This window comes from Manihot esculenta, chromosome 1 (genome assembly GCF_001659605.2).
Source record: "Manihot esculenta cultivar AM560-2 chromosome 1, M.esculenta_v8, whole genome shotgun sequence".
Lineage (NCBI taxonomy): Eukaryota > Viridiplantae > Streptophyta > Magnoliopsida > Malpighiales > Euphorbiaceae > Manihot > Manihot esculenta.
Window position 1 is genome coordinate 10,454,371 of NC_035161.2, and position 72,089 is coordinate 10,526,459.

Here is a 72,089-nt window from a genome sequence, read left to right on the forward strand (position 1 = left end):
TGTGTGGGGTTTAGGCTGCTGAACCTGCTCCCGAAAGTCATTGACTTTCGGATCTGTGTGGAGTTTAGGTCGCAGAACCTGCCCCTAAAAGTTGTTGACTTTCAGATCTGTGAGGGACCTTCGGCCGCCGAACCTACCGCCGAAAGTCCCCTGCCCAGCCTTCTTCTGCTTGTTTTGTATGCATGTTTTGGTATATTTTAGGAGGTTTTTTGGGAGTTGTTTAGAGTCCTGTAAAGGTTATGTTTGGTCCCTCATTTGAGTCCATCTATGTAGGATCAGACCTGGGAGACCGTAGAGGCCTGCAGTGAAATAACTACATTAGTGTTAGGCGAGCATCGGCCAAAGGTGAGTAGAACTGAACTGATCTATTATTTTAAAAGAAATCAAACTATTTAAGCATGCTTATGCATCACGAATGCCATGTTTATGTATTAGGTTATTTGCATTAGAATTCACGAATATGATGCATTGCATAATCTACTGTGGTTTTGGGTGGATGTTGGATGACCCACTAGCCCTCGAGTATGATATGCTATGACAGAGATGGAAAGACCAGGGCTGCCCATTCTACGCCCCTAGCACTATGTAAGGGAAAGACTAGGGTTGCCCATTCAACGCCCCTGGCATTATGGATATGTTATGTTATGTGAAGAGGAAGTCCTAAGGAGCTCCCATCGAGGGCCGGGCACTATTGAAATTTGTAGAGAGTTACTGGTGACAAATCCATCTTGATGTGAATTGTTTGTGTTGTGACGCATTTCATTCGATCATATATTTATTCAACTGTTTTTATGTTCTGCTCACTAGACTTTTGTAGCTTATCCCTTTCCCCTAACCCCAGGTTTGCAGGATCAGAGTTTGCTCGGGGAAGTCAGCTGAGTTTCTGGTATAGTCCTTGTAATAGCATAGATGTGGACATGTATTATTTGTTATGGTTTTAGAATTTTGCTTTGCCCTAGTGGTTGTCTTGTAATCCCTGTTTTCATGATCTTTATGTAAAAGTTTTATTTATGAGTTATGTTCGAACTAAACTTGAGGCATGTGATGTTTACCATACTGGAACTTTTAAGGAGGGCTCTAGTATGGGTTTATGTTTTCAGTTTGATACATGCACAGGTCAAGATTTTGTTCATGAAATGTTTAAGTTTTCGTTATATCGTGTGATCATGTATGGGATTTTATCAGGTACATAAGATGTATAGTAGGCTTGCTATGGACTCCGGCGACCTTAAGTCGATCTGAATCCTAGCGCCGATAGTAGTCTAATTTTCAGGTCGTTACATCAAGGGCTTTCATGCAATCAGACTTGATAATGAGTTTGTGTGAATGCCTTCATAGATGGCCCACAACTTAGTCGTAAGTGAAGTAGCTCTTCCAAAGGATGCTTGAAAGCCCTTCATCCATCTGCCGTTAACGTCACGTATAACTCCTGCACCAAAAGCCATCTATTCATTTTCCTCTAAGAGCCATCAACATTCATTTTGAGGGCTCCATAGTCTGATGGTCTCCAATTGAATTCAATAATATCCATGTTGCTTATATTAATAGAACCGAATACTGCAGCGTAAACCAGTTGAAACTTTTTTGCCTTGCTGATTGCTAGATATTGTAAAGCATCTAGATTCCTTGGTTTGCTGTTAAAAACTGCTTCATTTCGAGAGGTCCAAATCAGCAATAGAGAGTGCCAAAGATCGTTGGCCAACTCAGCCCATTATCCAAAGCGCTACTGCTCTTCAGGACCAAGTATTGATCTGCATGTATCTGAAGAAGGAAGTGCGACTTGCATTCAACGGTAAAAGATTATTCCATATATTACATATACTATCGCAGTCATGAAGAATATGAAGATGGATTCAACTTCCCTCTCACAGAAGTAACATTTGCTTTCCATACTAAGGTGCCTACATGCTCTTTCTGAATTCGTCATAAGCCTGCCATGGGATGCTAGCCAGAGAAAAGTTCTAATTTGTTGGGAACCATTCCATCTCCAAATGATTTTCCATGCACTATCCTTGATTTGGTCCTCCAGATTTACAAGCGGAGAATATACTGATTTAAGGGTAAAGTTACTTGAGCTGGATAACCTCCAGCTAAAACTATCCTTTGAAAGAGCATAGCTAACCAACGTGTTATTAGATAAGAAGAATAAAACAGATGTTGGCAAATAAAGATTAAGATAATCCTAGCACCAATCCCATATCTCATCACTGAACTCCATAACCTTGCCATTAATTAGAGACTTTGGAACGTGTCTCACAACCATTTCTGCTAATCAACCGCCATCTGGAAGCCAAACATTTATCGAGAAATTAATACTCCTGCCATCTACTAAGACACCAAGATAAGTCTTCCCTGAGAGCTTGCCAAGCCTTATGGATTGATTCTGTGCCAAAGATTAGAGCATTGTTTATTCGTGACTTTTGTAGGAATGTACTCGCACAGAAATTTATACTTAGCTATTAGAAATTTAGCCCATATTGACTTTTCAAAGCAAAAAAATCTTAGTTGCAGCGTATTAAAATCAATTTTCATTCCCAAAAGCTTTATAGTAATCGATCTATTCCCAGTCTTGGAAAGTTTTTGTTCCAGATCATCAGAGAAACGAATAATAGGAAAAGGACCAATTTTGATTACCTCAATTTCAGATTCATCAAAATCCATGACCTCAGCTTCTAAATTGGCAGATCCCATGTCAACATCCACTGAAATCAGCTTATCCCAAAATGAACAACCTTCCTGCACTAGATTGGAATTATGATCTTTGTATTTACATTTTTAGTAGCTCTATCTTCATCGGAAGGGCTTACCGGTGGATTACTATCTTGATTAGGCGAAAGCATCGAGAGCTTTCAAGAAAAAATTTCTTGGAGAACGAAATAGAAATAGAAGTCTTTGATCGATCAAGAAAGAGAGCGTAGGTTCATTCAGTTGGTCTTCTAGTTTTGGAGAAGCCGAGAGAAGAATTTTATTAGAGACTCGAAGCTATACCAGCAACAAAGGAAATGTGTGATCATGGCGTCATCTTGGTGGGCCTATTGGGGAAAGCGAATAGACAATCGCAGAAAACAGAGGATAAAATTAGTTATCTAAATTTGGATGATACTGAAATTAGATAATATACTAGATAGCTAAAAAATATAGCTAGTTGAAACTAACGAATTGGATTTGAGAACTGACGACTTTATTCAGAGATTGTAATATATCTTATAGTCTAATATGCTTTACACTTCAGTACATTGCAATAATGCCTCAGTGCCTTTTAAATAGGCATTACAAAGAAGCTAATAAAACAGAAATGAGAAAATACAAAAAGTATAGTAAATGTGATTTGACTCAATAACAAACAAGGAAATGAAACTTAAAAAATCTAAACAGAAAACAACTAATAAAGACTAAATCAAACTAATGTTAATCATGTGCAAATTTTAAATCAATCTCCAACACACCACCTAATTCAAAATTGCACACTCTAAGTTTATTTTTGAAATAGATATGCTTATTTTGAGAAAGTGACTTTGTGAGAATATCTATCACTTGATCATTTGTACTACAATATTGTAATAAAATCACCCTATGTGCTACAAGATCACGAATAAAGTAAACTCGAATGTTTATATGCTTTGCTCTTCCATGAAAAGCTAGATTTTTAGATATTACAATTGTTGCTTTATTGTCATAATAAATCTCAGTTGCTCCATCTTGTTCTTACCATAAATCTGCAAGAAAATATAAGTTGCTCCATCTTGTTCTTGCCATAAATCTGCAAGAATTCTTCTTATCCAAATTTCTTGACATGCTGATACAGTTACAGCTACATATTATGCTTTTGATGAAGACAAGACTATTGTACTTTATTTTTTTAGAACTCTAGCAATAGCTGTTGACCCAATCTTAAACATATAATCTGAGATACTTTTTCTGTCCTCCAAACATCCAGCCCAATCACTGTTATTGAAACTAGACCATCTAAAATCTGCAATTGTATATCATAACCCAAAATCAACAATACCAGCTACATAATACATGACTCTCTTTGCATCTCCAAGATGATGCTTTGAAGGATAATGCATGAACCTGGAAATTACCCCAACTGAAAAGGAAATATCAGGTCTTGTATGCGTCAAGTAAATTAGGCCACCAACCATACTTGTAAAATAGCTTGCATTAGCTAGTTCAGTTCCATCATCAACCTGCAACTTCTCATTTAAATTCATGGGGGTAGTTATAGTCTTACAATTCAGCAAATTAAATCTCTTAAGCAAATTAATTGCATATTTCTTTTGAGAAATAAAGATTCCATCTTCAACTTGCTTAACTTCTAATCTAAGAAAATAATACAACCCCAAATCTGAAATTTTAAACTTTTTCTCCATGCACAGCTTGAACTCATTAATTAGAGAAGAAGAAGAACTCATATATTTGATATCATCAACATAAAGCCAAACAATAAGATCATTTGTACCTTGCCTCTTTAAGTAAAGAGTAGGTTCATTCTTACTTCATTTAAAACCATTATGCAGAAAATAACTATCTATATTACTTACCATGTCCGGGGTGCTTACTTAAGCCCATACAATACCTTTCTTAGCTTGTACGCTTGCTCTTCTTTCTTACAAATAATAAAATTTTCACTTTGAGACACGTATACTCCCTCTTCCAGCTCTCTATTTAGAAATGCAGATTTAATATCAAATTGGTAAATTGGCCAATTTAATTGAGCAGGTAAGGCTAAAAGAGTTCTCACCATTTTAAACTGTGCAATGGGACAGGTGTCATAGTAATCCACACTTTGTTGCTGTGAATAACCTTTTACTACCCGTCGTGCTTTTCATTTTTAAATGCTACTATCTGCTTGAAACTTTATTCTAAAGACCCATTTGATACCAATGGCTTTCTTGTCTTTAGGAAGATCCACCAATTTCCAATTCCTTTGAATCGTTGCAATTTCATCATCTTTCATAGCATTGCAACACTCTTCTTTCTCCGCTACTACTTCTTCAAAAGTTGTTGGATTAGTTACAAACAATACTTGTAAAGTCTCATAAATTACAGCCAATGATCTAAATCTCCTTGGAGGAGTTTCATCTTCAGATGAAGATGACTTGCTGAAATTGGAGAAGTAGCTTGTTCTATCTGAACAGATGGAGAATTAGCTTGTTGTATTTCAATTGAACTTTCAATCTGTATGCTGTCTGGATTTTCTTGTCAAGGCCAACTTGCCTCTTCATCAAAGACAACATTCATACTCATAATTACTTTGTCACTAATAGGATTATACAGCCTGTATGCTTTAGATTGAATACAATAATCAACAAAAATACATTTTGTTGATTTATCATCAAGTTTGCTACGATTATGAGCATCAATCAAAGCATAGGCAATATAATAAAAAATTTTCAAATGGCTCACCGAGGGTCTTCTACCACTCAAAGTTTCAAGTGATATTTTGTTCAAAATAGTCTTTATTAGTGATAAATTCAGCAAGTAAACAGTAGTTGCAACACTTTCTGTCCAAAAATTATCTGGTAATCCTTTGGCCTTTAACAAACTTCTTACCATTTTCACCACCGTGCGACTCTTTCGCTCAGCCACTCCATTTTACTCTAGTGTGTATATGGAGCTGTTAATTCTCTATGAATGCCTTCATCTTCACAAAATTGATTAAATTTATGGGACACGAACTCTCCTCCTCTATCGGTTCGAAGTGTTTTTACACTTTACGTATTTTCCTTCTCAACAAATGTCTTGAATTTCTTAAAAACGATAAAATTTTTTTACTTTGGTTGCAAAAAATACACCCAGCCTATCCGGCTGAAATTATCTGTGAACAATAAAAAATATCTGCTCCTACCAAAAGACTGCGTTTTTATGGGACCACACAAGTCAGTTTGCATAAACTCAAGACATTCAGTTGTTCTTCTAGACTTTTCCATAGGAAATGATTTTTTACACTGTTTTCCATAAATACACCATTCACACAAATCTAGACACTCTATTTTAGGTAATCCAAAAATCATCTTTTTTTACTCAACAACTAGAGACTCTTTACATACAAATTTCCATACCATAAATGCCACAACATGGATTCACTACTCTCTTTGACAATAAGAGCATGATTCTCAACACTAGAGACTTTAAGAGGAAAAAACTTATTTTTAGACATGGAAACAATGACTATAATCTGATATGATTTTTTTATCTCTAATTTCACATGACTCATCATGGAATAAAATAGAATATCCACAACCCATGAGTTGCCCAACACTCAATAAATTTTGTGTTAAACTTGGAATGAAATAGACATTATACAGGAACTTTGTATTATTGTTGCTATTTTTAATTGCTAAGGTGCCTTTGCCTTCAACTTGCATTTGCTTATCATCACCAAGCCTTACTGTCAACTTGTATGACTCATCAAGCTCCTTGAACAATGACTTTATATTGGTCATGTGATTAGAGCATCCACTGTCTAAAAACCAAATATCACTTGAAGTTATTCTGCTGTCTTTATAAGCCATGAACAACTTGGTCTCCTCTTTCTCTTTTGCTTAATGAGCTTGCTGATTTCGTTTCCAGCAATATGCTTTTACATGCCTATATTTTTTGCAATAATAGCATTGAATACTTCTGCTAGTTGCAATAATAGCATTGAATACTTCTGCTAGTTCCTTGATTCTCTATTCTTTATTCATGCTGCTCATTTCTTTGCTCATTGCCTCTACCAAAATCGTTTCTACCATGACCTTCTCTGCCTCTGTATCCTCCTTTTCCACGTCCTTTGCCAGCTACTTCACCTTTTACATGAAAGGCTTTCTCTTTATTCTTTTCATCTGATCTGCATAATCTCGCTTCATGAGATTGTAAGGATCCCATCAATTCATCAAATGAGTATGTGGTTAAGTCTTTTGACTCTTCAATGGCTGCCATAACATAATCAAACTTTGGGGTTAAACTTCTTAACACCTTTACAACAATAGTTTGATATGAGATTTCTTCTCTATAAGACCTCATTTGATTAACAATTACAGTTACTCTTGAGAAAAAATCTTGCACCGTCTCTCCACTCTTCATTTGCAAGATTTAAAAATTACAACGAAAGAATTGAAGTTTAATCGTGATTACCTTAGAAGTTTCTTGGTATGCCATCTACAAGGTCGCCCAAGCATTTTTAGCAGTAGTTGCTGCTGCAATTTTTGAAAAAATCGACTCGTGCATAGCTTGCTGAATGAAGAATAATTCGTTGGAATCCTTCTTCTTATTTTCCTTCAACCTAGTCTCTTCATCTTGGTCAGCATACCCTTTCTGTAATACCCGGCTAGACTCCGGTATCGGAATTTCTACCGTCCGGTGGAATCTCGGATGTCGAAAACCTCTAGAAGGGTAAAATCATGTTTTTATAAAATGTTTTGAATGTATTTTATGATTTTAAACAAGAAAGAAATTGAGTTTTTAATGAAAAAGACTATGGAGGCATTTCCAGGTTCGGCCGCCGAACATTGGATAGTTTAGGGGGGCAAGTTAGGCTTCCGAAAGTGGCAAAGGTTCGGCCACCGAAGGTCATGTTCGGCCGCCGAACTTGCATGAGTTTTGGAGACCTTTAAGCTGCCGAAAGGTGGTTTGGCAGCCCCTATATAAGGGCTCCATGGCCGAAACGGGCGAGTTTTCTCCCCATTTTCGGCCACGGTGAGTCCCTGCTCTCCCATGGTTCGTTTTTTATGTTTTTCCTCCGATCTTTAGAGTTTTAACAAGTTTTATCTTGATTTGAAGATATTTGAGCAAAAGAGCAAGTTTTGGAGCTTGGAGACCAAAGAGTTGAGATCTCCCCCATCTCCAAGTTAGGATTGTTTCTCCTCTAGATCTTCAAGAGGTAAGCTTTGATCCTGCCATTCTAGTATGTTTTAAACAAGTTTTATGAGTTTTGTGGGGTAGAAAATGCATGTTTAGGTTATTGTTGGTTTTATGGGTTTATGTTGAGCTTTTGAGCAATGTGTGTATATTTGTATGTTTGATGTGTTGTAGTTGGGATTTAAGATAGTTTGAAGCCCCTAGGAGCTTATGTATGAATGTATGTATGTTGTGGAAGTGTTTATGCATGTTTTGTTTGAGTTGTGAAGTTTGGGAGGCATTTGTGCATGTTGGAGGCTGACTTTCTGCCCTTTAGGAAGAACTCAGGTTCGGCAGCCGAAGGGACTTTCGGCCGCCGAACCTGCCTGTGGAGGCCAACTTTTGGCTGCCGAATCCTGCCCTCGAAAGTGGACTTTCGGCTCTGGAAGGGAGTTTCGGCCGCCGAAGGTGCCGCCGAACATGCATGAGTTTCGTCTCTAGAGGGAACCTTCGGCCGCCGAAAGTGCCGCTGAAGGTGCATGACTTTCGGCTCTGGAGGGACTTTCGGCCGCCGAACCTGCCGCCGAAAGTGCCCTGTTCAGCCTTCCTTTGCATGATTTATGTGATTGTTTTAAGGTGTTTTAGGGGGTTTTTGGGGAGTATTTTAGAGTCATGTTCATGGATGTTTGGTCCCTCATTTGAGTCCACCTGTGTAGGTTCGGACCCGAGGAACCGAAGACCCCAGCAGTGAGACAACTGCTTCAGTGTTTTGTCAGAGCTAACCGAGTTGAGTAGAATAAACACTTATGTTTTAAAGCAAATAAATATAGATTTGAGCATGTTCATGCATCACGAATGCCATGTGATATTCTAGGTTGTTTGCATTAGAATTCACGAATATGTTGCATTGCATAATTTGATGATGATGTGGATGGATGTTGGATGATCCTTAGTCCTCAATATGATACGATGTAATATGATACGATATGGTATGGTATGGAAGTCCGGTTGACCCATTCTACGTCCCGACACTATGTAAGAGAAAGACCGGTTGACCCATTCTACGTCCCAGCACGTTGGAATGTTATGATATGTTATATTTAAAAGAAAGTCCGATTGACCCATTCTACGTCCCGGCACCTTGGAATGTAGAGGACTATTGGTGACAATACCATCCTTGATGTGATTGGTTTGTGATGTGTTGCATTTCATGAAAGCATAAAATTTAAAATGAATGTTTATTTATTCTGCTCACTGGGCTTTATAGCTCACCCCTCTCCCTTAACCCCCAGATTTGCAGGTACAGGGTAGACTAGGAGGTCAGCAGGAGTAGAGTCATGTTTTATGTAATAGCTAGATGTGGACATGAATATGATGTAATGTAAAAGTATAGTATAGAAATGTAATGTATTGATGCTTATAGAAGTTTAGAGTTGTGCTTGACCATAATAATATGTTAATCCCTTTCTAGTACATGATCTCAAATGTTTAATGATGATTATTGTAAACCAAGCTTAATGTATGTTATGTTACCCCATTGGAGTATTTGATGAGGACTCCAGTGCGAGGTTTTATGTTATGGTTTGTGCATGCACAGGTTAAGCTTAAAGAATAAATGAAAGGATGAATGAAAGAATGAATGAATGAATGAATGAATGAATGAATGAATGAATGAATGAATGAATGAATGAATGATTAAATGAGAAAGTTTTAAATTTTTATGTAATTGTTGATCATGTATGGGATTAAATAGGTATACAGGATAAATGTTTAGTTTGCTACGGGTCCCCGCGGCCTTAAGCCGATCTGGATCCTAGCGCCGGTAGCGGTCCGATTTCCGGGTCGTTACACTTTCTCAACCAAATCCCACAAATCTTGAGACTTAAACAAAGTTATCATCTTGATACTCTAGAATTCAAAGGTGAAAGAAATTGCTGATTGAGAAATAGTCACAACGTTGCCGTTTGATGCCATGAGTTAACGCCCAATGTTCTGGACGAACGAAACTCTGATACCACTTTTGTTGAGGAAATGAGATAGATGATAACAGAAAGTAAATGATAAAATTAATTATCTAAATTTGCGCGATATTAAAATTAGATAACATATCAGATAACTAAAAAATATAGTTAACTAAAACTAGCAAATTGAATTTGAGAACTGACGACTTTATTTAGAAATTGCAATATATCTGATAGTCTAATCTATTTTATACTTCAGTATTCTGCAATAATATCTCAATGTCTTTTAAATAGACATGATAAAGAAACTAATAAAATATAAATAAGAAAATACTAACACTACAATAAACAATAAACGTTACTTAACTTAATAATAGATAAGAAAATAAAATCTAAAAAATCTGAAAAAAATAACTAATAAAAATTAAATCAAACTAATGTTAAAATCATATGCTAATTTTAAATGAATTTTCAAAGGGTCAGCGTGTAATGCAGAGAGGGGAGGCGAGAGTATCGAGAGCTTTTAAAAAAAGGATTTCTTTGTTTCCCTATGTACATCCCCATATGTTTGTTTTTTAGTTATTACAATCTAACAATTTAATATTTAGTAAGTATATTAATTTTAATATATTTGATTAAAAATTAAGTTATCATCCGCATTAAAAATATCATAACAATTATTTCAATAATCCTTTTTCATAATTATTTAATATTAATTTGGAGGTATTAATTTAGTGATTTTTAATTATAATCCTTTTAATATTTAGTAATATTTATAAAAATAGTATAATATTTTAATACTATCCATAATTAAAGTTAAATTTAAAATTTATCATTTTAGTTAATAGTAGATATTAATATTTAATCATTTCTATTGAGATGCCTAATATTTTAGTATAATCACTAATTAAATTTACAGTTTATTAGTTGATATATGTTATTTTAATAATTTTTTTAAAATTAGATAATAGTTGAATGTGTTATTTTAAAATGTGAGATAAAATATTATACATTAATTATTAAAGTAAATTTAAACTAAGTTAATAATTAATAAAGGCAATATTTTAATATATATTTTATTTTAACTTTAATAAATAACGAAAAATTGTAAATCTTAATATATTAAATAGTTTAAATTTTTATTAGAATTATAAATTTCATATTTTTTAATCAAATCAATCGAAAGAAAAATGATTTTTTATTTATATTTTTATTTTTTAAAAATTTAAATTTTTATAAAATTTTGAAATAATTTTAAATTTTAATTAGAATAGAAAACTTCTCCAAAAAGTATTTAAGTATAATAAAAATTAATAATTTTTAAATATATATAGACTCTATCATTATCATTATATCTTATTAATGAAGAAATAAAAGTTTTATATCTTTAATACATGTTTTATTTTATTTTTTTTTTGGATGGAAAAGAAAAAATTAAATTTTGAAGTAAAATGCAATACATGGCTTATATTTATATAAATAAATTATTAAAAAATGATAAAATATTGTCTAAAATTAATATGCAAAAGTCTACATGCCTTACCTATAGATAAAAAATTACATTTTTAATTATTTTTTATGACAATTGATGAATACAAATTTTTTTTCAAAAATTTATGCATTTTAACAATTTTATTCAAATATTTTAATTTTAATAATTTAATGTAAAATTAAAAAATTTTGCATAAATTTAATTCATATTTAAAATAAGATTTAAAGGAGTGTGTTTTTAATGATGTAATACTATATAGCTTTTTTTATTATTAGATGTGAGTTCCATTTAACACATAAATAAAGGATAATTTAAATTAAAAAAATCAAACATTTACATATTTTCATAATTTTATCCAAACCATTTAATTTTGACAATTTAATCTAAAATTAAAAGTTTTCACAAAATAAATTTAAAATAATAATTAAGGTGAGTGTTAATAATGTGACAGTATCTCTGAATTTTTTGTTATTACATGTGAGATCCATTTGATAATTATATAAATCTTACAATACAAATGCAGAAATTCAGTTTAGTGTTCAATTTAAATAAATATCTATTGTTTTATTATTTTTTATCAATTTTTTTATTATTATTCTAAAATTATTATTCACTTTCTTTCATTATAGTAATATATAATTCATTAATTTTATGTTATTTTCAAATCAATCTATCATTAATTATTATTTTTTCAAATAAGTATTCAAAATATATTTTAATACTTTTAATATAATATAATTAAAAAATTAATAAAATAAATTGTCTTTTTAAATATGTATGAAAAATTTATATTCAGAAAATAAATTTTTATAAAAATGAATAAACTATTAAAATTAAATTATAGTCATTCTCATCTATTTTTCATTTATTAAAATATATTTTTAACCGTATTTGTAAATATATCTTTTCAATATAAGTTATCGGGCAATTATTTATGGTTCATAGGATCGACTTTTAATAATATTTACCGTAGAAAACTTTTTTTATACTATTGTTATAATATGCAAATCTATTAAAAAAATTTACTAAAATAATATAATATTTTAATACCGAATAAAAAAATATTCTAACTCATTAAAAATGATTTTCGTATAATTTTAATCGTATAAATAGATTAGTAACTAAGTGAAATAAATAAAAAAAACTATAACTTAATAATAAAAATGGTATTATAAAAATAAATCAAATAACGAGTGATTAACCTAAGAAAAAATTGAAGTGGAGACTTTGAATTTGAAATCTTGAAAATGAGAAGCAAAATTTTTGGATTGAAAAATAATATAGAAGATGAGAGATTAAATAGTAAAAATTTCTTTGATAAATGGATTAAAAATTTTGAAATTATAAAATATAATGATGATTTAATTAAATAATTTTGAAATAAGGATGAGTTGGTAAGTTTTTTAAACATGTAGGGATCTAATGATAATCTTTCATATTTTAAGAAAAATCACCTATATACCCTTGAAAATTTTCAAAAATTTCAAGAGGGCATAGTGTTACGAGCCCGCATTTTGACACTTATTTGGGACCGTGCGGCACTTGACTTGAACACCTTCAAGTCAAGTAAGTCTTAAGAATCACCTGATTTCCTGTGAACACGAATACCTTGATTAGTCAAGGTTATATTCACGAACAACGAAGCCAATAGACAACATTCAATCAGAAGCCTTACAGTAGGCACAAAAAATAAGAACTGAATATGAGAATTTATGTACAAGCTACTTATTTTATTCATACCATCGTTACAATACTTCTCACCTCCCTTGTGAACACGAATACCTTGATTAGTCAAGGTTATATTCACGAACAACGAAGCCAATAGACAACATTCAATCAGAAGCCTTACAGTAGGCACAAAAAATAAGAACTGAATATGAGAATTTATGTACAAGCTACTTATTTTATTCATACCATCGTTACAATACTTCTCACCTCCCTTGTAGACAGGGGGATGGTCTACAAGGAGTGAAGACACAGCTCAGGATCTCCGTAGGCCTACGATAGCCAACTAGGCCCAGCCCCTGCTGGTGGCCAACTAATCACTCCCCCTAAAGAGTCTTATGAACAACTTGACTTATGGTAGGAGGAGACATCAATATGTCTCAAATGACACACCCCTAAATAAATAATCTAAAGGGAATTACAGAAATCCGACACGACCCTTAGCTTACTTCTATTTTATACTAATTTATCTCAATATTATTTTTCAAAAACTCTACTGTTGAAAAATTACAGTTTTGGTCCCTAGAATTCTAGGACCCTAACACATAGTGTCACGGTTTCATATTTTAGCACTTGCCTGGCACCGTGCGATACTTGGTTTGAACACATTCAAGCCAAGTCAGTCTTCAGGATCACTCGATATTTTGTGAATATGAACACCCTGATTAGTCAAGGTTATATAAGCGAACAACAAAGCCAATGGGCAACATTCAATCACAAGCCTCACAATAGGCACAAGAGAAAAGAACTGAACATTAGAATTCATGAACAGACTACTTATTTTATTCCAAAGGCAAAATAGTAATTATACATTATCGTCGATACCATCGTTACAATAATTCTCACCTCCTTTGTAGACAGGTGGGACAATCTACAAGGAGTGAAGGCACAGCTTAGGATCTCCATAGGCCTACGATAGCCAACTGAGCCTGTAACGACCCGGAAGTCCGACCCGTTACCGGCGCTAGGATCCAGATCGGCTTAAGGCCGCCGGGACCCATAGCAAGCCTACATACCTCCTGTAAACCTGTGGAATCCCATACATAACAACATATACATGATCTGTAAAAATTTTCTTTTCTCTTATCCAAGCAAAACCTGTGCATGCACAAAATCATACATAAACCCCACACTGGAGTCCTCATCAAATACTCCAATGGGGTATCATCATCATACATATCAGCTTGGATAATCATGGTCATTAACATCATTACTCATTAAACACTCTGTACATAATGGGGATTCACACACCTCTAGGTCAAGCACTACTATAATCCTCAATACATCATCAAATCATTCATTACATTACATGGTCATAAGTACTCATTACATCATGTTCATGTCCACTACTATCTATTACAACATACATGACTTAACTTCACTCTAGCCGACTTCCCGATCTATCCTGTACCTGCAACTCTGGGGATAAAGGGAGTGGGGTGAGCTACTAGAGCCCAGTGAGCAGAATAATAAAACGTCAATTTAAATCATGCTTTCATGTATGCGCCATAACACAAACATTTCACAACAAGGATGAACTTGTCACCATTTAGCCCCTATCTTTCTTACTTATACATGCCGGGGGCGTAGAGCCGTAGCAGGCACACCCGGACTTCCATAATCAGTCATAGTGCCAGGGGCGTAGAGCCGTAGCAGGCACACCTGGACTCACATAGGCTATCATGACATACAAGGGCTAATGGATCATTCAACATTCATCCACATCAACAACAAGGTATGCAATGCAACATATTCGTGAATTCTAATGCAAACAACCTAATATATCTCATGGCATTCATGATGCGTGAATCATGCTAAAACATTTCATTAATTTGCTTTAAAACTTAAAGTTTATTCCACTCACCTCTGGCTAGCTCTGAAGAGACTCTGAAGCAGCTGGCTCACTGCTGGGGGTCTCGGTTCCTCGGGTCCGAACCTACACAGGTGGACTCAAATGAGGGACCAAACATACATAAATATGACTCTAAAATACTCCCCAAAAACCCCCTAAAACATCCTGAAAACATCACATGAAAACATGTAAGAAATGGCTGAACAGGGCACTTTCGGCGGCAGGTTCGGCGGCCGAAAGTCCCTCTGCAGCCGAAAGTCATGCAGGTTCGGCGGCACTTTCAGCGGCCGAACCTCCCAGACAGAGACGAAACTTGAGTTTCGGGGGCAGGCTTCGGCAGCCGAAACTGCCTCCACAAGGGGGTTCGGCGGCCGAAAGTCACTTCGGCGGCCGAACCTGAGTTTCTGCCGAAGGGCAGAAACTTGGCTCCCTTGTGTCCACAGCCTCCAAAACGCCTCAAAACATGCATAAACTTGTTTCTACACATGCATACACATCATACATCACACCTAGGGGTCTCAAACTATAATATACCCCAACTACAACACTTCAAACAACACATTTCCAACATACATTGTTCAAAACACAACATAAACCCATAAACCTAACAACAAGCCTAAACATGCATTCTACCCCATCAACTTGCATAAAACTTTCATAAAACATAAAAGAAGCATAGATCGAAGCTTACCTCTTGAAGATCGAGAGGAAGAACGACCCTAGCTCGGAAAATGGAGGGTTTTAGCTCCAAGACTTCCAAGCTCCAAACTTGCTTAAAAACACTCAAAAACTTTTGTGGAACCTTAAAACTCAAAGAAAATGGTGGGGATTGAAGGAAAAACACAAGATTTGGGAGAGGGAGGTCGGAAGCTCGCTGAGGTCGAAAATGGGAGAAAACTCTCCCATTTCGGCTAAGTGCCCCTTTTATAGGTGGCTGGCCAGGCCACGTTCGGGGGCCGAAGGTGCCTCCGCATGCATGCAAGGTTCGGCGGCCGAACTTAGAGTTCGGCGGCCGAACCTGCATTTCCCTCACTCAAAATTTTCGGGCACCTAAAGTCCCTCCGAAAGCATGCACGTTCGGCGGCCGAACCTCAAAGTTCGGCGGCCGAACCTGGGTTTTCCTCCAAAGATTTTTCATGCAAAAACTCATTTAATTCTTACTTAAAAACATGAAATACATTAAAACATTTCATAAAATCATAGTTTTACCCTTCTAGAGGTTTCCGACAACCGAGATTCCACCGGACGGTAGGAATCCCGATACCGGAGTCTAGCCGGGTATTACATTCTCCCCCCCTTAAGAACATTCGTCCCCGAATGTTCCTCAACTAACACATGAAACATGGCATCAACATGGCATAAACATAACATACCGCATAGCATACATACAGACACTCAAAACAACTAACACTCACCTCAAAACAGATGGGGGTATTGCTGGAGCATAGACTCCCGGGTCTCCCAGGTGCATTCCTCTAAGTTGTGGTGGTTCCAAAGGACCTTCACCATCGGGATTTCCTTGTTCCTCAGCTTTCTGATCTGAGTGTCTAGGATCTGCACTGGTTGTTCTACATAGGTGAGATCCTCATGGATCTCCATATCAGGCTCACTAAGAACCTTTCCAGGATCCGACACGTACTTCCGTAACAGAGAAACATGAAAAACTGGATGGATTCTCTCCATCGAAGCAGGCAAGTCTAGCTTGTACGACACATTACCGACCCTCTGAAGCACCTCGAAAGGACCGATGTACCGTGGAGCTAACTTACCCTTCTTCCCGAACCGAACCACTCCTTTCATAGGAGACACCTTGAGCAAAACCAAATCCCCCTCCTGAAACTCTAGCTGTCTTCTGCGGATATCTGCATAACTCTTCTGCCGACTAGCAGCAGTCTTGATCCTCTCTCTGATTATGGGTACCACCCTGCTGGTAAGCTCTACTAACTCCGGACCCGCAAGAGTCCTCTCTCCTACTTCCTCCCAGCAGATAGGTGATCTGCACTTCCTCCCATACAAAGCTTCATATGGAGCCATCCCTATGCTAGCATGATAGCTGTTATTGTAGGCAAACTCCACCAAAGGTAGATGCTGCCTCCAAGAACCGCCAAAATCTAGCACACACATTCTGAGCATATCCTCTATTGTCTGGATGGTCCTCTCTGACTGTCCGTCTGTCTGTGGGTGGAAGGCAGTACTGAAGTCTAATCTGGTACCCATAGCGTTCTGCAGACTCCGCCAAAACCTGGAGGTGAACTGGGGCCCTCTATCTGACACTATAGATACCGGGACCCCATGCAGTCTGACAATCTCATCTACGTACACCTGCGCCAACTTGTCCACAGAGTAACCACTCCTGACAAGGATGAAGTGAGCAGATTTGGTGAGTCTGTCCACAATCACCCATATGGAGTCCAATCTGTTGGACGTCGCCGGTAACCCCACTACGAAGTCCATAGCTATATTCTCCCATTTCCACTCTGGAATCGGTAGTGGATTCAACATTCCAGCCGGCTTCTGATGCTCTAGTTTCACCCTCTGACACACATCGCAGGCTGACACGAACAGTGCCACGTCCTTCTTCATAGCTGGCCACCAATACACTCTCTTCGGATCCTGATACATCTTGGTGGCTCCAGGGTGAACACTATACCAGGTATTATGGGCTTCCCCCATAATATCTCCCTTCAGACCAATGTCATCTGGCACACATAATCTGTTCCCGTAGCGGAGGATCCCCTTATCATCAAACTTGAACTCATTATTCTGGCCTGACTGAACCGCTCTGGCTATCCTGACCAACTCTGGGTCCTCATGCTGTTTCTGAGCTACCTGCTCCAGAAACACGGGTGTCACTCTCATCTGAGCCACTAAGGCACCTGTGCCAGACAACTCCAACTGTAATCCCTCACTCATAAGTCTGTGGAACTCCTTCACCACCGGCCTCCTCTCTGCTGAAATGTGGGATAGACTGCCGAGTGATTTCCGGCTTAGGGCGTCTGCCACAACATTCGCCTTACCCGGATGGTACTGAATCTTGTAATCATAGTCACTCAACAGCTCTACCCATCTCCTCTGCCTCATGTTCAGTTCTCTCTGACTCAGGATGTATTGCAGGCTCTTATGATCTGTGAAGATCTCACACTTTACCCCATAAAGGTAATGCCTCCACATCTTGAGTGCAAAGATCACTGCTGCCATCTCTAGGTCATGTGTGGGGTAATTCAGCTCATGCTTCTTCAGCTGCCTAGAAGCATAAGCGATCACCCTCTCATTCTGCATTAGCACACAACCCAGTCCCACACGGGACGCATCACAATATACTGAGAAGTCATCATCACTTCTTGGCAGAGCTAACACCGGTGCTGAAGTCAACCTCCTCTTAAGCTCCTCAAAGCTTTCCTCACACTGATCGGTCCATATGAACTTCTGATTCTTCTTTGTCAATTTGGTCATAGGAGCAGCAATCTTTGAGAAGTCCTGAACGAACCTCCTGTAGTAACCTGCTAAACCCAGAAAACTCTTGATCTCGGTCACTGTGGTGGGTCTAGGCCAGTTAGCTACAGCCTCTACCTTCTTGGGGTCTACTTCAATACCCTGTTCTGACACAATGTGCCCCAAGAATGAAATGCTCCTAAGCCAAAACTCACACTTGGAGAACTTGGCATACAAGCCATGCTCTCTCAAGGTCTGCAAAACTGTCCTCAGGTGATGGGCATGCTCCTCTGCATTTCTGGAGTACACTAAGATATCATCTATGAAGACAATAACGAAGTGATCCAGATACTGACTGAATACTCTGTTCATGAGGTCCATGAATGCTGCAGGGGCGTTGGTCAACCCAAACGGCATCACAAGGAACTCATAGTGCCCATACCTGGTCCTGAAAGCTGTCTTCGGTACATCTTCATTCCTTATTCTCAACTGATGGTACCCTGATCTCAGATCTATTTTGGAGAAACAACCTGCTCCTGCTAGCTGGTCGAATAGATCGTCGATCCTCGGCAAAGGGTACTTGTTCTTGGTAGTGACCTTGTTCAACTGTCTGTAGTCGATACAAAGTCTGAGGGATCCATCCTTCTTCCTCACAAACAAAACCGGAGCACCCCAAGGTGAAGTACTCGGTCGGATGAAACCCTTATCTACCAGCTCTTGCAACTGTTCCTTCAGTTCTTTCAATTCAGCTGGTGCCATCTTGTAGGGAGGGATAGAGATCGGTCTGGTACCAGGCATTAACTCAATCTCGAACTCTATCTCCCTAGCAGGTGGTAACCCTGGCAGCTCGTCTGGGAAAACATCTAAGAACTCACTCACCACAGGCACTGAGGCGGGCTCTCTGACATGACTATCTAACTCCCTCACATGAGCTAGAAACCCCTGACATCCCCTCCTAAGCAACCTACGAGCCTGAAGAGCTGAGATCAGACCTCTAGGTGTACCCCTCTTGTCTCCTCTGAAGACGACCTCTGACCCATCCTGATCTCTGAATCTGACTACCTTGTCTCTACAGTCCAAGGTAGCACCATGGGTCGATAACCAATCCATCCCTAGAATGACGTCAAAATCTGTCAAATCTAGAACCACAAGGTCGGCGGAAAGGCATCTTCCCTCTATGAAAACTGGACTACATTGGCAGACTGCCTCTGCCACTGACGGGTCACACTTGGGTCCACTGACCCATAGGGGACACTCTAACCCAGAGACCATCAATCCTACCCTCTCCACGACTCTCGGAGCAATAAAAGAATGAGATGCACCCGGGTCCATTAAGGCATACACATCAGAACAACCAATGATGAGATTACCTGCCACCACGGTGTTGGATGTGTTGGCCTCCTGCTGAGTCATAGTGAAGATCCGTGCCGGAGCTGATGGACCTTCACCTCTGTATCCTGCTGATGAAGAGGCTGACCCTCTCCCTCTGCCTCTGCCACTGGCCTGTGTTGCGGCTGGAGCTACTGGCTGCACCACACTGCCGGAGGCTGTCTGCTGAGACGGTGCTGCAAAGGCTGCTCTAGGACAATCTCGAGCCAAATGACCCGCCTGTCCGCACCTGAAACATGTGTTTGTCCCTGCCAGACATACTCCCTTGTGTGGTTTCCCACATCTCATACATGTTGTAACCTCTGCGCCAGAGCTTGAGCCACTGCCTAAACCCAGACCTGACTTGATCTTGTTCCAGAACTTATTCTTCTTAGATTTTCTGTGGCCTCTGTCCCACTTCTTACTGCCTGCAACTGCTGCACTCAGAGAAGAAGAGTCTAACCTTTCCCCACCTGGGGTCTTGGAACCAGAAGACTGTGCCACTGACTGTTTTACCTTCCCCTCAACGATAGCACTAGCCTCCATTCTCCTAGCCATATCCACTATGGCATGGAAACTCTCCCTCTCTGCTGACTGTATCAAAGAGGAATACCTGGAGTGTAGCCTCATAATATATCTACTTGACTTCTTTTGATCTGAGTCCAAATTCTGTCCAGCATATGGCAACAACTCCAGGAACCTGTCTGTGTACTCCTCCACACTCATCTGATCAGTCTGCCTCAACTGCTCGAATTCTATCATCTTCTGCTCTCTAGAGCTCTCAAGGAAAGCCCATCCTGCAAACTCATTTGCGAACTCCTCCCAGGACATACTGTCCGCTCTCGGGTTCACATAGTTCTTAAACCAACCACGTGCCTTCTTGCACTCCAGTGTGAACCCAGCCATCTGAATGGCTCTACTGTCATCAGCCCCTATCTCATCTGTAATAGTCTTGACCCTGTTCAGATACTCAAATGGGTCATCGCCTGCTCTGTACTGAGGAGCACCCAACTTCATGTAATCGGTCATCTTGACCTTGCTCCCTCCAGATGAGGTAGGTTTGGGTACTTGTGTTTCCGGGACAGTAGGTACTGGTGGTCGTGGAGGTGCAACATCCCCTGGGGTAGGGTTTGCCGTACTGGTATAGGGAGGTGGAGGTGGGTACATGGGGTACTGAGAGTATGGTGGGTAGTAAGGTGGGTATGGCATATGTGGAGGATAAGGGCTAAAACTGGGGTTATCCGATGTACCTCCCATCGAATACCCTGGATGGTGTGAATAGGGTGGGTAGTGATGTGGCTGGACATAACTCGAGGCCTGAGTGCCTCCTTCTGATTCTCCCATGCCCTCTTCCGGCATGCTCACACCGAGACTGCCATCCCTCCTCTGGTCTACTTCCATATCCTCAGACATTCCTCCCTGCACTGTTCCCCTTACTGATCTGCTTCTACCCAGATCCAAAGACCTTCTAGGGTCTCTAGCTACTCTGTCTCTGTTGGACCTACTGGACATTGCCCTAGGCAATGCTGGAGGACGGGCATCAGCGCCCTCGTCCTGAGGTGGCACTCCAGTCAATCGTGCAGATCGACGAGTTCCTCTCATTCTATCTTCTGAAAAACAGCACATAGCACAAGCAATCATTAGCATCATATGGTTCATGTGGAAACACATGAACCCTCATCACATACATAGCATCACATCATAGCATCTATGCACATGCATATCATCATGGCATATCATATCATCATATAGACAGGACTCTACATCCTATCCTAGTGGACATGATTTTCTTAGTGTGCTTGACCTTCTAGAACATCTATGAGCCCGACACTCTAGGTCCGACCATATGAACCTAGGGCTCTGATACCACTCTGTAACGACCCGGAAATCCGACCCGTTACCGGCGCTAGGATCCAGATCGGCTTAAGGCCGCCGGGACCTGTAACAAGCCTACATACCTCCTGTAAACCTGTGGAATCCCATACATAACAACATATACATGATCTGTAAAAATTTTTCTTTTCTCTTATCCAAGCAAAACCTGTGCATGCACAAAATCATACATAAACCCCACACTGGAGTCCTCATCAAATACTCCAATGGGGTATCATCATCATACATATCAGCTTGGATAATCATGATCATTAACATCATTACTCATTAAACACTCTGTACATAATGGGGATTCACACACTTCTAGGTCAAGCACTACTATAATCCTCAATACATCATCAAATCATTCATTACATTACATGGTCATAAATACTCATTACATCATGTTCATGTCCACTACTATCTATTACAACATACATGACTTAACTTCACTCTAGCCGACTTCCCGATCTATCCTGTACCTGCAACTCTGGGGATAAAGGGAGTGGGGTGAGCTACTAGAGCCCAGTGAGCAGAATAATAAAACATCAATTTAAATCATGCTTTCATGTATGCGCCATAACACAAACATTTCACAACAAGGATGAACTTGTCACCATTTAGCCCCTATCTTTCTTACTTATACATGCCGGGGGCGTAGAGCCGTAGCAGGCACACCCGGACTTCCATAATCTGTCATAGTGCCAGGGGCGTAGAGCCGTAGCAGGCACACCTGGACTCACATAGGCTATCATGACATACAAGGGCTAATGGATCATTCAACATTCATCCACATCAACAACAAAGTATGCAATGCAACATATTCGTGAATTCTAATGCAAACAACCTATTATATCTCATGGCATTCATGATGCGTGAATCGTGCTAAAACATTTCATTAATTTGCTTTAAAACTTAAAGTTTATTCCACTCACCTCTGGCTAGCTCTGAAGAGACTCTGAAGCAGCTGGCTCACTGCTGGGGGTCTCGGTTCCTCGGGTCCGAACCTACACAGGTGGACTCAAATGAGGGACCAAACATACATGAACATGACTCTAAAATACTCCCCAAAAACCCCCTAAAACATCCTGAAAACATCACATGAAAACATGCAAGAAATGGCTGAACAGGGCACTTTCGGCGGCAGGTTCGGCGGCCGAAAGTCCCTCTGCAGCCGAAAGTCATGCAGGTTCGGCGGCACTTTCGGCGGCCGAACCTCCCAGACAGAGACGAAACTTGAGTTTCGGGGGCAGGCTTCGGCAGCCGAAACTGCCTCCACAAGGGGGGTTCGGCGGCCGAAAGTCACTTCGGCGGCCGAACCTGAGTTTCTGCCGAAGGGCAGAAACTTGGCTCCCTTGTGTCCACAGCCTCCAAAACGCCTCACAACATGCATAAACTTGTTTCTACACATGCAAACACGTCATACATCACACCTAGGGGTCTCAAACTATAATATACCCCAACTACAACACTTCAAACAACACATTTCCAACATACATTGTTCAAATCACAACATAAACCCATAAACCTAACAACAAGCCTAAACATGCATTCTACCCCATCAACTTGCATAAAACTTTCATAAAACATAAAAGAAGCATAGATCGAAGCTTACCTCTTGAAGATCGAGAGGAAGAACGACCCTAGCTTGGAAAATGGAGGGATTTAGCTCCAAGACTTCCAAGCTCCAAACTTGCTTAAAAATACTCAAAAACTTTTGTGGAACCTTAAAACTCAAAGAAAATGGTGGGGATTGAAGGAAAAACACAAGATTTGGGAGAGGGAGGTCGGAAGCTCGCTGAGGTCGAAAATGGGAGAAAACTCTCCCATTTCGGCTAAGTGCCCCTTTTATAGGTGGCTGGCCAGGCCACGTTCGGGGGCCGAAAGTGCCTCCGCATGCATGCAAGGTTCGGCGGCCGAACTTGGAGTTCGGCGGCCGAACCTGCATTTCCCTCACTCAAAATTTTCGGGCGCCTAAAGTCCCTCCGAAAGCATGCATGTTCGGCGGCCGAACTTCGGAGTTCGGCGGCCGAACTTCGGAGTTCGGCGGCCGAACCTGGGTTTTCCTCCAAAGATTTTCATGCAAAAACTCATTTAATTTCTTACTTAAAAACATGAAATACATGAAAACATTTCATAAAATCATAGTTTTACCCTTCTAGAGGTTTCCGACATCCGAGGTCCCACCGGACGGTAGGGATTCTGATACCGGAGTCTAGCCGGGCATTACATTCTCCCCCCCTTAAGAACATTCGTCCCCGAATGTTCCTCAACTAACATACAAAGCATGGCATCAATCATAACATACTACATATCATACATGCAACACATAGACCAACTAACACTCACCTCAAAACAGATGGGGGTACTGCTGGAGCATAGACTCCCGTGTTTCCCAGGTGCATTCTTCAATATTGTGGTGGTTCCAAAGGACTTTCACCATCGGGATTTCCTTGTTCCTCAGCTTTCTGATCTGAGTGTCTAGGATCCGCACTGGCTGTTCTACATAGGTGAGATCCTCTTGGATCTCTACATCAGTCTCACTAAGAACCTTGCTCGGATCTGACACGTACTTCCGTAACAGAGAAACATGGAAAACCGGATGGATTCTCTCCATCGAAGCAGGCAAGTCTAGCTTGTACGACACATTACCGACCCTCTGAAGCACCTCGAAAGGACCGATGTACCGTGGAGCTAACTTACCCTTCTTCCCGAACCGAACCACTCCTTTCATAGGAGACACCTTGAGCAAAACCAAATCCCCCTCCTGAAACTCTAGCTGTCTTCTGCGGATATCTGCATAACTCTTCTGCCGACTAGCAGCAGTCTTGATCCTCTCTCTGATTATGGGTACCACCCTGCTGGTAAGCTCTACTAACTCCGGACCCGCAAGAGTCCTCTCTCCTACTTCCTCCCAGCAGATAGGTGATCTGCACTTCCTCCCATACAAAGCTTCATATGGAGCCATCCCTATGCTAGCATGATAGCTGTTATTGTAGGCAAACTCCACCAAAGGTAGATGCTGCCTCCAAGAACTGCCAAAATCTAGCACACACATTCTGAGCATATCCTCTATTGTCTGGATGGTCCTCTCTGATTGTCCGTCTGTCTGTGGGTGGAAGGCAGTACTGAAGTCTAATCTGGTACCCATAGCGTTCTGCAGACTTCGCCAAAACCTGGAGGTGAACTGGGGCCCTCTGTCTGACACTATAGATACCGGGACCCCATGCAGTCTGACAATCTCATCTACGTACACCTGCGCCAACTTGTCCACAGAGTAGCCACTCCTGACAGGGATGAAGTGAGCAGATTTGGTGAGTCTGTCCACAATCACCCATATGGAGTCCAATCTGTTGGACGTCGCCGGCAACCCCACTACGAAGTCCATAGCTATATTCTCCCATTTCCACTCTGGAATCGGTAGTGGATTCAACATTCCAGCCGGCTTCTGATGCTCTAGTTTCACCCTCTGACACACATCGCAGGCTGACACGAACAGTGCCACGTCCTTCTTCATAGCTGGCCACCAATACACTCTCTTCAGATCCTGATACATCTTGGTGGCTCCAGGGTGAACACTATAACTGGTATTATGGGCTTCCCCCATAATATCTCCCTTCAGACCAATGTCATCTGGCACACATAATCTGTTCCCGTAGCGGAGGATCCCCTTATCATCAAACTTGAACTCATTACTCTGGCCTGACTGAACCGTTCTGGCTATCCTGACCAACTCTGGGTCCTCATGCTGTTTCTGAGCTACCTGCTCCAGAAACACGGGTGTCACTCTCATCTGAGCCACTAAGGCACCTGCGCCAGACAACTCCAACTGTAATCCCTCACTCATAAGTCTGTGGAACTCCTTCACCACCGGCCTCCTCTCTGCTGAAATGTGGGATAGACTGCCGAGTGATTTCCGGCTTAGGGCGTCTGCCACAACATTCGCCTTACCCGGATGGTACTGAATCTTGCAATCATAGTCACTCAACAGCTCTACCCATCTCCTCTGCCTCAAGTTCAGTTATTTCTGACTCAGGATGTACTGCAGGCTCTTATGATCCGTGAAGATCTCACACTTTACCCCATAAAGGTAATGCCTCCACATCTTGAGTGCAAAGATCACTGCTGCCATCTCTAGGTCATGTGTGGGGTAATTCAGCTCATGCTTCTTCAGCTGCCTAGAAGCATAAGCGATCACCCTCTCATTTTGCATTAGCACACAACCCAGTCCCACACGGGACGCATCACAATATACTGAGAAGTCATCATCACTTTTTGGCAGAGCTAACACCGGTGCTGAAGTCAACCTCCTCTTAAGCTCCTCAAAGCTTTCCTCACACTGATCAGTCCATATGAACTTCTGATTCTTCTTTGTCAATTTGGTCATAGGAGCAGCAATCTTTGAGAAGTCCTGAACAAACCTCCTGTAGTAACCTGCTAAACCCATAAAACTCTTGATCTCGGTCACTGTGGTGGGTCTAGGCCAGTTAGCTACAGCCTCTACCTTCTTGGGGTCTACTTCAATACCCTGTTCTGACACAATGTGCCCCAAGAATGAAATGCTCCTAAGCCAAAACTCACACTTGGAGAACTTGGCATACAAGCCATGCTCTCTCAGGGTCTGCAAAACTGTCCTCAGGTGATGGGCATGCTCCTCTGCATTTCTAGAATACACTAAGATATCATCTATGAAGACAATAACGAAGTGATCCAGATACTGACTGAATACTCTGTTCATGAGGTCCATGAATGCTGCAGGGGCGTTGGTTAACCCAAACGGCATCACAAGGAACTCATAGTGCCCATACCTGGTCCTGAAAGCTGTCTTCGGTACATCTTCATTCCTTATCCTCAACTGATGGTACCCTGATTTCATATCTATTTTGGAGAAACAACTTGCTCCTGCTAGCTGGTCGAATAGATCGTCGATCCTCGGCAAAGGGTACTTGTTCTTGGTAGTGACCTTGTTCAACTGTCTGTAGTCGATACAAAGTCTGAGCGATCCATCCTTCTTCCTCACAAACAAAACCGGAGCACCCTAAGGTGAAGTACTCGGTCGGATGAAACCCTTATCTACCAGCTCTTGCAACTGTTCCTTCAGTTCTTTCAATTCAGCTGGTGCCATCCTGTAGGGAGGGATAGAGATCGGTCTGGTACCGGGCATTAACTCAATCTCGAACTCTATCTCCCTAGCAGGTGGTAACCCTGGCAGCTCGTCTGGGAAAACATCTAAGAACTCACTCACCACAGGCACTGAGGCGGGCTCTCTGACATGACTATCTAACTCCCTCACATGAGCTAGAAACCCCTGACATCCCCTCCTAAGCAACCTACGAGCCTGAAGAGCTGAGATCAGACCTCTAGGTGTACCCCTCTTGTCTCCTCTGAAGACGACCTCTGACCCATCCTGATCTCTGAATCTGACTACCTTGTCTCTACAGTCCAAGGTAGCACCATGGGTCGATAACCAATCCATCCCTAGAATGACGTCAAAATCTGTCAAATCTAGAACCACGAGGTCGGCGGAAAGGCATCTTCCCTCTATGAAAACTGGACTACATTGGCAGACTGCCTCTGCCACTGACGGGTCACACTTGGGTCCACTGACCCATAGGGGACACTCTAACCCAGAGACCATCAATCCTACCCTCTCCACGACTCTCGGAGCAATAAAAGAATGAGATGCACCCGGGTCCATTAAGGCATACACATCAGAACAACCAATGATGAGATTACCTGCCACCACGGTGTTGGATGTGTTGGCCTCCTGCTGAGTCATAGTGAAGATCCGTGCCGGAGCTGATGGACCTTCACCTCTGTATCCTGCTGATGAAGAGGCTGACCCTCTCCCTCTGCCTCTGCCACTGGCCTGTGTTGCGGCTGGAGCTACTGGCTGTACCACACTGCCGGAGGCTGTCTGCTGGGACGGTGCTGCAAAAGCTGCTCTAGGACAGTCTCGAGCCAAATGACCCGCATGTCCGCATCTGAAACATGTGTTTGTCCCTGCCAGACATACTCCCTTGTGTGGTCTCCCACATCTCATACATGCTGTAACCTCTGCGCCAGAGCTTGAGCCACTGCCTAAACCCAGACCTGACTTGATCTTGCTCCAGAACTTATTCTTCTTAGATTTTCTGTGGCCTCTGTCCCACTTCTTACTGCCTGCAACTGCTGCACTCAGAGAAGAAGAGTCTAACCTTTCCCCACCTGGGGTCTTGGAACCAGAAGACTGTGCCACAGACTATTTTACCTTCCCCTCAACGATAGCACTAGCCTCCATTCTCCTAGCCATATCCACTATGGCATGGAAACTCTCCCTCTCTGCTGACTGTATCAAAGAGGAATACCTGGAGTGCAGCCTCATAATATATCTACTTGACTTCTTTTGATCTGTGTCCAAATTCTGCCCAGCATATGGCAACAACTCCAGGAACCTGTCTGTGTACTCCTCCACATTCATCTGTTCAGTCTGCCTCAACTGTTCGAATTCTATTATCTTCTGCTCTCTAGAGCTCTCAGGGAAAGCCCATCCTTCAAACACATTTGCGAACTCCTCCCAGGACATACTGTCCGCTCTCGGGTTCACATAGTTCTTAAACCAACCACGTGCCTTCTTGCACTCCAGTGTGAACCCAGCCATCTGAATGGCTCTACTGTCATCAGCCCCTATCTCATCTGTAATAGTCTTGACCCTGCTCAGATACTCAAATGGGTCATCGCCTGCTCGGTACTGAGGAGCACCCAACTTCATATAATCGGTCATCTTGACCTTGCTCCCTCCAGATGAGGTAGGTTTGGGTACTTGTGTTTCCGGGATAGTAGGTACTGGTGGTGGTGGAGGTGCAACATCCCCTGGGGTAGGGTTTGCTGTACTGGTATAGGGAGGTGGAGGTGGGTACATGGGGTACTGAGAGTATGGTGGGTAGTAAGGTGGGTATGGCATATGTGGAGGATAAGGGCTAAAACTGGGGTAATCCGATGTACCTCCCATCGAATACCCTGGATGGTGTGAATAGAGTGGGTAGTGATGTGGCTGGACATAACTCGAGGCCTGAGCGCCTCCTTCTGATTCTCCCATGCCCTCTTCCGGCATGCTCACACCGAGACTGCCATCCCTCCTCTGATCTACTTTCATATCCTCAGACATTCCTCCCTGCACTGTTCCCCTTACTGATCTGCTTCTACCCAGATCCAAAGACCTTCTAGGGTCTCTAGCTACTCTGTCTCTGTTGGACCTACTGGACATTGCCCTAGGCAATGCTGGAGGACGGGCATCAGCGCCCTCGTCCTGAGGTGGCACTCCAGTCAATCGTGCAGATCGACGAGTTCCTCTCATTCTATCTTCTGAAAAACAGCACATAGTATAAGCAATCATCAGCATCATATGGTTCATGTGGAAACACATGAACCCTCATCACATACATAGCATCACATCATAGCATTTATGCACATGCATATCATCATGGCATATCATATCATCATATAGACAGGACTCTACATCCTATCCTAGTGGACATGATTTTCCTAGTGTGCTTGACCTTCTAGAACATCTATGAGCCCGATACTCTAGGTCCGACCATATGAACCTAGGGCTCTGATACCACTCTGTAACGACCCGGAAATCCGACCCGTTACCGGCGCTAGGATCCAGATCAGCTTAAGGCCGCCGGGACCCGTAGCAAGCCTACATACCTCCTGTAAACCTGTGGAATCCCATACATAACAACATATACATGATCTGTAAAAATTTTTCTTTTCTCTTATCCAAGCAAAACCTGTGCATGCACAAAATCATACATAAACCCCACACTGGAGTCCTCATCAAATACTCCAATGGGGTATCATCATCATACATATCAGCTTGGATAATCATGGTCATTAACATCATTACTCATTAAACACTCTGTACATAATGGGGATTCACACACTTCTAGGTCAAGCACTACTATAATCCTCAATACATCATCAAATCATTCATTACATTACATGGTCATAAATACTCATTACATCATGTTCATGTCCACTACTATCTATTACAACATACATGACTTAACTTCACTCTAGCCGACTTCCCGATCTATCCTGTACCTGCAACTCTGGGGATAAAGGGAGTGGGGTGAGCTACTAGAGCCCAGTGAGCAGAATAATAAAACATCAATTTAAATCATGCTTTCATGTATGCGCCATAACACAAACATTTCACAACAAGGATGAACTTGTCACCATTTAGCCCCTATCTTTCTTACTTATACATGCCGGGGGCGTAGAGCCGTAGCAGGCACACCCGGACTTCCATAATCTGTCATAGTGCTAGGGGCGTAGAGCCGTAGCAGGCACACCTGGACTCACATAGGCTATCATGACATACAAGGGCTAATGGATCATTCAACATTCATCCACATCAACAACAAAGTATGCAATGCAACATATTCGTGAATTCTAATGCAAACAACCTATTATATCTCATGGCATTCATGATGCGTGAATCGTGCTAAAACATTTCATTAATTTGCTTTAAAACTTAAAGTTTATTCCACTCACCTCTGGCTAGCTCTGAAGAGACTCTGAAGCAGCTGGCTCACTGCTGGGGGTCTCGGTTCCTCGGGTCCGAACCTACACAGGTGGACTCAAATGAGGGACCAAACATACATGAACATGACTCTAAAATACTCCCCAAAAACCCCCTAAAACATCCTGAAAACATCACATGAAAACATGCAAGAAATGGCTGAACAGGGCACTTTCGGCGGCCGAAAGTCCCTCTGCAGCCGAAAGTCATGCAGGTTCGGCGGCACTTTCGGCGGCCGAACCTCCCAGACAGAGACGAAACTTGAGTTTCGGGGGCAGGCTTCGGCAGCCGAAACTGCCTCCACAAGGGGGGTTCGGCGGCCGAAAGTCACTTCGGCGGCCGAACCTGAGTTTCTGCCGAAGGGCAGAAACTTGGCTCCCTTGTGTCCACAGCCTCCAAAACGCCTCACAACATGCATAAACTTGTTTCTACACATGAAAACATGTCATACATCACACCTAGGGGTCTCAAACTATAATATACCCCAACTACAACACTTCAAACAACACATTTCCAACATACATTGTTCAAATCACAACATAAACCCATAAACCTAACAACAAGCCTAAACATGCATTCTACCCCATCAACTTGCATAAAACTTTCATAAAACATAAAAGAAGCATAGATCGAAGCTTACCTCTTGAAGATCGAGAGGAAGAACGACCCTAGCTTGGAAAATGGAGGGATTTAGCTCCAAGACTTCCAAGCTCCAAACTTGCTTAAAAATACTCAAAAACTTTTGTGGAACCTTAAAACTCAAAGAAAATGGTGGGGATTGAAGGAAAAACACAAGATTTGGGAGAGGGAGGTCGGAAGCTCGCTGAGGTCGAAAATGGGAGAAAACTCTCCCATTTCGGCTAAGTGCCCCTTTTATAGGTGGCTGGCCAGGCCACGTTCGGGGGCCGAAAGTGCCTCCGCATGCATGCAAGGTTCGGCGGCCGAACTTGGAGTTCGGCGGCCGAACCTGCATTTCCCTCACTCAAAATTTTCGGGCGCCTAAAGTCCCTCCGAAAGCATGCATGTTCGGCGCCTGAACTTCGGAGTTCGGCGGCCGAACCTGGGTTTTCCTCCAAAGATTTTCATGCAAAAACTCATTTAATTTCTTACTTAAAAACATGAAATACATGAAAACATTTCATAAAATCATAGTTTTACCCTTCTAGAGGTTTCCGACATCCGAGGTCCCACCGGACGGTAGGGATTCCGATACCGGAGTCTAGTCGGGCATTACATAGCCAATTAATCGGCTTGGCGTATACCCGCCTTGAGGCCTGACATTAAATACCTTAGAAACTTTTCATGAAGCAGGACTAACACTAGGTTGATCAGCCTGATGTTTACCTACCTTGAGACCTAGCATTAGATGCCTTACTCTGCAAGACCCACACCCATTAGAGCTGCAGTCTTTGATGAATGTTTGTTTCCATGGTTCAACACCCAAACTATATACGAGATCCATGCCCGGATGGCCTGGCTATTGCCTTATGGACTTTTATGAATTTATTTTCACGGATCAACACTCGGATTATGTGCAGGATGCCCGAATGGCCTAGCGATTGCCTTATGGCCTTTTATGAATTTTTTCCTATGAACCAATGTACGGATTATGTGCGAGACCTATGCCTGGATGGCTGGCGATTTGTCTTATGGCCTTTTATAAATTTATTTTCGAGGATCAATGCCCGGATTATGTGCGAGACTCATGTCCGGATAGCCTGGAGATTGCCTTATGGCCTTTTATAAATTTATTTCCACATATCAACACTCGAATTATATGTGGGACCCATGCCCATATAGCTTGGCAATTGCATTATGACCTTTTATGAATTTGTTTCCGTAGACCAATGTCCAGATTATGTGCGGGAACCATGCTTGAATGGCATGGCGATTGCCTTATGGCCTTTTATGAATTTTTTTTCCATGGACTAAAGCCTAGATTATGTACAGAACCTATGCCCGGATGGCCGAGCGATTGCCTTATGGCCTTTTTATGAATTTATTTCTGTGGACCAATGCTTGAATTATATGCGGCACCCATGTCCAGATGGCCTGGTGATTGCCTTATGGCCTTTTATGAATTTGTTTCCATAGTTTCCTCCATCCAATGATTCTGATTTTTCTATAAAAAAAAGAAGCTGGAAGAACGCATCCTAGTTTTATAACATTTCCATAAATCACAAGCATTTTCTAAGGATAAAATAAAAGATTCGGTCGTCTAATTTGACCAATTTCAAAACTCAGAGTTTGAGCCACGAGTTGGACATTTGTGACGTCCTCCTTATTGTCACCCTTAATAACATTCGGTTCTCCTGCAATCACATGATAACCTCCACAGATTCATTGTCAAGGGTGGTTTCATGAATTGTTACCTTGAGCTCGGGCCTCCTATCTTTTCTACTCTCTTTGATGAACTTTTGAAGTGTGTCGTTTCTTATTAACCTTTCGATCTCATCTTTTAGATGTCGGCACTCCTCTTTTGTATATCCATGGTCTTCATAAAAGTGACAATACTTAGTCCTGTCTCATTTTTTGGCTTTCTTAGGGTTGAGTTTGAGAGGCCACTTGATTTTCTTGTCGTTTTTCCTAATCCACATTAGAATATGTGTTCATAAGTTATTCAGTGGAGTGTAACTCTTATACTTGCTTTGGTCGTCCTTTCCTTGGGAGACTAGGTAACTTTTGTGTTTTCCCCTGTATCCTTGCTTTCCTGACTTTTGGTCTTATTTTTGGCTCATTCTTTTGTCCTTTTTTTTGTCATTCTTGGTACCTTAGAGTAGCCTGTATTAGCTTCCACCCGACGTCCTTTAGAGCATCATCTAATGACTCCTCTTTCTTGAACTTGTCATTCCCTTTGGACCGTGACTATATTGCCCTTGTCCGAGGACTTGAGGTACCAATGAAGACTTCTTCCCTTCCCTTGGAAGCCACGAGTGACACTTCTTCTCAAGCTTTGTATTGCTCAAAAATAACCTGCAATCGTCTAATGTACTGGAGTATTTGCTCAAAATACTTAGATTGTTGAGATTTACTTTGCTGACCATAGGAGGTGTGCCTAGTCCACTGCCAGGAGTGGAAGAAATGATAGCATTCTTCTCGGTAGCAACCTTAGCAGCAGCTCATAGATTTTCAGCCATTTCAAAAGATAAAAGAGAGATTTCTTTTCAAGAGAGAAGGATAGCAGACTGGTTTTAATCCAAATGAATAGAGAGGATTCAATAGATTTCATGGCAGTAAAACCAAATGATGTTGCAGAAACTAAATAAACGACATGGCCGGAACGAAGCTGTGCTGTGATTGGCTAATCTTATAAGAAATAGAAGGTGAGGTGGTGGGTGCCCACGACAGTCACTCTGACGCTTAAGTCAGTAAGATGAAGAGAAGTGCGAGTATAATGTTTATAATACAAGAGTTGTGGTGTGAGAGAATAGCATACTTTTACCTATATGATCTTTTCCTTTTATACTATAAGAAGGTGGGGATAAATATAGCATTTCTTGATAAACCGGTGATGATGTGGCCTAATGCTCGATAAGAAATATTGCCAGCTAATAAGTCGGTGATCTCACGATTACAAGCATAATGGGAATACGCTAGACTGTGCTTGATAATGATAACTTTGTGCCGAGACTCGTCCTATTCAGGAGAGAGCGTTTCTTGATGATGAATCGGGTGTTAGAATGCCCAGATCTTTCTTTCTTTAGATGGAATCGCGTTATCCATTTATCAAAACCTTATCATATGACCCTGTTTTATGGTGACAATTCACTACTTACTTTGAACGAGTCTTATATAGCAACGATATATATATATATATATATATATATATTACTTTGGACAAGTCTCATATACCATCGGTGTATATATATAAAGTCGAGAATGTATTACTATAGTTAAGTTCAACTAAATTACACCCAACTTTTATCTTTAAATATCTCCAAGTTTTTTAAAAATATAAATTGTATATGTAATTAATCAAAATTTTACTTTATTTTAATTATTAATCATAAAATATATTAAAAATTAAATTTTATAATTTTTTCAAAAAATTAAAATTCTAATTTTATAAATAAAGTGTACATACTATTATCTATTGTCAACAAAAATTTATAATACTATATTTAAATTTTAAATAATGAAAATAATTTTATAATTGAGATTTTAATTATATTTTATCCCAAATTTTACATATATGATGATATTAATAAAAACAAAAACGAACTTTATATTTTTGTTGTCATAAAAATCTCAAATATATAATTTTTATTAGATAAAATTTTAAGAGATATTAAAATGTTCTCTAAAATTATATAATTGTTTATTTAATATAAATTTACGTGATATCCTCTTTAATCTATTCACAAAATTATGATTATTATTAATTATTATTTTTTATTATTATATGATTTAATATATTAAATAAAGATTAAATGATTAATTTATGAAACATAGAAGTTATAAAATAATATAATTATTTATAGTATTAGTAAAATTTGACATGTGGGCTCGCGTGTATCATAAATGATTTGTTTACAATTTTTGTAACATATTTAAATTTGATTTATTTTTAAAAATATTTCTCATAAAAGTTACTAAAAATATTTCACACACAATATGGGAGGAGGCCAAACTCTCCGTTTCGGACTGGGCAGCGGCACAGCAGATTGAGTGCAGTTCTGGCGCAGTGGCTATACCAATCAGTCAAAAGAGGTGGTTTACACGTCTCATACATTCTTTGATCCTGATTATGTTTTCCCTCAGGTCCATTCTACTGCTACTAGTTTAGGCCATTTTGCATGACACTGTCAAGTGGATAGAGCTCTATTTCAAGTTCAAGATTTCGTTGGATATGGTTTTGTGGCTGAAAATTCTATAGGTATCTTCCAGCAAGCTGTTTATGGCTTCTTAGAAGGTGGTGGCTCGCTGGCTCTTGTGGAAGCTCTTGCTTTGCGTCAGTGTTTGCTTTATGCGATGGAATACTTACCCTTTATTGGTTGTATTCTGTTAGACTCTCTTCATGTAGTTCAAGCTCTCCATTTATTTGCTTTTGATTTTTCTGAGTTAGGTGTAGTATTACAGGATTGTAAATTATTGTTAGATTCTAGGATTGATATTTTTGTTTGTTGGGTTCGTCGGCAGGCAACTCTAGCTGCTCATATTTAGCTAGAAACTCTACTCGTCAATGTCGATTGTCTATTTGGGACACTATCCCAGATTGTTTACTGTCATTTTATTAATATAAGTTTCTCTTCTGACTTTTCAAAAAACAAAAATAATAAAAACAATTTCAACAAGACTGAGAAAGTGTAGAAAAGAATAATTAATCCTAGTTCATTTGCTTTTATTTCTAGTAAGAGATAGGAGACAATATTTAGTTGGCCTTAAATTAGTTTGGAATTATTATAAGGGGATAGACCGCTTATGCTTGCTAGGAAAGTGAATATCAACAAGCTTTATGATTTTGTGAGTCGAGATTTTACTGAGGAGATTCTTTTTGGGATTGAACTTTCCTGTTGAACTTGTTAATGGGGTGATGCAGTGTACTAGGACTCCTTGGTATACAGTCTTAGTGAATGGTAGTTTTGAAGGGTTTTTTCCTGGAAGAAAAAGTTTGAGGCAGGGAATCCTATATCACCGGTGTTATTTGTGGTTGCTTGATAAGCGGTTGTCGAAGCCGTCAAAAATAAACCTATTAAACAATCAACAATTAACTTGTAGATAGTGGCAATAGGGTCGAACCACAGGGATTTGACACTACGAATTTTCCTACTAATGACTTGGACAAGTAAATAACAAGAAATTAAAAGAGGGGGGTTTTGTTTTGATGATTAAAACTAAATAGCAAGAGAAAGCAATAATTTAAATAGATGAGAATTTCAATAGGAGAAGAATTCTAGTTGAAGAATGGATCTATTTCAGTTTGTTTAGAATTGATCATTGATCTTTTTGATACTCCTATTTATTTCAATAAATTAGTTTAGGATGTGGAAGACGCTTCTCACAATCCAAATTCATCCTTAGTTCTAGTTTGATTAGGAAACGTTCGCTAATCAAACACTAGTTAACAAGTTGCCAAGGAACGTCCTTGGGGCTTTTAGCATCGAACAATTGTTAACTGCATTAAGACTTAGAGAAACCTAATTCTAACCTTGCCAACCGCGTGGTCAAGTTTAGATTATGCAACTTGATTAAATGTGTGTTTAAATAATCTAAGCAATTACGGACCTGAATTGTTCAAACAATTGTTACTCAAGCAATTAAAAACAATAGGCCTAAATTGATTCTAAAAGCAAAGCAACAATTATAGAAAGATCAAATTGCATAAATATTGAAAATAAATAGAAGTTTAACAATGGAGATTTAAATCTCCCAATTCATCACAAATCTGAATTTTCCAACTTTAACTAGAAAAGATGGAATTTAGCCACTCATGGTGGACAAAATCACAAAAGAAAGAAGAAAGGAAGATGGAGAGGCTGCTGCAGACTTGCTGCTGTGATTCTGCAGTGGAGAGAAGATGTCTTTGCTGGTTTGGGCTGCCTCCTTTTATAGGTGAGGAATCCCAATCCAATTAGGTTTTGGAATCCGAAATTGGATTGGTCTTTGTCTTTGATCTCTTCTTTAATTGTGAATAAATCTTCTTCTTGAGGAGGTCTATCTTAAGAGTGACTCTTTGAGATGCCCTAGGACTGATCTTGAAGTGTTTGAGAGGGGTTAGGACTTCTTTATTTTAAATCTTGAATTTCTGCACTTTCCCGCTTCTGCTGTATTTTCTGCTGTCAACGTGATTGGGGCGGTGATTTGGGCAGATCGCTGCCCCAATCGCTTTCTGTGAGTCAGCTTAGTTTTTAGCTTTCTGTCTCTGCTTCCTCTGCTTGATTTGGGCAGTGATTTGGGCAAGTTACTGACCCAATCACTTTTCTTGTCATTTTCTGCACTTTTTCTCCAGTTTTCCAATTTCTTCCTTTTCTACAAAAACATAACAAAAACATAAATTAAGCTAGAAAAATGTGTAATTAAACAGCAATAAATATAATAAAAATGTGGCTAAATTATGCTTGATCATTGCTATGAAATATTTGTTGAGGTATGTGATAGTTAATGTGCCTGTAAGTTTTAAATTTTATATGTAGCATCCTCAAACTCATAATTAGAAGTACTGACATTACTAAGTATGAGTTAGACTATTTCACTATCAGAGCAAGTGGCATTAGGGGAGATGCTAACTTACCTCAAGCTACTTAAGAGAAGTGCTAGCATAACTCTAAACTGCTAATAGTTGAATCATAGAAAACTCAAATAAAGAAATAAACATATCCAAAAATAAAGTAGACAGTGTGATTAGCGAGTCGAAAACGAGTCACCTTCGGGAGGTGTTTAAGGTTTTTCAACGTGCTCGCTTGAGATATTTGTTAAATTCAACATGCTTACCTAGGTAAAATGGACTTGTAAAGGCTAAAAATATAAGTTAGTAGGTCAATATATGATTATTGAAAGTTTAAAAACTAAATTGAAACATAGTAAAGAGTTTAGTAGGTTAAAGTGTGAATATGAAAAGTTTAAAGGCAAAATTCAACTTTTGTCTTTCATTTTTCCACCTCTTTGACTTAGCCCCTTCATGTGTCATTTAAATAAACTCAAAATAAGTGACAAAGTAAAAAAAAAAAAAGGTTATTGTCTTTATTTTAAAAGCCTTGATTGAAATTCCTCCATGAAAAAATAAAGGTGAGTTTATTTTTCTTTATTTCCATCAAATCTAAGCCAATTTCTTCACCAAATCAACTTTTTTCTTCAATCAAAGTTCATCCTCATATCAAGGATAAGAAAATAATCTATAAATTGAAATATTTAAAAAAGAAAAGTTAGAATTCCAAGTATCCAAAGCTTTAAAGCTAAAGAAATTTCAAAGAAAAAGGATTTTGCAAAAAGGTTTGGTATTTGTATGATTTTCTGTTTTTCTTTAATTTTCTCATGAATATATAAAATTAAGGATTGATTTTGCTTGCTGAAAATGTTGCTTTGATTGTATAAATATGTAATATGAATATTGAAATGGTGGTTGAAAGGCTTAAATAAAAAAAAATTAATATATGAGTTAAGAGTGCAAATCTGGCAGAATAGGTTTTAATAGGGCAGCCTGTGTTAGCAGTTTCATAGCATATTATGTAGTTATTGAAATTAGGCCTAAATATATCAAATGTAAGCTGAGATAAAGAGCTAAAATTTTCATGAAGGGATCAAATTCTAAATCTGTAGCTAAATTAATATAAATTATAAGTGAACCTAAGTCAGTCACAGGGATAGTGCATCCACAATAGTCTGTATTTCTTATACCATAACTAATTATGTACTCAATAAAATTAGTTAAGACTAGTGCTACATGAATCTTAAGAAGTATACCTAAAATTTTGTAGAGGACACTTAAGCTTGAATTTATATGAAAATGCATGCATCTGATATATTTTATTAGACTAGAAACAAGTACCAATACTAGACTGGTTAAGACCTGATTGAGCAGCTTGTAAAGAAAATTTCATAACTTAAGCTAGTATGATTAGATTTGCATGAATTATACTTGTTGGAAAAATAAAAATAAATACACATTTTCTATGAAGAAACTTAAGTCTAATTGTAACTTTAAAATACTTGAAAAATTGATGCAAAATTTGCCAGAATGCAGCCCTCTTGAATTGGAATGTATAAAAATTGATATGCTTACTTAATTGGTAGGAATTACGCACGTACTTACTTATTGTGCTTGCTTGTCATACTTACTTTTTGTACATGCTTACTTGATAATAAAACTTATTTGTGCATGATAATTTGAGTAAAAACTACCATTTTTTACTTATTAGTGGTATGAAATACAAGAAGTGAATTGGCTTGATGCACTATTGGAATGCTAAATCGATGAAGCTTTACACTATTTGCCATGGGTTTCTCATCTTGTTAGCCTTAGCATATGATATAGGTGTTTTGGAAATGACATGAAATAGCTTCAAATGACATGTGTATTTATGGTAAATAGTTTGATACATTAAATTAATGATACTTAGCCCCGGTAAACTTAGTAGGAGTCGAGATTAGTTTAAGGATATGGCATGCCATATAAATATACAGAGTTCGCAGTACTGCTATTGATACATGATCTATATTTGAGATTACATATTAGGTACCTTATACTACGGCCACAGAGTCCTGCTATCACAATTTTGGCCTTTGAGCCCACTGTTTAGCACCCTGTACTCACCGTTATAATTCTTTATTTGCCTAGTCAATCCTATTATGTATTTATAAGGGCTGAGAATCTAATTAAGATTGATACTCGATTTTTATGAAATTATTAGTGAATTTTAACATTTTTGCATTTATTATATTCACTAAGCTATAGTGATTTACTATGAACATAAAATGTGCAATAGTGGCAAAAGAAGATGATTTATTGATTCTGAAAGAAATTCTTAGTGTGCAAAAGAATACATATTTGCACTCCTATCTTATACCAGGAAGTTTGACAAGTATGCTATATATCATGTTAACTACACTTTACATGCCTGTAATTGTTTATTTAATTATCTATGTACATAAATATGCTTACTCAATTTTATTATTTATTTTCAATCACCCACTGAGCATTAGCTCAGTGTGCTAGTTTGTACCTCACACATGTTTTAGATAAGTAATCACTACAGAGGTCGTTAGAGATCAATATGAGACATCGAAACCTTTATCATAGCTGATTGTTTTGAGTCTCTGAATCATTGTACAATCATATTTTTGTATATACATATTAAATAGAGTGGGTTATGAAGTTTATATAAGTTAAAATAATGTAATCATGTATGGATAAAAAAAAAGAGCTAAATATTTGCATGTGATGATAATCATGGAAAAATAAGGAGTGATGTTATTATGAAATGTATGCTAAATTAAAAAATAGTATGATATCAAATGACAGTTGAGAGTATAATTATAAATGTATTTTTCATATGTACTTTAGGTTGAAATTCTGATAAAACAAGAGAAACTCTATCAAAATTTTTAGTTTAAAATATCACATTTACTTTACTCGCTTTATAAAATTTACATGAACTACCTAATAACTTGGTAATTACATATAAAGAAAGTAATTTAGTTTTGAAATATTTAAGAAAGTATAGTTGTGACAATCCTTGCTTTATCTACACTTGGACAGGGTAAGGGTTGTTACATTATACAACTTGCCAATTGGTGAAGTTAAGTCATTTATATTTTATTGATGATTTTTTTTTCACTTTAGTTATGGGAATTTTGAATTAATGAGATTCCTTGCTAGTGCATTACATTAATTGGAGGCAGTTTCTAGTTACAGGTTAATGAAAATAAAAGTTTTGTGCATTTTACTAATGTTGGTGATACTGAGAAGAGTCAAATCTTAAAAATATAGAATTTCAAAGAAGTGTTTTTTTTTAAAAAATCACTTGAAACTATTTTTATCGTTTACTTCTATAAGTAAGGAGCACTGCCAAAAGCTGATAGATAAAATAATTGCTAGAATAAATTGTTGGATAGTAAAACACCTTTCGTATGCTAGAAGATTGCAGTTAATCAATTCTGTTTGGAGGAGTATATATGTGTTTTGGTGTTGTGTGTTTATTTCGCCTAAAGTTGTTATTAATGAAATTGATAAGAGATGTAGGGCCTTTTTATGGTGAAGAGAGTTTGAAAGCGGGATAAAAAATAAAAAAGGTGTCGTGGCATGGTTAATGTGTATAGGCCTAAGAGTAAGGGAGGTAAGGGATTAAAGAGTTATATGAATGGAATAAAGTTGTTGTTAGTAAGCTAATTTGGAAATTATTGACATCTAAAGTTTCATTATAGGGTCCTTGGGTGTCTAAGAATAAGTTAAAGTTAACTTAGCTTTTGGTACATTACTAAGCCTCTAGATGTCAACTAGTCTTAGAAGAAATTTAGACAAGTTAAGAGATACCCTTGTTTGGATATGGAGAAATGGAGAGAAGAGAAAATAAAGGAAATAAAAATAATGAAATTTCTCTTGTTTGGATAGATAATAAGGGGAGGAAATGAAGTGTAATACCCGGCTAAGCTCCGGCATCGGAATTCCAACCTTCCGACGAAATCTCCGTTGGAATCCAGAATCTCGAAGCTGAAATCTCCTTAGAAAGGTAAAATAAGGTTTCATAAAATGAATTTGATGATTTTTTTTCTTCTAGAGTTTTATGTTAAAAAGAAAGAGAAGAGATTTGAGGGAAAACCCCAGGTTCGGCCGTCGAACCTTCAAGTTCGGCCACCGAAGGGAGGTTCCTCCAGGCCTCCGAAGGTGGTTCCTGTTCGGCCGCCGAAGGTGGTTTTCCAGCCACCTATAAAAGGCCTTTAGCCTGAAAATGTGAGAGTTTTCTCTCCATTTTCGGGCAGAGGTGAGTCATTGCCCTCCCTTTGTTGTTCTTGTTGTTTTTCCTTCAATCTCCTCAGAAAATTCATGAGTTTTCTCTTGATTTTGAATATTTCAGTTCAAATCTAAAGTTTTAAACCTTGGAGACCTCTGGAGATTGTTTTACCTCATCTCCAAGTTGGGGTTATTGTCACCTTTAGATCTCCAAGAGATAAGTTTTAGATCTTTGCATTTCCTATGTTTTAAATAAGTTTTAAGAAGATATTAAGGGTTGTGATAAGCGGTTGTCGAAGCCGTCAAAAATAAATCTATTATCAACCAACAAAATAAATTTGTAGATAGTGGCAATAGGGTCGAACCACAGGGAATTGACACCAAAGACTTTCCTAATAATGACTAGGTAAATAGCAAGTAAATAAAAGAGGGGGGTTTTGATTTGATGATTAAAATTAAATAGCAAAAGAAAGCAATAATTTAAAGTTTGAGTAAATCAATAAGAGAAAACCTTCTAGTTGAAGTATGGATCTATTTCAGATTGTTTAGAATTGATCATTGATTCTTTAATACTCCTATTTATCTCAATAAATTAGTTTAGGATGTGGAAGACGCTTCTCACAATCCAAATTCCTCCTTAGTTCTAGTTTGATTAGGAAACGTTCGCTAATCAAACACTAGTTAACAAGTTGCCAAGGAACGTCCTTGGGGCCTTTGGCATCGAACAACTGTTAACTGCATTAAGACTTAGAGAAACCTAATTCTAACCTTGCCAACCGTGTGGCCAAGTTTAGATCATGCAACTTGATTAAATTTGTGTTCAAATAATATAAGCAATTACGGACTTAAATCATTCAAACAATTTGTTACTTAAACAATTTAAAAGCAATGGGCCCTTATTGATTCTAAAAGCAAAGCAACAATTATGGCAAGATCAAATTTCATAAATATTGTAAATAAATAGAAGTTTAACAATGGAGATTTAAATCTCCCAATTCATCACAAAATCTAAAATTCACCAACTTCAACTAGAAAAGAAGGAAATTAGCCACTCATGGTGGACTAAATACACAAAAGATGAAAAGAAAGGAAAGAAAGAAGCTGCAGAGTTTCTGGCGAGGGGAGAAGATGCTGAGTAGCTGATCAGAAGATGCCCCTTGCTGGTTTGGAGGTTGCTCTTTTATAGCTGGAGTTTTTCCCAATTCCAATTTGATTAGGGTTTTCAAATCCCAAGTTGATTTGGTCTTCTTTGTAGTCTTTGATTCCTCCTTGGATTTTGTGTTTGATTGAGAATGGAACTCTCTAAGTGAAGGGCGTGGCTCTTGGGACTGATCTGGTGGTGTTTGAGATGGATTTGGACTTCTCCAAATTAAAATCTGACTTTCTGCACTTTTCCCGCTTCTGCTGTATTTTCTGCTGTCAAAGTGATAGGGGCAGTGATTTGGGCAGATCGCTTGGCCTATCTGCCCCGATCGCTTTCTGTGAGTCTGTCCAGTTTGTCTCTGCGAGTGATTTGGCCAGTTTCTGCGAGTGATATGGGCAAGTTACTGGCTCAATCACTTCTCTGCGTGTTTGGCTCTGGGCTTCTGTTTCTGCGGGTGATTTGGCCAAGTCATTGACCCAATTAGTCTCCTGTGAGGTAGTTTAGGTTTTTGCTCAAGCTTGATCAGGGCAGTGATTTGGGCAAGTCATTGACCCAATCACTTTTTCTGTCATTTTCTGCACTTTTTCTCCATTTTTCCAATTTCTTCCTTTTCTGTAAAAACAAGGTAAAAGCCATAAGTTAAGCTAAAAAATATGTAAATAAACAATAATAAAGATATAAAAAATGTGGCTAAATTATGCTTGATCAAATACCCCCACACTTAGCTTTTTGCTTGTCCTCAAGCAACAAACAACTTAGTCAATCAAGCCCCTTTTCTTTAGAGCCTAAGTACCACTTGATCTGCCCCCCTAGACTCCTAAATTGAAGTATTACAGTATAGAGTACATGCACCAAGGTTGTTCTCTCTTTTCCTTGTTTCCCTTCACCTACCATGGTCAAAGGAAAGGTTTTTGATTCAATCATGCTTATTCTATTTGTGCAAGCTCAATGCAACCTCTAAGAGTGACTTGCCCTCCCTTGAGCTTTTTATTTTATTCAGCAGCACTTTTTATTTTTGCCTGAAAAAATCACTAACCTTTTTACGCGAAGGTGCATATTGGTGATACCCACCCCCGGTTACTCAGTTAGTCACTTGTTCAAGTGGCTACTAGCTCTGTTCATAGCTTGTTTGGCCATTGGAACAGGTTTATGATTTGTGCTTTGTGCTGATGTTTTTTCTTTTTCTTTTCTTTTCATGATAGTTTGGGCAAATCACCTCATAGGGAGTTACACTAACTTTTTATTTGCATGTATTTATATTTTTATTTCCCTTGACCAATGCAAATTTAGAGATTCAATTCAAGAAAAGAACTTCCAAAGTGAAGGTAGCACACTATAATTGATTCAATTTAGGCTTAAAGAGGAGAAAAATCAATGGGGTCATGAGATAGGAAGCTTTTTTAACCTTGTTATCTATGCTGAGTAGAGCAAAAGCTAAGTCAAAATTTTGTGTGTGTGTGTGTAAAAAGTGAAAAATGTGTGAAAAAAAATTTTGGTGTGTGTTTATGGGGCAAAAAAATGCAAAAAGAAACAAAAAGAAAGCAAAAAGATAATGTAAACAATGCAAAAATATAACCTAGCAGTAAATACCCCCACACCTATCCCAAACATTGTCCTCAATGTTTAAACATAAATATGAAAAAATTAATAAGGAGAAGGAAAGGGACTGCCTGGGATGTGGTTGATTAGGCCAAGTGATTTGGGCAAATCACTGGTCAAATCACTGTAGTGGCTAGTCTGTGGGCAGAAAATATTGAACCAGCAGCTGCAACATGCTTTCCATGTGCTGCATCCTGTCTTGAGCCTCCACCGAATGGTCTTAAGGTGCCTTTTATGTCCTCCAAGGTCCACCCAATTGCTTCTTTGTGCTTCCTCAACACCTTTAGGAGTTTTTCCTCTTCTCCTTGGCTGAGCTGGTTAGAAATAATTACTGGAAGTGTATTTCCAGCCTCCAAGTATGCATATTTGAGGTGGCTGGGCAAGGGCTTCAGATCTGGTGCATTTTCTGTCTGTTGGTTTGCTTGCTGTCTGCTTGCTGATGGGGGCAGATTTGGTGTTGATTTGGGCAAATCATCTGGTGATCTGGGCAAATCACTCTTTGTCAAGTCTGTCTGCTCACTGATTTGGGCAGATTGTCTGGGTGATTTGGGCAAATTGAATTCTGCTTGCACTGATGATTTGGGCTGATCACCTTCTGTCATGTCTGTCTGCTCACTGATTTGGGCAGATTGTCTGGGTGATTTGGGTTGATCACCTTCTGTCATGTTTGTCTGCTCACTGATTTGGGCAGATTGTCTGGGTGATTTGGGCTGATCACCTTCTGTCATGTCTGTCTGCTCACTGATTTGGGCAGATTGTCTGGGTGATTTGGGCAAATCACTCGCAGAAACTACCCAAATCACTGTCTGGTCTGTGTCTTTTTCGGTGCTGGTGCTGGTGCTGTCCATTTTTCAGATCTGCATAAATCAGCATTAAGTGAGTCATCTAGATCAAAATCAAAGATTTCTTGACTTAAATAATCAATAACATCAAGGCCATAAACAGGAGAAACATCATTGGGGAATTTCATGGTATCATAAACATTAAATTTGATAATCTCCCCTTCAAACTCCATGGTTAATGTGCCATCATGCACATCAATTTTTGTTCTAGCTGTGCTCAAGAATGGTCTTCCAAGTAGGATGTCAGAGGTGATGTTGCCCTTATCCTCCTCCATGTCAATCACATAAAAATCTGCTGGGAAGACTAGTTGGTCAACTTGTACCAACACATCTTCTAGTACTCCCTTGGGGTAAACAACCGATCGGTCGGCCAATTGGATTACTATGCTGGTGCCCTTGAGTGTACCTGCATTCAACAAGTTAAAGATGGAAAGTGGCATAACATTGATTGATGCCCCAAGGTCGCACATGGCCTTCTTTATCCCTATGTTGCCTATTTTGCATGAAATGGCAAACATTCCTCTATCCTTGCATTTGGTGGGAAGATTCCTTTGAATGACAGCTGAGACACACTCCCCCACACTTACCTTTTCATGTTCAGCAAGTTTCCTCCTATTGGTGCATAGCTCTTTGAGAAATTTAGCATACCTTGGTATTTGTTTGATAGCATCAAGTAGAGGTATATTGATTTCCACCTTACGGAGTGTCTCAAGTATCTCTTTCTCCTCTTTTTCTTTTTGAGATCTTGCAAATCTTTTGGGAAAAGGGTAAGCTACCTTGAATTTTTCTGCTGGTTGCTGTTTCTGCCTTTGACTGGACTCTGCCTGATTTATTGATTTGGGCAGATCACTTTCTGCCTTCTCTGGTGATTTGGGCATATCACTGCTGGGCAACTCAGTCTGTCTGGCGATTGGACCAGTGATCGGGGCAGATCGATCGCAGAAACTGCCCTTATCACTTTCTGGCAGATTTTCCTCCATGGCCTGTTTTTGCAATTTATCAGCCCTATTGTCTTGCAACTCCTTTCCACTCCTCAATGTGATGGCACTAGCATTTTGTCTTGGATTTATCTCAGTTTGGGAGGGTAGCTTCCCTTGAGACTCATATTTGCTCATTGAAGAGGCCATTTGACTCACTTGTTTCTCAAGACTTTGCACAGTATTTGCTAAATTCTGCACAATCTCTTCAAGAGGTGCTTTGGAGTTCTGAGGTGCAGCTTGAGCTTGATTCCTTTGCTGGTAGCTTGGATATTGATTTCCCCTTGCATAACTGAAATTTGGATGGTCCCTCCAACCTGGATTATAAGTATTTGCATAGGGATCATACCTTCTTTGCCCATTGAAGCCTCCAACAGCATTGACTTGCTGGTCTTCCTCTTGAAGGGATGGACATAGATCAGTTGGGTGGTTGTTGGCACATATTCCACATGGCCTGGGCTATTGAATTTGCTGAACTTATTGGGTTTGACCCACAACAAGGCTACGGACAGCATTGGTGAGATCAGAAATTTGGGATGCCAAATCGGATGTACTCACCTCATTCACTCTTCTTGGTGGCTGTTCATGGTCTTCAAACTGTTGAGATGCTGCTGCCATGGTGGAAATTAGATTCCTCATCTCTCGAGGTGATTTATGTCGAATTGATCCTCCACACGCTGCATCTATAAATTTCCTTTCCACAGGTAGTAGACCTCTATAGAAGTACTCAATGAGAGATTTGTCAGAAATATCATGCTGAGGGCATCTTGTGCACAGCCTTTTGAACCTCTCCCAATACTCATATAAGTCTTCAGAATGCTTTTGCCTTATGCCACTTATCTCTCGATGGATGCCTATGGCTTTTGAGGTAGGGAAGAATTTGTTCAAGAATGCTCTTACCATATCGGCCTATGATGTGATGGATCCGGGCGTCAAGTAGAATAGCCAATATTTGGCATAGTCTTCAAGAGAGAAAGGAAAAGCTCTAAGTTTGACATGGTCTTCGGTAATTCCTTGAGGTCTCATGGTGGAGCACACAATGTGGAATTCCTTCAAGTGCTTGTGAGGGTCCTCATTTTCAAGGCCTCTAAATTTGGGAAGGAGATGGATCAGACCTGTCTTCAATTCAAAAGGTACTGTCAGTTCCGGATAAGTTATGCATAATGGTGCTTGGTCTTCGGCTGGCATATCCAGCTCTCCGAGAGTTCTTTCCCGTGGCTGTGGCTGTGGTGCTTGAACAGGGACAAGCAGATTTTCAGCTTCTTCACGGACAACAGGTTGTTGTGCCATTGCTGGATTTTCTGCCATAGCCAGAAATTCAGTTTCTGGTGTAAATACAGCAGTAGCTGGTGCAGTGATGGAAGTTTCTGCTGGTGCATAAATTTCTGCAGTAGGGGCAGTAGGTGACCTGTGAGATGGCGTTGCTGATGAAGATGCTTTTGAGGCTTGGTTCCTTAAGTTAGCTTGCTTCCTTAAGCTCTTGGCAGTTTTTTCAATTTCAGGGTCGTAAAGAAGAGTGTCTTTACGGCCAGACCTGGTCATAAAGGGAAAATACGTTAGTTTAAATCAACTCCCCGGCAACGGCGCCAATTTTTGATAAGCGGTTGTCGAAACCATAAAAAATAAACCTATTATCAACCAACAAAATAAATTTGTAGATAGTGGCAATAGGGTCGAACCACAGGGAATTGACACCAAAGACTTTCCTAATAATGACTAGGTAAATAGCAAGTAAATAAAAGAGGGGGGTTTTGATTTGATGATTAAAATTAAATAGCAAAAGAAAGCAATAATTTAAAGTTTGAGTAAATCAATAAGAGAAAACCTTCTAGTTGAAGTATGGATCTATTTCAGATTGTTTAGAATTGATCATTGATTCTTTAATACTCCTATTTATCTCAATAAATTAGTTTAGGATGTGGAAGACGCTTCTCACAATCCAAATTCCTCCTTAGTTCTAGTTTGATTAGGAAACGTACGCTAATCAAACACTAGTTAACAAGTTGCTAAGGAACGTCCTTGGGGCCTTTGGCATCGAACAACTGTTAACTGCATTAAGACTTAAAGAAACCTAATTCTAACCTTGCCAACCGTGTGGCCAAGTTTAGATCATGCAACTTGATTAAATTTGTGTTCAAATAATATAATCAATTACGGACTTAAATCATTCAAAAAATTTGTTACTTAAGTAATTTAAAAGCAATGGGCCCTTATTGATTCTAAAAGCAAAGCAACAATTATGGCAAGATCAAATTGCATAAATATTGTAAATAAATAGAAGTTTAACAATGGAGATTTAAATCTCCCAATTCATTACAAAACCTGAAATTCATCAACTTCAAGTAGAAAAGAAGGAAATTAGCCACTCATGGTGGACTAAATACACAAAAGATGAAAAGAAAGGAAAGAAAGAAGCTGCAGAGTTTCTGGCGAGGGGAGAAGATGCTGAGTAGCTGATCAGAAGATGCCCCTTGCTGGTTTGGAGGTTGCTCTTTTATAGCTGGAGTTTTTCCCAATTCCAATTTGATTAGGGTTTTCAAATCCCAAGTTGATTTGGTCTTCTTTGTAGTCTTTGATTCCTCCTTGGATTTTGTGTTTGATTGAGAATGGAACTCTCTAAGTGAATGGCGTGGCTCTTGGGACTGATCTGGTGGTGTTTGAGATGGATTTGGACTTCTCCAAATTAAAATTTGACTTTCTGCACTTTTCCCGCTTCTGCTGTATTTTCTGCTGTCAAAGTGATAGGGGCAGTGATTTGGGCAGATCGCTTGGCCTATCTGCCCCGATCGCTTTCTGTGAGTCTGTCCAGTTTATCTCTGCGAGTGATTTGGCCAGTTTCTGCGAGTGATATGGGCAAGTTACTGGCCCAATCACTTCTCTGCGTGTTTGGCTCCGGGCTTTTGTTTCTGCGGGTGATCTGGCCAAGTCATTGACCCAATTAGTCTCCTGTGAGGTGGTTCAGGTTTCTGCTCAAGCTTGATCAGGGCAGTGATTTGGGCAAGTCACTGACCCAATCACTTTTTCTGTCATTTTCTGCACTTTTTCTCCATTTTTCCAATTTCTTCCTTTTCTGTAAAAACAAGGTAAAAGCCATAAGTTAAGCTAAAAAATGTGTAAATAAACAATAATAAAGATATAAAAAATGTGGCTAAATTATGCTTGATCAGGTTGTTAATGCATGAAATTGTTAAATCTAAAGTTTTTGGGTTTGAGTTAGGTTGATAATGAATGTTTTCTCTTGTGTTGTTTTTGTTGTTGCTTGTTGGGGATTAGGCTAGTTTTTATGTGCCTTATGCATGTTGAGTGAGTATGAATGATTATGAGTAATTGGGTGTGAGGATAGAGTGTTTGGTGGCTTTGTGCATAAGGCAGAATCGAGTTCTGCCTTGCTGGAGAACCCAGGTTCGGTCGCCGAATCTACTTGTGAAGGCAGCCTTTTGGCCGCCTAACCCGCCTCTGAAAGTTTCAACTTTCGGATTTGTGTGGAGTTTAGGCTGCTGAACCTGCCCTCGAAAGTCCCTGACTTTCGGATCTGTGAGGGACCTTCGGCCGCTGAACTTGCCGCCAAAAGTCCCCTGCCCAGCCTTTTATTGCTTATTTTGTATGCATGCTTTGGTATGTTTTAGGGGGTTTTTGGAGAATTGTCTAGAGTCTTGTAATAGTTATGTTTGGTCCCTTATTTGAGTCCATCTGTGTAGGATCGGACCTGGGAGACCGTAGAGGCCTGCATTGATATAACTGCGTCAATGTTAGGCGAGCGTCAGCCAGAGGTGAGTAGAACTAAACTGGTCTATTACTTTTTAAAGAAATCAAATTGTTTAAGCATACTCATGCATCACGAATGCCATGTATATGTATTAGGTTGTTTGCATTAGAATTCACGAATATGATACATTGCATAATTTACTATTGATGTGGATGGATGTTGGATGACCCACTAGCCCTCGAGTATGATATGTTATGATGGATATGGAAAGACCAGGGTTGCCCATTCTACGCCCTTGGCACTATGTAAAGGAAAGGCCAGGGCTGCCCATTCTACGCCCCTAGTATTATGGATATGTTATATTATGTTTAAAAGAAAGTTCTAAGGAGCTCCCGTTAAGGGTCGGGCATTATTGGAATATGTAGAGGGTTACTGGTGACAAATCCATCCTTGATGTGAATTATTTGTGTTGTGATGCATTTCATACGAGCATATGTTTATTAAACTGTTTTTATGTTCTGCTTACTAGGCTCTTGTAACTTATCCCTTTCCCCTAACCCAAGGTTTGCAGGATCAGAGATAGCTTGGGAAAGTCGGCATAGTTGCTCGTATAGTCTAATGTAATAGTATAGATGTGGACATGTATTGTTTAATGGATTAGAATTGTGTTTTGCCATAGTGGTTGTCTTGTAATCCCTGTTTTCATGATTTTTATGTAAAAGTTTTATGTATAAGTTTATGTTTGAACCAATCTTGAGGCATGAGATGTTTACCATACTAAAGCATTTGATGAGGGCTCTAGTATGGGTTTATGTTTTCGGTTTAATACATGCACAGGTCAAGTCTTGGTTCATGAAATATTTATATTTTTGTTATATTATGTGATCATGTATGACATTTTATCAGGGGTAACAGAATGTACAGTAGGCTTGCTATGGGCTCCGGCGACCTTAAGTCGATCTGAATCCTAGCGCTGGTAGCGGTCCGGTTTCCGGGTCATTACATGAAGAGAAAGGAAAGTAAATTAACGCAAATCCAATTTTTCAATCAGATGCAAATGCTCCCATTTTATTTCCCTCCAAAATGGTGGGAATTGGGGGGAAATGAGGAAAAAGTACCTAAATGTCCTTTTCCAAATATCAGAGATCGTGATTCTGAGGACTCCTTTATCATTTTCTGCTTTGCTGTCTACTGTAACAATTAAAAAGTTTTTTGTTTTTTTTTGTATTATTCATCGGTATGTTGTGTTTCATATTGCTGGTTTTTCTTTTTTCTTTTTTAAGAATTAAACTATATAGGTGTTGGTGGGATTAATCTCATAAAAGGTTCCTTTAGTTCACTCATACTGGATTATTGTTCCATTTGAATTTGCAAATGAATTATTTTATTTTTACGGTCTTTTTTATCAAATTTTTTAATGAATAAACTTAATAATTATTTGAAGCAGTTATGGAAATCTATCATAACAATAAATGGACTTATACTTAGAGCTGGAGGATAAAAATTTAGAGATGAACCCATTCATATTGTTATTAGAGAGAATTCCTTTTTTTTTTTTCATACAGATGAACTATTTGAATTATTTAGTGGTAATATCTTTGTATTTATCTATTTTCCTATTTTAGTTTGCAAGTAAACTGTTATATTGATAATTTATAATGTAATGTTTAGTATTTCAATTGCATTGTGTTATTTAAATTTCCTAATATGTCGAATAATTTATTGTTGGCATCTTGAATAAAAGGGTAGACATTGATAATTTAGATTTTCAAAACTTTAAAGAAGAAGATTATCAAGATGAGTTTGAAGAATGGGATAGAAAAAAAAATGTGGTTGTCATTCAAGTAATATGTCATGTTGTACATGCACTTAACCTTTAACTATGTCTTTTATCTCGATTCATCTCTAAAAAAAATGGATAAGATAGAGAGCTAATTCGACAAGAAATAATGAACATTTACAAGATCATAATATTGATTGTCATAATCTCATTCGTATTGGACTAGATGCTTTCTTATTTCTTGGAGTTGAAGAATAATAAATTTTCATTTATTTTAGTTTATATTTTAGTCTTCCTATGTCATTAAATAATGAGTTATTATGGCGGAATTATATAGTCACCTTGAATTGGGGTTATGTGTCTTTTGAGTTTACAAGATATTCATGATAGTACTTATTTTGGTATTTCAAGAGTCATTATATGTGTATAAAAGGACTTCAAATCTTAATGAAAAGTAAGAGAGACAGTTTGAGTCTTCTTCTTCTTCTCTAAATTTCTGTCGGCTCTGTTTTGTTCAACAAGTCTATCCTATTCTATAATTTTATTCTAGAGCGTTCTAATTCTAACAAGTGGTATCAGAGCTCCATTGTTCTTATGGGACTTGTAAGGGTGAATTTCTTATTTTTTTGTGAGTGAATTTCTGATTTTTGGGTCTGAAAACAGAGTAATAGAAAATGTTGTCTAGTAACAATTTTATGGGAATGGGACCTCCATTATTTAATGGAGAAAATTATCATATTTGGGCAATCAAATAAAGTCTTATTTAGAGTTTTTGAGTTTGTGGGATGTTGTTGAAACTGAGGCAGATCCACCTGGCCTTGGTCCTAATCCAACTCTAAACTAAATCAAGAATCATGAAGAATTGAAGACGAGAAAGCCGAGAGCTTTGATGTGTTTGCATGCTAGTTTGATGAATGTGATTTTTACCAGAATTATGAATTGTGAAACTCCAAAGGAAGCATGAGATAAGTTCAAGGAGGAGTTTGAAGGGAGCGATAAAGTAAAGACCATTAAGCTTCTCACTCTTAAAAGGCAATTTGAGATCCTTTAGATGAAAGAAGGTAAAATGATAAAAGAATATGCTGCAAAGTTGATGGATTTGGTAAAGAAGATCAAATTGTTAGGGGAGCAATTTTCAGATTTTAAAGTTGTGGAGAAAATGCTAATTAGTTTGCCATCAAGGTTTGAGCCGAAGGTGTCCGCTATTGAAGAATCTTGTGATCTGACTAATATGTCCATTGGCAAACTTTTCAGCAAATTATAAGCCCAGGAGCAGAGGTCAAATTTTAGGGAAGATGAAAGCAGTGAAGGGGCTTTTCAAGCCAAACAGATCAAAAAATAGTATTCTGGCTGAAATCAGAATAATATTCTAGATCAGCGATCAGAAAAGGGAAAATCTGTTCTAACAGTGAGGGAAGGAGGTAAAGGCAAGTTTCTGCCTTATTCTTTTTCTCAGAAAACTAATCATTTGGTGAAGGATTGTTGGGCTAAAGACATATCTAAAGTTCAATATAGATTTTGTAAGCGGTATGGTCATTTTGAGAAATTCTACAAAACAAAGCAAAATCAGAACACTGTTCAAAACAGAAATCATAATTCTAATAAGCAGGCCAACTATATAGATGGTCGAGAGGAGAATGAAGGTGGTAATGTTTTTATGGCTTAAGGCATAATAGAGGTTAGTCAACCTGTATGTCTTATTCATAATGGGTGTAATAGTCACATGGCTAATGAGGATAAGATGTTTAACAAGCTTGATAGATCAATCAACACCAAGGTTACTCTTGGTAATGGACAAGCAGTTGTAGCTCAGGGAAAAGACATTGTAATACCCGGCTAGAGTCCGGCACCGGAATTCCTGTTGTCTGATGGAATCCGGGGTGTTGGGATTCTATATAAGGGTAGGAATTATGTTTTCTACGTGTTATGATGTGTTTTCTGGGTTTTACAGTTCTTTAGTTTTGAGTTTTGAGTTGAAATGAACCAAGGCAGAGGAGCCAAGTTCGGCCGCCGAAGATAAGTTCGGCCGCCGAAAGTGCTCAATGTTCGGCTTCCAAAGTGCAAGTTCGGCCCCCGAACGTTGCATGGTCTTGTATGTGATTGGGCAGCCGAAGCTGAGTTGGCTAGTGAGCTGAGTCATGTGTTTTTTTGACAAGTGTTGGCCTCAGATTCTTGCCATGGAATGACCATGTCTCTTATGACTCATCTGTACATGTTTTTGGTTGTTCTTACAGCAGTTTGAGGTGCTTGCAAAGGTGTTGAGAGTTGAGAGAAACAAAAGTTACGCTTTTGAGATTTTGAGAGTTTGAAGCGAGGTTGATCTGTTTTTCCTTTGTTCAGTGTGTGTATCTTCCTGTTTCCAGAGGTAAGGGCAGTTTTAGACCCTGTTTATATGTTTTCTGAAGGGTGAAAGGAAGGAGAAGCATGCTTAGGTTATTCATGGTAGTTTTTGATGATTTATGTATGTAGACATGTTGATGTGTTATGTTTGTTTTGTTGTTTGGGGTTATTAGCTAGTTTTGGACCCCTGTGAACATATACTTGAGTATATGTGTGTTGACTACGTGAAGGATGCATGTTAGAAAGTGTTGAAGGGAAGAAGGAGATGGTTTGCCGTTGAAGCTGAGTTCTGGATGAACTCAGGTTCGGCAGCCGAAGGTTCATTCGGCCGCCGAACCTCTTGCATGGTGGCTTAGGCTGCCATAGCTTGCCCCCGCGAGTTGTGCATGTTCGGCTCTGTTTGGGGGATTCGGCCGCCGAAGGTGCCGCCGAAGGTTAGAGACTTTCGTCTCTGGAGTGCCTTGTGGCCTCCGAAACTTGCCCCCGAAAGGGTTCGGCCGCCGAACATAGAGATTCGGCCGCCGAAGGTGCTTGAGTTTCGTCTCTGGAGAGGACATTCGGCCGCCGAACCTGCCGCCGAAAGTGTTCTGTCCAGCTTTCCTTTGCTTGCTTTGCATAACTATTAGAGTGAGTGTAAGGGGATTCTTGGGGAGTTTAATAGAGTTGGTCATAAGCTTGTTTGGTCCCTCATTTGAGTCTTTATGTGCTTATACAGACCAGAGGAACCAGAGAGAGCAGCAGTGAGTACTGCTCCAGAGGTTCAGAACCTGCAGAGTCAGTCAGTCCAGACAGCCAGAGGTGAGTGGAACTAAACTTAAGACTGATGATTTTTAATTGAACCACAAGCTGCTTTTAGCATATCTCATGCATCATGTTTATGCCATAGGTTGATTGCATTAGTATACACGAATATGTTGCATTGCATTGTTATTTGGTGATGTGAGTGAATGCTGAATGATCCAATAGTCTCAGACAGGAAGTCCAGGAGCCTTTGACTACGCCCTGGCACGTATAGCAAGTCCAGGAGCCTTTGACTACGCCCTGGCAGGTATAGCAAAGTCCAGGAGCCTTTGACTACGCCCTGGCAATGGTAAGTACAGAGGTGTTATATACACACATATATATATATGACAGGAAGACCAGGTGCTCGATTCTACGCCCTGGCACAGAGTTACTGGGACTATGTGGTGACAGGTTTACTCTTGATGTGGCTTGTCTGTAATATGGTGCATTCTGAGATCATATTTTACTAAGATGTTTTACTGTTCTACTCACTGGGCTATAGAGCTCATCCCACTCCCTTAACCCCAGTTTTGCAGGTTCAGTGTACAGTGTACAGCGACAGTCCAGCAGAGTACAGGAAGAGTAAAGAAATCTGTAATAGCGTAGAGTGGACATGTAATATTAAAGAGATGTAATAGTTGTTGCTAGACCTAGTGATGTATGTTGTGTACATGATCTGTATATGTATATATGTTTTCCTGTATGTGAAAACCAGGCTTAACAGGTATGAGTTAACCCATCTAGAGCAAGCTCTAGTCAGGGATACAGAGTACAGAGTACATGAGTACAGAGTACAGAGATAGTGCATGCACAGGTTAAGCCTTGGTTCAGAAAAGAGTTTTATTTTCACATAAACTGTATGATCATGTATGAGGTTTACAGGTACACAGAGAGTATAGCAGGCTTGCTACGGGTTCTGGCGGCCTTAAGCCGACCTGAATCCTAGCGCCGGTGACGGTCCATTTTGGGGTCGTTACAGATTGGTATCAGAGCCCTAGGTTCACATGATCGGACCTATAGAGACAGTGTTGGGCTCAGACAGGTTAGAAGTGGTCAAGCACAATAGGAAATCATGTCCACTAGGATAGGGTCTTGAGTCCTATCTGTTATGATATGCCATGAGTGTATGATTGCTATGTGATGTTTATGTGCTAAAATGGTATGTTATATGTTGTGTTTCCAGAGTAAAGATGCGAGGAACTCGTCGATCAGCTCGATTGACTGGAGTCCCACTAGAGAGTGAAAGACCAGCTGCTCGTCCTCCTGCATTGCCAAGGGCAAGGTCTCAGAGATCTAGCAGGGAAGGCATGTCAATAGACCCTAGAAGGTCTGTAGACGAGAGCAGAAGAGGTACAGCTAGGGGAGGAAGATCAGAGGAAGAGAGGGAGGCTATGGAGACTGATCCGTCTATGGATGAAGGTATGGGCGATTCCGAGGGAGGCGTTCAGGCCTCAGGTTATGGCTATCCATCTTTGTTTCAGGAGTCAGAGTATCCGATGGAGGGTATGTCGGAATACTCTCGTTTTGACCCATATCCTACATACATGCCATATATGTCATATCCTCACTACTATCCACCATATCCTATGTATCCATCTTCCCCTACCCATCCAAGTGCAGCACACCTAGAGCCAAATAACCCAGTACCACCACCAGAACCAGTAGCCCCTGTTGTTGACAGACATGAACCTAGCTCATCTGGAGGTAAAGTCCAAATGACGGAGTACTTGAAATTGGATGCTCCTAAATACAATACGGGAGATGATCCATTTGATTACCTCAGAGCAGTTAGGATGATCACCAGTGAATTGGGAGCAGATGATAGGAGAGCCATTGAGATGGCAGGTTTCACATTAAAGTGTAGGAAAGCCAGAGAGTGGTTTAAGCATTATGTGGAGCCTAGAATGGACAGCATGTCATGGGAAGAGTTCGCCAATGAGTTTGCAGGGTGGGCTTTTCCTGACAGTTCGAGGGAGATGAAAGTAATTGAATTTGAACAGTTGCGACAGACAGATGAGATGAGTGTTGATGAATTCACAGATAAGTTCCTGGATTTGCTTCAGTACGTGGGTCAAGCCTATGATACTGATCAGAAGAAGGCAAGGAGATATACCATGAGACTTCATCCCAGGTATTCTTCTTTGATCCTTCCAGCAGAAAAGGAGAGTTTTCACTCTATTATAGATGCAGCCAGGAAAATGGAAGCTAGTGCCAATATTCAGAAACAGTCACAGTCACAGGCTTCGGGTTCTAAAGCCCCCACACCAAGCAGTAAAAGATGGGATAGAGCAAAAGGAACAAAGAGTAAGTTCTGGAATAAAGTCAAGTCAGGTCTGGGAATAGGTAGTGGTTCAAGCTCTGGCACAGCTCCAGTCTGCAGACGATGCGGAAAACCACATGGAGGAGTTTGTCGGTTGGGATCTACAGCTTGTTTTCGATGTGGACAGGAAGGGCATATTGCTCGGGATTGTCCGCAGATGACTTTTGCACCATCCCAGCAGATGAGTTCAGGCAGTGTGGTACAGCCAGTTGTACGGCCAGTAGCTCCAGTCATGCCTCAGAGTAGTGGCAGAGGTAGAGGGAGAGGGGTAGCCTCTACTTCAGCAGCAGGTTCCCGAGGTGGAAATCCGGTAGCCCCAGCACGGATTTTCACAGTGACACAGGAGGAGGCTAACACGTCGAACACAGTGGTGTCAGGTAATCTCATCATTGGGTGTTCAGATGTGTATGCTTTGATGGACCCCGGTGCTTCTCATTCCTTTATTGCTTCGAGAGCCATAGAGAGGTTGGGTTTGATCAGTTCTGAGTTAGAGTATCCTCTCTGGGTCAGTGGACCTAGATGTGACCCATCAGTGGCAGTGTCAGTCTGTCGTTTCAGTCCAGTGTTTATAGAGGGTAGATGCCTTCCAGCTGACCTTGTGGTTCTAGATTTGACAGATTTTGATGTCATTCTAGGGATGGATTGGCTATCTGCATACAGTGCTACGTTGGACTGTCGAGAGAAGCTAGTGAGTCTCAGAGACCAGGATGGGTCAGAGTGTGTCTTCAGAGGAGACAGGAGAGGTACACCCAGAGGTATGATTTCAGCCCTTCAGGCTCGTCGTTTGCTTAGGAGGGGTTGTCAGGGGTTTCTAGCTCATGTGAGAGAGCTAGACAGTCAGGTTAGGGAACCAGCCACAGTACCAGTAGTCCGAGAGTTTCTCGATGTGTTCCCAGACGATTTGCCAGGACTACCACCTGATAGGGAGATAGGGTTTGACATTGAATTATTGCCAGATACCAGACCTATCTCTATACCTCCCTACAGGATGGCGCCAGCTGAGTTAACAGAGTTGAAAGAACAGTTGCAGGACTTGGTAGATAAGGGTTTCATCCGCCCTAGTACCTCACCTTGGGGTGCTCCAGTGCTCTTTGTCAGAAAGAAGGATGGATCCCTTAGACTTTGTATCGACTACAGACAGTTGAATAAGGTCACTATCAAGAATAGGTATCCTTTACCTCGGATTGATGATCTATTTGATCAGCTAGCTGGAGCAGGTTGTTTCTCGAAAATAGATCTGAGATCTGGGTATCATCAGTTGAGAGTCAGAGAGGCAGATGTGCCTAAGACAGCTTTCCGGACCAGATATGGGCATTATGAGTTCTTAGTGATGCCGTTCGGGTTGACTAACGCCCCTGCAGCATTTATGGATCTCATGAACAGGGTATTCAGTGAGTTTCTGGATCACTTTGTCATTGTGTTTATCGATGATATCTTAGTGTATTCCAGAGATGCAGAGGAGCATGCCCAGCATCTGAGGATTGTTTTGCAGACACTGAGAGAGCATGGTTTGTATGCCAAGTTCTCGAAGTGTGAGTTTTGGTTGGGGAGCATTTCCTTCTTGGGACATGTGGTATCAGCAGAGGGTATTGAGGTAGATCCCAAGAAGATAGAGGCTGTAGCTAACTGGCCCAGACCCATGACAGTGACTGAGATTAAAAGCTTTCTGGGACTGGCAGGTTATTACAGGAGGTTCGTTCAGAACTTCTCAAAGATAGCAGCTCCTATGACCAAATTGACTCAGAAGAACCAGAAGTTTATCTGGTCAGACCAGTGTGAAGAGAGCTTTGAGGAGCTCAAGAGGAGATTGACAACAGCACCAGTGTTAGCTCTGCCTGTCAGTAATGAAGAGTTCACAGTGTTCTGTGAGGCATCTCGAGTGGGATTGGGTTGTGTATTGATGCAGAGTGATAGAGTAATAGCTTATGCTTCTAGACAATTGAAGAAGCACGAGTTGAATTACCCTACCCATGACCTAGAGATGGCAGCAGTTATCTTTGCACTTAAGATGTGGCGGCATTACCTCTACGGGGTTAAATGCGAGATCTTCACCGATCACAAGAGTTTACAATACATCTTAAGTCAGAGAGAGCTGAATTTGCGGCAAAGAAGATGGGTCGAATTGCTCAGTGATTATGATTGTAAGATTCAGTATCATCCGGGTAAGGCGAATGTTGTCGCAGACGCCCTAAGCCGGAAGTCACTAGGCAGTTTGTCCCATATAGCAGCAGAGCGGAGACCAGTTGTGATGGAGCTTTATAAGCTCTTTGACGAGGGATTACAGTTAGAGTTGTCTGGTACAGGTGCGTTGATAGCACAGATGAGAGTGACACCTGTGTTTCTGGAGTAGATAGCTCAGAGACAGCATGAGGACCCTGAGTTGATGAAAATTGCCAGGACTGTTCAGTCAGGCAACAATGCAGAGTTTAGATTTGACAGCAAAGGGATCCTTCGCTATGGGAGTCGACTTTGTGTACCAGATAGGGGCAGTGTGAAGGAAGACATTATGAGGGAAGCTCATAATGCGAGGTACAGTGTTCACCCAGGAGCTACCAAGATGTATCAGGATCTGAAAAGGGTCTATTGGTGGCCAGCCATGAAGAAAGAAGTGGCGCAATTCGTGACAGCCTGTGAGGTTTGTCAGAGGGTGAAATTAGAACATCAGAAACCAGCCAGAATGCTTAACCCATTACCGATTCCAGAGTGGAAATGGGAGAACATAGCCATGGATTTTGTAGTGGGTTTACCAGTAGCGTCCAACAGGATAGACTCGATATGGGTGATTGTGGACAGACTCACGAAATCTGCTCATTTTCTTCCAGTACGGAGTAACTATTCTGTGGATAAGTTGGCACAGGTCTATCTGGATGAGATAGTGAGATTACATGGAGTCCCAGTGTCTATAGTTTCAGACAGAGGACCACAGTTTACCTCCCGCTTTTGGCGGAGTCTGCAAAGTGCAATGGGCACAAGGTTAGATTTTAGTACTGCTTTCCACCCACAGACTGATGGACAGTCAGAAAGGACCATCCAGACCATAGAGGATATGCTTCGCCTATGTGTGTTAGACTTTGGCGGTTCTTGGAGGCAGCATCTACCTTTGGTGGAGTTTGCCTACAATAACAGTCATCATGCTAGCATTGGGATGGCTCCTTATGAAGCTTTGTATGGGAGGAAGTGCAGATCCCCTGTTTGCTGGGAAGAGGTAGGAGAGAAGGCTCTTGCAGGGCCAGAGTTAGTAGACATTACCAGTAGAATGGTGCCCATGATCAGAGAGAGAATTAGAACAGCTCAGAGTAGACAGAAAAGTTATGCAGACGTTCGCAGAAAACAGTTAGAGTTTCAAGAGGGTAATTGGGTATTGCTGAAAGTATCTCCAATGAAAGGAGTGGTTCGTTTTGGAAAGAAAGGTAAATTGGCTCCATGGTACATTGGACCCTTTGAGGTGTTGCAGAGGATCGGAAATGTGTCGTATAAGCTGGATTTACCTGCTTCTATGGAGAGGATTCACCCGGTATTTCATGTTTCTATGCTACGACAGTTTGTGTCAGATCCGAATCAGGTTCTGAGTGAGCCTGAGGTGGAGATTCATACAGATCTCACCTATATAGAGCAGCCAGTGCGGATTCTGGACACGCAGATCAGACAGCTAAGAAACAAGGAGATTCCGATGGTGAAAGTTTTATGGAACCACCATAACCTAGAAGAATGCACATGGGAGACGCGGGAGTCTATGCTCCAGCAGTATCCATATTTATTTTAAGGTTAGTTTCCTCCTTGTATTTTGTTTTGTTATTTTAGGAACATCCGAGGACGAATGTTCTTAAGGAGGGGAGAATGTAATACCCGGCTAGAGTCCGGCACCGGAATTCCTGTTGTCTGATGGAATCCGGGGTGTTGGGATTCTATATAAGGGTAGGAATTATGTTTTCTACGTGTTATGATGTGTTTTCTGGGTTTTACAGTTCTTTAGTTTTGAGTTTTGAGTTGAAATGAACCAAGGCAGAGGAGCCAAGTTCGGCCGCCGAAGATAAGTTCGGCCGCCGAAAGTGCTCAATGTTCGGCTTCCAAAGTGCAAGTTCGGCCCCCGAACGTTGCATGGTCTTGTATGTGATTGGGCAGCCGAAGCTGAGTTGGCTAGTGAGCTGAGTCATGTGTTTTTTTGACAAGTGTTGGCCTCAGATTCTTGCCATGGAATGACCATGTCTCTTATGACTCATCTGTACATGTTTTTGGTTGTTCTTACAGCAGTTTGAGGTGCTTGCAAAGGTGTTGAGAGTTGAGAGAAACAAAAGTTACGCTTTTGAGATTTTGAGAGTTTGAAGCGAGGTTGATCTGTTTTTCCTTTGTTCAGTGTGTGTATCTTCCTGTTTCCAGAGGTAAGGGCAGTTTTAGACCCTGTTTATATGTTTTCTGAAGGGTGAAAGGAAGGAGAAGCATGCTTAGGTTATTCATGGTAGTTTTTGATGATTTATGTATGTAGACATGTTGATGTGTTATGTTTGTTTTGTTGTTTGGGGTTATTAGCTAGTTTTGGACCCCTGTGAACATATACTTGAGTATATGTGTGTTGACTACGTGAAGGATGCATGTTAGAAAGTGTTGAAGGGAAGAAGGAGATGGTTTGCCGTTGAAGCTGAGTTCTGGATGAACTCAGGTTCGGCAGCCGAAGGTTCATTCGGCCGCCGAACCTCTTGCATGGTGGCTTAGGCTGCCATAGCTTGCCCCCGCGAGTTGTGCATGTTCGGCTCTGTTTGGGGGATTCGGCCGCCGAAGGTGCCGCCGAAGGTTAGAGACTTTCGTCTCTGGAGTGCCTTGTGGCCTCCGAAACTTGCCCCCGAAAGGGTTCGGCCGCCGAACATAGAGATTCGGCCGCCGAAGGTGCTTGAGTTTCGTCTCTGGAGAGGACATTCGGCCGCCGAACCTGCCGCCGAAAGTGTTCTGTCCAGCTTTCCTTTGCTTGCTTTGCATGACTATTAGAGTGAGTGTAAGGGGATTCTTGGGGAGTTTAATAGAGTTGGTCATAAGCTTGTTTGGTCCCTCATTTGAGTCTTTATGTGCTTATACAGACCAGAGGAACCAGAGAGAGCAGCAGTGAGTACTGCTCCAGAGGTTCAGAACCTGCAGAGTCAGTCAGTCCAGACAGCCAGAGGTGAGTGGAACTAAACTTAAGACTGATGATTTTTAATTGAACCACAAGCTGCTTTTAGCATATCTCATGCATCATGTTTATGCCATAGGTTGATTGCATTAGTATACACGAATATGTTGCATTGCATTGTTATTTGGTGATGTGAGTGAATGCTGAATGATCCAATAGTCTCAGACAGGAAGTCCAGGAGCCTTTGACTACGCCCTGGCACGTATAGCAAGTCCAGGAGCCTTTGACTACGCCCTGGCAGGTATAGCAAAGTCCAGGAGCCTTTGACTACGCCCTGGCAATGGTAAGTACAGAGGTGTTATATACACATATATATATATATGACAGGAAGACCAGGTGCTCGATTCTACGCCCTGGCACAGAGTTACTGGGACTATGTGGTGACAGGTTTACTCTTGATGTGGCTTGTCTGTCATATGGTGCATTCCATGAGATCATATTTTACTGAGATGTTTTACTGTTCTACTCACTGGGCTATAGAGCTCATCCCACTCCCTTAACCCCAGTTTTGCAGGTTCAGTGTACAGTGTACAGGGACAGTCCAGCAGAGTACAGGAAGAGTAAAGAAATCTGTAATAGCGTAGAGTGGACATGTAATATTAAAGAGATGTAATAGTTGTTGCTAGACCTAGTGATGTATGTTGTGTACATGATCTGTATATGTATATATGTTTTCTTGTATGTGAAAACCAGGCTTAACAGGTATGAGTTAACCCATCTAGAGCAAGCTCTAGTCAGGGATACAGAGTACAGAGTACATGAGTACAGAGTACAGAGATAGTGCATGCACAGGTTAAGCCTTGGTTCAGAAAAGAGTTTTATTTTCACATAAACTGTATGATCATGTATGAGGTTTATAGGTACACAGAGAGTATAGCAGGCTTGCTACGGGTTCTGGCGGCCTTAAGCCGACCTGAATCCTAGCGCCGGTGACGGTCCATTTTGGGGTCGTTACAGACATGGTGGCTATTCAAACTAATTTGGGTATGAGGCTGATTCATGATGTATTATTTATTACTTCTCTAGCCAAGAATTTATTGAGTGTGCCTTAAATGATTTCTAATTGTTATTCTTTAACCTTTAAAGGCCATCATTATTTTATTTATGATAAAAATGGTGAATTGATGTGTAAGATTACTATGGTTGATAGATGTTTTCCTTTGAATTGGAATTCTCTATGTGATAGTGTTAATTATGCCAAATCGGATGAGTCTTTTTTATGGCATAAGCGGTATGGGCATTTTAATATGTGTGCTTTGCAGGAGATACAATCTCTCGGAATGACAAGAGATTTGGAAGTCTCTTTTGATGATAGGGTATTTGTGGTACGTGTCAATTGGGGAAGTCTCATAGGCAACCATTCCCTTCGAGAAAGAACAAATTGAAATTGGTGCATACCGATGTTTGCAGTCCGATGACTATTGGATCCTATAGTAAAAATAAGTATTTTGTACTTTTTATTGATAATTTTATAAGGATGACTTGGGTTTATTTTTTGAAATCTAAAGAATAAGTCTTTGAGGTGTTCAAAAAGTTAAAGTCTATTGTAGAATTGCAAAGTGGATGCAAGTTAAAGGCTTTGAGATCAGAAAACGGGAAGGAGTACACTTCTCGTGAATTTCAAAATTTTAGTTCTAGAAATGGAATACATCACCAGTTTTCTATCACCCATTCTTTAGAATAGAATGGTGTTTCTGAAAGGAAGAACATATCAGTAGTAGAAATGGGCAGATGTTTGTTAGCAGAATAGAACATGCCAAAGGGGTTCTAGGTAGAAGCGACATTCACAGCTATCTATTTGTTGAACAAATTACCAACAAAGGCAGTAGAATAGAAGATCTAGTAGAGGCTTGGTCTAGAGTGAAACCTACAGCAAAGCATCTAAAGTTTTCAGATCAATTTGTTATATACATGTTCCCGCTATTAAAAGAACCAAGTTAGATAAGAAGTCAGAACAGGGGATCTTTTTGGGCTATGCTAGTGCCTCAAAAGGTTATAGGATTTATAATCTTGCTTCAAATAAAATCCAAATCAGCAAAGATATTGTGATTGATGAGTCCTCTCATTAGAATTGGGATTTAAAGAAAGTTGAATCAGATAAAAAAATGCCAGAGACAGAATAGAATTGTAATACCCGGCTAGACTCCGGTATCGGAATTCCTACCGTCCGGTGGAATCTCGGATGTCGAAAGCCTCTAGTAGGGTAGAAACATGTTTTCATAAAATGTTTTAATGTATTTCATGATTTTCAGTAAAAAGGAAATGAGTTTTTGCATGAAAACAACCTTGGAGGAAAACTCAGGTTCGGCCGCCGAACCTCAAGTTCGACCGCCGAACATGCATGCACTTCGGGAGTGCTTTAGGCCCCCGAAAGCATAAGTGAGGGAAGTCCAGGTTCAGCCGCCGAACATGGCATGCATGCGGAGGCACTTTCGGCTCCCGAACGTGGCCTGGCCAGCCACCTATAAAGGGGTCCCTTAGCCGAAAACGGGCGAGCTTTTTTCCCCATTTTCGGCCAAGGTGAGCTCTCCGCCGTCCCTCACCGATCTTGAGTTTCTTCCTTCCATTCTTCATGATTTTTATGAGTTTGCAACTTTGTTTTGAAGGTTTTGAGCTTTTGAGCAAGTTTTGGAGCTTGGAGGTTCAAGGAACTCTCTCTCTCCCATTTTCTGAGCTAGGGTCGTTCTTCTCTCGATCTTCAAAAGGTAAGGACCGATCTTGAGCTTATGGCATGATTTAAGTAAGTTTTAAGTAGATCTATGGGGTAGAATGCATGTTTAGCTCATGGTTAGGTTTATGGGTTTTATATGTGTTCATGAGCAATGTGGATGCTTGATGTGTTGTTAATGGGGTTTAAGGTAGTTTGATGCCCCTAGGAACTTGCATGCTTGAGTATGTATGTTGTAGATTAGGAGAAATGCACGTTTGGATGGTTTTGAGAGGAGAATATGCATGAGGAACCAAGTTTCTGCCCTTTGGCAGAAACCAGGTTCGGCAGCCGAAGGACTTTCGGCCGCCGAACCTGCCTGGGAGGCAAGCCTTTCGGCTGCCGAAGCCTGCCCCCGAAAGAGGATTTCCGTCTCTGTCTGGGAGTTTCGGCAGCCGAAAGTGCCGCCGAACATGCATGAGTTTCGTCTCTGTCTGGGAGTTTCGGCCGCCGAAGGTGCCGCCGAACCTGCCTGACTTTCGGCTCTGGAGGGACTTTCGGCCGTCGAACCTGCCGCCAAAAGTGCCCTGTCTAGCCTTCCTTTGCATGTTTTTGCATGGATGTTTTGAGGTGTTTTACAGGGTTTTTGGGGGATGTTTTCAGAGTCATGTTATGGTATGTTGGTCCCTCATTTGAGTCCACCTGTGTAGGTTCGGACCCGAGGAACCGAGGACCTCAGCAGTGAGTCAGCTGCTTCAGTCAGTGTCAGAGCTAGCCAGAGGTGAGTAGAATAACTCCTTATGTTTCAAGTAAATAAATCAGTTTTGAGCATGTTCATGCATCACGGATGCCATGTGATATTTTAGGTTGTTTGCATTAGAAATCACGAATATGTTGCATTGCATAATATGTTGTTGATGTGGATGAATGATGAATGATCCATTAGCCCTCATATGTTATGACGTGATGATATGATATGGAAGTCCAGGTGTGGCCTGCACTACGCCCCTGGCACTATGTAAGAGAAAGACCGGATGTGGCCTGCACTACGCCCCCGGCACCATTGGTTATGTATGTTATGTTATGTATAAGAGAAAGACCAGGTGTGGCTTGCACTACGCCCCTGGCATGATTGGAATATGTAGAGGGCTAAATGGTGACAAGTTCATCCTTGATATGATTAGTTGTGATGTGACGCATTCCATGAACTTTTAATATAAATGTTTTATTATTCTGCTCACTGGGCTCTTGTAGCTCACCCCTTTTTCCCTTAACCCCCAGGTTTGCAGGTACAGGGTAGACCAGGAGGTCCGCAAGAGTAATGAAGTCATGTGTTTGTAATAGATAGCATGTGGACATGATGAAATTGTAATGTAATGTCTTATGTAGTCATGTCATGTAATAATGATATTGAGGATTAGAGATTGTGCTTGACTCTATGTGTAAGGTATCCCTTTTAAAACATGATCTTAGACGTTTATGTCAACCAACTCAACATATATTGTAACGCCCATTGGGGCATTGATGAGATCCCACAGAGGGGTCATGGTTATGATTATGTTTATGTTTAGTGCATGCACAGGTTGAGGTTGGTGTATGAATGTAAGGAAAAGTTTTAATTTTTATGTATGTTGTCGATCATGTATGGGATTAAACAGGTTTGCAGGTTGTATGTCAGGCTTGCTACGGGTTCCGGCGGCCTTAAGCCGACCTGGATCCTAGCGCCGGTAGCAGTCCGATTTTTGGGTCGTTACAAGAATGTGGTTGGGTGTTCTAATCTTGCAGATCAATTTCTCAGCAGATTTGAAAATAGCAGTCTGTCTGCAGTTTCTAGAAGCAGAGCAGAAAGTTTATTAATGCAGAAAACCATATCATTAGCAAAAATCTATAGACAATCTTTTACAGATTCTGAAAGCAGAGCAGAAAGCTCATCAGAATAGAAAACCAGATCACTAGTAGAAATTTATGAGAAATATTGTATTGCTAAGGTGGAACCTTCATCTTTTGAAGAGGCCGTTAAGCATGATGAATGGAGAGATTCTATGAAGGTTGAGATGAAGATGATCGAGAGAATCAAACTTGGGATTTGGTTAATAAGCCAAATAAGAAGAAAGTTATTGGATTAAAATGGGTGTATAGGCTCAAGCTTAATCCGGATGGGTCTATCGACAAGCATAAAGCAAGGCTTGTAGTTAAGGGTTATTCTCAACAACCGGGTGTGGATTTTATAGATATGTTTGTACCGGTTGCTAGGCATAAAATAATTAGACTTTTATGAGCTCTTGCGGCACAAAATAAAGGGAAGATTTATCCCTTGGATATTAAATCAGCTTTTCTAAATGGTGATCTCGAGGAGGAGCTTTATGTTGAGAAACCTAAGGGATTTAAAGTTGTTGGTATAGAAGACAGTTTACAAGCTTTGTAAGGATTTGTATGGCCTTAAACAAGCTCCAAGGGCATGGTATAGCAAAATCGACACTTAGCTAAATGTGGCTTTGTGAAGAGTGAAAATGAGCCAACGTTATATGTGAGAAATTCTGAAAATGGTAATATGCTTATTGTTTCTATTTATGTTGATAATTTGTTAGTGACAGGAAATAATCCAATGATGATATCTCAATTTAAGGAGATGGAGGAAGTGTTCAAGATGTTTGATCTAGGAATGATGTCTTATTTTTTGGGAATGAAAATTAGCCAATTCTCAAATGGAATTTTCATTTCTCAAAAGAAATATGCTAAAGGTTTATTGAAAAAGTTCAGAATGGAGAATTGCAAGTCTGTCAGCACACCATTAGATTATAATCAGAAACTGTCTTGAACAAAAAAGGGAGCAGAAGTGGATGCTTCTCTATACAGAAGACTAGTTGGTGGTTTATTGTATTTAACTTACTCTAGACTAGATTTGTTATTTTTTGTAACTGTTCCATCCAGGTTTATGCAAGATCCAAGTCAAGATCATCTAATTGCCGCTAAAAGAGTGCTAAGGTATGTTAAAGGGACCATGGATTTTGAGATTTCTTTTTCTAAAGTTGAAGATGAAAAGTTGATTGGTTATGTAGATAGTGATTGGATTGGTTGTCCGGATGATATGAAGAGCACCATGGGTTATTTTTTTCTTTAGGTTCGGGTGTTTTCTCTTGGATGTCTAGAAAGCAAGATGTGGTGGCTCAATCAATAGCAGAAGCGGAGTATTGCCTGCTGTTTTTGCTCCTAATCAAGCAATTTGGTTCAGAAAAGTGTTAGCAAATCTGCAGCAAAACAGGTTGTATGATTCATATTCTGGTTTGTATCAGAAATCAACTGTAGAACATAAACAGTATTCTAATGTAACAGTTATCAAAATGGATAATCTATTAGCTATTCTAATGGCTAAAAATCCAGCCCAATATAGTCGCACCAAGCATATTCAAGTGAAGTATCATGCAATTAGACAAGCAAAAAAAGGAGAAATCTTGCTTATGCATTGCAATTCTAATGATCAGTTGGCGAATATTTTGACAAACTCTATGGGAAAATCAAAGTTTGAATAATTAAGGGAGAAAATTGGTGTTGTCAAGAAAAATTATTAAGGAGGAGCGTTGAAGAATAATAATTTTTCATGTATTTTAGTTTTATCTTTTAGTCTTCCGATGTCGTTAAATAATGAGTTATCGTGGGGAAATTATGTAGTCATCTTGAATTGGGGTTATGTGTCTTTTAGGTTTATAAGATATTTATGATAATATTTATTTTGGTATTTCAAGAGTCATTATATGTATATAAAAGGACTCCAAATTTTAATAAAAAATAAGAGACAATTTGAGTCTTTTTCTTCTCTAATTTTATGTCGGCTCTATTATGTTCAATAAGTCTATCCTGTTCTATAATTCTGTTATGGAGCGTTTTAATTCTAACACTTTGTTCTAAACTTCGAAATATCGGACTGCTCAAAGAAAGTGCACATGCTTCAATTGAAAATAAAGTTGCCACATTTCTCATCATCATTGCTCAAAATTTTAGACTTCGTACGATATCTTTCCTTTTCCATAGCTCCATTAAAGCTATTTATAGATAATTCCACTCAGTATTACGAACTATGATTTCACTTGAAGATGGATATCTAAAGTAACTTGATGGTTGTGAAGTGCCTCCATAAATATTGATAAATAATGGATATTTTTCATATTTTAAAGTAAATATTACATCTTAGTTATATAGCTAATTTTATGTATGACAATTAAACTTGTATATTAATAGCCAAAATTTTCAGGATTGTTATAAATACACTCGATGGAACTCATATTCGAGGTATGGTGTCAAAAGTAGATGCTCCAAAATTTCGTGGTAGAAAGGATTTATCCAATTTGCTATAGGTTCTTTTAACCTAAAACTTTCTTACATTTTACCTGGGTGAGAAGGATTAATATGTGATTCAAGAATTATAAAAAATTTCTTAACTAGAGAAGATAATTTAAAAATTCCAGCAGGTAATTTTAGTATATCATTTTCTTTTAAATTATTATTCTTAGGAATATTAACATTACAAATTAACTAATTTTCTGATATTAGGTAGTATTAACTTGTTGATGCGGGGTTTATACTTAGGAGTAGACTCGTTGCACCTTATAGAAGCATCCGGTATGACTTAAAAGAGTATTCTATTGAGATCCTGAAAATATTAGAGTTATTTAACTTGCGACATGCTTCACTTTGTAATGTCGTGGAAAGAGCATTTAGAATTCTTAAGAAACGGTTTCTTATTATTGAAAGTGCAAAAGAAAAGACATATTCATTTGAAATTCAATGTGAGATTGTTTTGATATGTTGTATCTTGCCCAATCTTTTAATGGGAATAGACCCCACGAAGGTTTGATTGCTGAAGTGGATTAAGAGCTTTCAGACATGGAGGAAGTTGAAGAACAATTCCAATTTCGAGATAATGAAGATGCTTGTTGCACTAAGAGATAATATTGCAGCTGCAATATGACATGATTATGTTTCAAACAGAGAGTGATTAAAATTTATAGCTTTTAGATACTATAACGGTAATGGTCATCTACCTGCTTGGGAAAAAATCCCACATCGACGGTTTATGGAAAATCGACATTGTATATAATAGTTAGTATGAAACTACTAAATAACTTGGGTTAACCTTTTTAGACCAAGTAGAAAGTGGGTTCAAAAGTTATTTGAGTCAGTTAGGAAGATGTAATAATCCACAACTATTAGGCTGTTGCCTTCGTCTTGGATTTTACGTTGTTGTTGATATGAGTGTCTTTGGCTGCTGTTTAGCTTGAATCAATTTTTTTTTTTTTTTATAAAAGCTAGAATTAAATTGGTGTTGTATAATTTCAGTTGTATGCTTCTCTTTGCTAATTAAGTTTACTGGTCGAAAAAAGTTACTAAGTACAATTAGTTAAAATTAGAGGTGTGTATTGGTCACTTCAATTCGATTTGGTCTGAAAAATGATAAAATGGAATAAAATGAAACAGTCCGGCCCAAACTGACCCAAATAACTTTTGGACTCACTTTCCACTTAACACAAAATGGTTAACCCAAATTATTTAGTAGTTTCGTGCTAGTTATCATATACAATTCGGAATTGCCATAATTTCTCGATGTGGGACGGAAATCAAGCAGGCAGGTGAACGTTACATTCTTCCTTGTTAAATTTGTGATGTCCTCGTCGCAACTGAATCCAATACAAATGTTAACTAGGACCGAACCCTTAGGTATTATGGTTTGCTCGGCTCCACCTCTTCTCACACGGGTAGCCCTTTCCTCGCAGGTCCACTAGCTCCGCATAATTTGTCTGACCCAGGGTGGCTCTGATACCAATTGAAACAGTCCGGCCCAAACTGGCCCAAATAACTTTTAGATTCACTTTCCACTTGGCCCAAAATAGTTAACCCAAGTTATTTAGTAGTTTCGTGCTAGCTATTATATACAATTTCAATTTTCCATTATCTTTCGATGTGGGATGGCTTCCGCACTGGAAGCAGACAGTTGGCCGTTACACTCGGTCCCGCTAAATTTGTGACGTCCTCATCGCAATTGAATCGGTTACAATTGCTAACCAGGACCGAACCATTGGGTATTGTGGTTCGCTAGTACCTCGGACGGCTCCACCTTGTCACTCACGGGTAGCCCTTTCCTCACAGGTCCACTAGCTCCGCACAATTTGTCTGATTCAGGGTGGCTCTAATACCCAATTGAAACAGCTGGCTCAAACTGACTCAAATAACTTTTGGACCCACTTTCCACTTGGCCCAAAATGGTTAACCTAATTTATTTAATAATTACGTGCTAGCTATTATATGCAATTCGGAATTGCTATAATTTCCCGATGCGGGACGAAAATCAAGCAGGCAAGTGAACGTTCTCGTCGCAACTAAATTCAATACAATTGCTAACCAGGACTGAACCCTTAGGTATTATGGTTCGCTAGTACCTCGGGCGGCTCTACCTCGTTTCACATGGGTAGCCCTTTCCTCGCAGGCCCACTAGATCCGCACAATTTGTCTGATCCAGGGCAGCTCTGATACCAATTGAAACAGTCCGGGCCAAACTGGTTCAAATAACTTTTAGACCCACTTTCTACTTGGCCCAAAATAGTTAATCCAAATTATTTAGTAGTTTCGTGCTAGCTATTATATACAATTCCAATTTTTCATCATCTTCCGATGTGGGATGGCTTCCGCATCGGCGGCAGACAGCTGGCCGTTACACTCGGTCGCGCTAAATTTGCGACGTCCTCGTCGCAACTGAATCAGTTACAATTGATAAGCAGGACCGAACTCTTGGGTATTGTGGTTCGCTGTTCCCTAGTACCTCGGGCAGCTGTACCTCATCTCTCACGGATAGCCCTTTCCTCGCATGCCTACTAGTTCCGCACAATTTGTTTGACCCAAGATGGCTCTGATACTAATTGAAACAGCCCGGTCCAATCCAATATAATTGCTAACCAGGACCGAACCCTTAGGTATTATGGTTCGCTAGTACCTCGGGCGGCTCCATCTTGTCTCACACGGGTAGCTCTTTTCTCGCAGGCCCACTAGCTCCGCACAATTTGTCTGATTTAGGGTGACTCTGATACCAATTGAAACAGGCCGACCCAAACTGGCCCAAATAATTTTTAAACCCACTTTCCACTTGTCCCAAAATGATTAATGCAAGTTATTTAGTAGTTTCGTGCTAACTATTATATAGAATTCTAATTTTCCATCATCTTTCGATATGGGATAACTTTCGCACCGGAAGCAGACAGCTGGCCGTTATATAAAATTAATTTAATAAAATCAAATTAAACTATATAAAAAAAATCAAACC